The following is a 71,558-nucleotide window of genomic DNA, read 5'->3' on the forward strand; positions in this document are numbered from 1 at the left end:
TTATCATTAGTGGATAAATTGTCTACATGCTAAATTAACATCTCTAAGGAAAGTGAGGGTGGAGCTGAAAGGTGGGCTAGGGGGTCCCTGTTAATCTTACTCTCTGTACAATTAATGATAGCCGTGAAGACACTGCTATAACTTGACCCTTTTTGAAATTAGTGTTTCAGCTGAATTGTCTATTCATCTTCAAGCCATCATGATCTCTGAGAAGCCCAAGTCACAGAAGGACTCAGATAAAAAGAGTAAAACAAATACTGAGCACTGCTTTTATAAGGTATGTTTGTAAATACTATTTATGGAATATACCAGTATTAGACTTAGCCATTCTTGATACAGGGCTTCAAAGTTTTTCCTGCCAAGAAATGACCTCATTGTTTGTAGGGAATAGCAAAAAAGTTAAAAATCTGTCTCATCTATTTTATTCTTCTTATTTTAGTAGGATGGTGGTAGGGGGGTGTTTTAATAAGAATCTTAAGCAGGTGAGCACGGGGGAGCCAGGTGCGCGCCAGCCCCCAGGGCTGGGAGGGGAGCTTATCAAAGCAGCCGTTAATAAAAATCTATTGTAACACTTCCTGAACAACAACCAAGAAATCAAATGTAACATGTTACAGTAAACTATGGAATGAAAACAAAGTGAATGCTATTTCATAGCATGAAAATATACACCATCCCAAACATGGCTGATCTATTCAATAACAATAGTAACGTACATTTGTATAATGCTTTACAGTTTATAAAACAGTTTTTTTTAATGTTTGTTCTTACCATAACCTTGTTAGGCAAGTAGGGAGGATTTTATTATCCTCAATTTGTTGACGAGGAAAGAGGAGAGTGAGTTGTTGCTTAAGGCAGAAGTGGAATGAAGACTTGCACTTAAGTTTACTGACATTAATTCAGGTCTATTTCTACTAACTGGGCTCTGTTATATCAAACCATCATCTCCTTTCCTGAGCCTAAAACACTCCTTGAATTTTTCAGCAAGAAGTCTCTTAAATGGTAAACATTTGAGACCACAAGTTAAAAACCTTTAACTTTTCTTTTATCCGGCTCTAACTAGAACATCCCCGTATCTAGAAAAGCCAAGACCAACATAGTTGTGTTTTTCTCTGTCCTACTCCATGATCCAGTGAGCTGATAACCATGTACTACCCCAGTCCCCTTTTGAAAGTGTCTATATCTGCCCAAGAATCTTTTAACTAGTCAGAAATCCATTACAGTGTTCCATTGGGGTGTATGACATTTCTGAAAGCATTAGGCCGAAGGGATACTTTTTGAGAGTCTGTATGTATACCCAGAGTACCTTTATATTATCTTTTGTTCCTTTTTTGGGGTTTTTTTTGGATCCAAAATATTAGTACCATTACCAAGAAGGAAAAGAAAAGTTAACATATTAATGTGTCAGTCATTGTGCTAGTCAAGCACCCAAGTCACTTTCTTGCCCTGGTAGAGGAAAAGATTCTGGGCACAGGAGCAAGCCCTGAGGGATGGAGCTGAGGCAGTGTGTGTGGAGGGAGAAAGAAGTCCCTGAACTTGGTTCTCACCAGACACTGAGAGGTACATGGGAAAGGAAGTAGCACTGGCACTTGGGCAATGACCCTGGAGCAAGGGGCCAAAGGAGGAAAGGAGACTGACAATCAAGTTTTCTCTCTCCTACCTCCACTAGCATACCTTTTCAACCCTAGCTGGCCTTTCTCCACCACCCTGGACTTCCCTGGGCCCCCTAGATGGCAGCTTTTGTTGTAACCCCCGATTTACATTGTGTTTCTATAGGAGGAAAGGTACCTAATTCAGTCGACGGGGTTTAAGCAAGATTTGAGGTGAGGAAAGAAATGACGTGAACTTGTGGATGAGACCCTTTGGATGGACTCAATGTACGGCTATTGTGGAATTGATGCCATATATGCCCCCACTCCCATCTCACAAGTACCAGAGGGGATTCTCCTGTTTAGGAACTGCTTCATGTGGGATGTGTAGATGGTCCCCAAACTATTTCCCTGTCCCGTCTGGATATTCCAGCAAAAAAAAAATACAGAATCCCAAAGAAGAAAGAGAATTCGGGGCTTTGCTTGAAGACCGAAAGGGGGTCTGAACTCTCAGAGAGGCCGTTTCCTGGTACCACATCGCCACCTGCCGGATGGAGCCACAAAATGCACACTTTCTAAACAAAAGCAGCCCTTCAACGGTAGTTAAACTGATGTTGAAACTGACCAGGGGAATTTCCATCTGGCGTCCCATTTTGGGGGGGTTTTCAACTCCGACTCACCGACTCACAAAGGAAGGATTGAAAGGCATTGGCAGTCAAATGCAAATGGTATATTCAGGAGCTCAGTCAGCCCCCAGCCTAGGCATCCTGTTGGATTTTACGTGAAAAAGTGGCAGCTGCCTTTCTGGGAGAAATCTTAACCCCTACTTCATCCCCGCCCCGCACCGCCCCAGGACTTTTTTCTCCCTCCAAGGAGGAGTCACCTTGCCTTCTGATAGAAATCAGATCATCTTAATCCAGTCAGAGATGAAACTACCTTGAAACGGAGTTACAAAATGTTGAGGCTCTCTGTCTACCTCTGGTCTGCTCTGCCCTCCAGGGGTCCCAGCTGAGAGCTTGGGATATTTACTAATACCCCTTCCCTTATCAAATTCTGAACTCCAATTTTTATCTCATCAGCACTAATAAGCCTTTAGGCAATTCTGCACCGCTTTTCATTGACTTACCTACCCTCGCTGGGGTGGGGGAAGCCTGAAAATTAGTGCGAGCCTTAAGGATCTGAAGAACACAGAACTAACCATCTCTGTCATATATGCATTTGCTTTAACAGTCTGGCCCCTGCAGAAATCTAGTAAGTCCTGGAGAATGACAGTTGACTTCCACAAAGTCAGCCAAGTGGTAGGTCCAGTTGTAGCCACTGTGCCAGACATGGTATCTTTGCTAAAGCAAAGAAACACGGTCTCGGGTATATGGTATGTGGTCATTGATTGGATGAATGTGATTTTGTTTTCTTTCACTATTAGAAAAGGGGATCATAAGTAGCTGAACTCACACAGAAGAGACAATAGTATATATTGTTTAGTTTTGCCCCAAGACTGTATTAACACACTCTCCTTTTGTTACAATAGAGAGAGAAAAATCTGGGTGGTGTGTACTTCCAGCAGACTATCCCATTAGTCCACTGTATCAATGATATCATGCTAATCAAGCCAGATGACCAAGAAGTAGTCAACATCTTAGAGGCCCTGGGACTCACGCATTTCAGATATTGGGAGATAATTCCTATGGAGAACCCACTAAGTCAGGGGCGTGCCAGGACATCTCATCTAAAGAAAATGATATTTCCCACTATGAAGAAGGAGGTAACATTGCCTCTGGTTTCTGACAGTAGCATATTTCACACCTGGGTATACTGCTTCGGCCCAGTTACAGGCTGCCAGCTTTGACTGGGACTTAGATTAGGAAAGGGTTCTGCCGAAAATCCAGTCCGTGGTGAAAAGAGTGCTGCTGCTTGGATGATTCAGCCTAGCTGACCCTATGGTATTAGAAGTATCAGATTGGAAAAAAGATACCATGTAGAGTTTACGGCACATGTGGGAGAATCACAATGCAGACTCCCGTGGTTCTGCAGCAAGGCCATGCCATTTGCAGTGGAGAATTATATGTCTTTGGAATAACAACTTTTGGTATGCTAGTGAACCCAGGTAAAGATGGAGCACCTGACCGTGAGACGTCATGTGACAATTCATCCAGAACTGCCCATTGTGTGGTGAGTTCTATCAGATTTGCCAAGTCATAATTCAGGTGTGACCAAAAATATCCTCTTGTAATTTGGAAGTGGTACACCCAGAACTGAGCATGAGTGAGAAAAAAATCACAAGGGAGTTGCATGGGCAATGTGGGGAGCATTCCTGCAAAGACATCCATGTCCTTATTCTTGGAACCTATGAATATGTTAAGTTATTTGATAAAGGGCAAATGTGAGGCATCTCTGATTGATCATTTTTAGCTCCTGAGCTTCCTGTTGGGCAAGAGTCTTATAGGGTACAAGTTCCAAAGTTCCCAAAGACCAACTTCAGGTTCAATAATTTGCTAAAAGATTAGTAGAGCTCAGAAAACCATTATACTCATGGTATGGTTTATTACAATGAAAGGACACAGATAAAACTCAGCAAAGGAGTAAGATCTATTCTAGGCATACAAGGCTGATTCAACATGCAAAAACTTATTGATGTGATTCATCACATGAACTGGCTAAAGAAGAAAAGCCATATGATCATATCAGCAGATACATTAAAACATTCAAAAAGACATGACACTATACACAGAAAATCCTAAAGATGTCACCAAAAAACTACTAGAACCAATCAATGAATTTGGTAAGTTTGCAGGATACAAAATTAGTGCACAGAAATCTCTGGCATTCCTATATACTAACAACAAAATATCAGAAAGAGAAATTAAGGAAACAATTCCATTTACCATTGGAAGAAAAAGAATAAAATACCTAGGAATAAACCTACCTAAGGAGGCAAAAGACTAGTACTCGGAAAACTATAAAACACTGATGAAAGAAATCAAAGATGACATAAACAACAACAACAAAAAAACAAAACAAAAACAAAGATGACATAAACAGATGGAGAAATATACCATGTTCTTGGATTGGAGGAATCAATATTGTGAAAATGACTATGCTACCCAAAGCAATCTACAGATTCAATGCAATCCCTATCAAACTAGCTATGGCATTCTTCACAGAAATAGAACAAAATATTTCACAGTTTGTATGGAAACACAAAAGACCCTGAATAGCCAAAGCAATCTTGAGAAAGAAAAACGGAGCTGGAGGAATCAGGCTCCCTGACTTCAGACTATACTACAAAGCTACAGTAATCAGGACAGTATGGTACAGGCACAAAAACAGACATATAGATCAATGGAACAGGATAGAAAGCCCAGAGATAAACCCACGCACATATGGTCACTTAATTTATGACAAAGGAGGCAAGAACATACAATGGAGAAAAGACAGCCTCTTCACTAAGTGGTGCTGAGAAAACTGGACAGCTACATGTAAAAGAATGAAATTAGAACAGTCCTTAACACCATACACAAAAATAAACTCAAAATGGATTAAAGACCTGGACACTATAAAACTCTTAGAGCAAAACATAGGAAAAACACTCTTTGACATAAACCAAAGCAAGATCTTTTTTGACCCACCACCTAGAATAATGAAAATAAAAACAAAAATAAACAAATGGGACCTAATGAAACTTCAAAGCTTTTGCACAGCAAAGGAAACCATAAACAAGACCAAAAGACAACCCTCAGAATGGGAGAAAATATTTGCAAATGAAGCAACTGACAAAGGATTAATCTCCAAAATATACAAGAAGCTCATGCAGCTCAATATCAAAAAAACAAACAACCCAATCCAAACATGGGCAGAAGACCTAAATAGACATTTCTCCAAAGAAGACATACAGATTGTCAACAAACACATGAAAGGATGCTCAACATCACTAACCATTAGAGAAATGCAAATCAAAACTACAATGAGGTATCACCTCTCACAAGTCAAAATGGCCATCATCAAAAAATCTACAAACAATAAATGCTAGAGAGGGTGTGGAGAAAAGGGAACCCATTTGCACTGTTGGTGGGAATGTAAATTGATACTGCCATGATGGAGAACAGCATGGAGGTTCCTTAAAAAACTAAAAATAGAACTACCATATGACCCCCAAATCCCACTACTGGGCATACACCCTGAGAAAACCATAATTCAAAAGGACACATGTACCCAATGTTCATTGCAGCACTATTTACAATAGCCAGGACATGGAACAACCAACAACAGATGAATAGATAAAGAAGATGTGGTATATATATATATATATATATATATATATATATATATACAATGGAGTATTACTCAGCCATAAAAATGAATGAAATTGGGTCACTTGTAGAGACATAGTTGGACCTAGAGACTGTCATAAGAGTGCAGTAAGTCAGAAAGAGAAAAACAAATATCGTATATTAACGCATATATGTGGAATCTAAAAAAATGGTACAGGTGAACCTATTTACAGGGCAGGAATAGAGACGTAGAGGTAGAGAATGGACATGTGGACATGGTGGGGGAAGGGAAGGGTGGGATGAAATGAGAGATTAGGTTTGACATAAATACACTGCATGTGTAAAATAGATGGCTAGTGGGAACCTGCTGTATAGCACAGGGAGCTCAGCTCAGTGCCCTGTGACTACCTAGATGGGTGGGATGTGGGGGGGGGCGAGGTCCAAGAGGGAGGGGATAAGTATACATATAGCTGATTCACTTCATTGTATAGGAGAAACTAACACAGCATTGTAAAGCAGTTATACTCCAATAAAAAAATTTTTGACCAAATCTAATACCCATTTATAAAAACTATCAACAAACTAGAAATAGAGGGAAACTTTCTCAAGTTGATAAAGAACACCTACAAAAATCTTACAGCCAATGTCATACTTCATGATGAGAAACTAGATGCTTTCTTGCTAAGATCAAAAACAAGGCAAGGTTGTTGGCTTTCACCACACCTATTCAATATCATACTGAAAGTCCTAGCTAATGCAATAACACAAGAAAAGGAAGTAAAAGTTACACTATTTGGGAAGGAAAAAATAAAACTAATCTTTGATCACAGATGATATAGTTGTCTAAGTACTTTGCAGAAAATCCTAAAGAATCGACAAAAAACTCCTGGAACTAATAAGCAATTACAGCAAGGTTGCATGATACATGATTAATATACAAAAATCAATTGCTTCTGTATGAACCAGCAATGAGGAACTGGAATTCGGAGTTTAAAACATAATACCATTTACTTTACCATTCCCCGCAAAGAGAAATATTCAGGCATAAATCTAACAAAATATGTACAAGATCTATACGATGAAAACTACAAAACTCCAAAGAAAATCTAAATAACTGGAGGTGTATTCCATGTACATGTATAAGACGACTCAGTGTTGTCACATTGTCAGTTCTTCCCCACTTGATCTGTCATCAGTGTAATCCCAATCACCATCCCAGCAAGTTATCTTGTGAATATCGACAACCTGATACTAAAGTTTATAAGGAGAGGCAAAAGACCCAGAATAGCCAACACAATATTAAAGGAGAAGAACAAAGTTGGAAGACTATGACTACTTGACTTTACTACTTATTATTATAAAGCTGCACTAATCAAGATAGGGTTGTGTTGGTCAATGAATAAAGAAGAAAATCAGGGCTTCCCTGGTGGCGCAGTGGTTGAGAGTCCGCCTGCCGATGCAGGGGACACGGGTTCGTGCCCTGGTCCGGGAAGATCCCACATGCCGTGGAGCGGCTGGGCCCGTGAGCCATGGCCACTGAGCCGTCGCGTCCAGAGCCTGTGGTCCGCAACGGGAGAGGCCACAACAGTGAGAGGCCCGCGTACCACCACCAAAAAAAAAAAAAAAAAAAAAAAGAAGAAGAAAATCAGTGGAACATAGCCCAGAAATAGACACACCAAAATATAGTCAACTGATCTTTCATGAAGGAACAAAAGGAATACAATGGAGCAAAATGGTTTGTTCCACGAAAGGTGCTAGAACAACTAGACATCTCCATGCCAAAAAACCAAACAAAAAAAAAAGAATCTAGATATATACTATACACCTTTCACAAAAGTAGACTCAAAATGAATCATAGACCTAAATGTAAAATGCGTAACTATAACAGTCCTAGAAGATAACAAAGGAAAATCTAGGTGAACTTTGTTTTGGCACGAAAGCATAACCAAGGAAAGAAAAAAATGTTATGCTGGACTTGGTTAAAATTGAAAAGTTCTGCTCTGTGAAAGACACCTCATCCCCACCACCATGCAGTGCTAAGGTAAGTGCTGGCAAGGTTGGAGAAAGTCCATGTAAGCCTGAGCACTGGGACACGAGGTACTTCCTGTCACTCTTGGGCCCTGTGGCACCTGCAGCAGGCTAGCTGGGGCAAACTCCTGTTACTTTAAAGAGAGAAAGAGAGACAGAGAGAAAGAGAATGAATAGACAAGCCACAGATTAAGATAAAATATTTGTGAAAGACACGTCTGAGAAAAGACTGTTATCTAAAATACACAAACACTTTTAAAACTCAACAACGAGAAAGCAGATAACCCTATTAAAAAGATGGGCAAAAATCTTAACAGACATCTCACCAAAGATAGATGGCAAACAAGCAGGTGAAAAGATGCTCAATGTCACATGTCATTAGAAAACTGCAACTTAAAACAGTGATGAGCTACAACTACCTATGTTCTATGGGTTCTATATAAAAACTCAGAATTTACAACACCAAGAGTGAACCCTAATGGAAAATGTGGCCTTTAATTAATAATAATGTATCAATGTTTGCTCTGCAATTATAGCAAATGTACCACACTAACCCAAGATGTTAATATTAGGGGAAACTGAAGGGGTAGGGCACTGATGGGATACATGGGAACTCTATGTATTTTCCACTAAGCATTTTTATAAACCTAAAACTGCCCCCAAAATAAAGTGTATTAATTTTAAAAAATCATCAAAGGGACAGACGATAGGGAGAGAACAGGTGTGGAGCTGTCCATTGTCTGTCCCTTCCCAGAGGATTTGTGTGGCTTGTGTTTACTTCTCCAGCAATGGCTTGTGACAATATGCATGAGTAGTGCTAACCAGGGAAGTTCCCCAAACTTTTGAGTCCAGAGTTTTTATTAGGGGCTTGTCATGTAGACGTGGTTGACCACCCATGAGGCTGACCTTAGTCGCCAGCCCCTCCAAATGTCAAGTTGATATTGTGTGCCCTAAGTCCTCTACCATATATCATGTGTGTTAGTATAAACTCTCTGTCATGGCCCAAGCCTGCCAGGTAAACAAAGACACTCTTATCAATCAGGACATTCCAAAGGCTTAGAGGTTACCTCCCAGGAGCCAAGGGCAAAGGGCCAAATCTTTCTTTGGGTACAATTAATGCTTTATTGCCCACAGAACCTGCATTCCAGCACAGCTCCCTTTGCCCAATCCTTGCCCCCTTTTCCCTTCCTTCCTTCCTTCCTTCCTAGGTGTTAAGCCAAAGGATGCTCCTTTATAAACATTCTGCTCACTAAGCTCTGTCTCAGAGTTGGCTTTCTAGAGAACCCTACCTGCAACAGAGGTTGTGATGGGATACTTAGTCTGTAGTTTAGGTCCCACGTCCAACTCTGATCAGATTTTATTCACCAGGTTTTGAGATTTATTCTGAACCTTCCACAGAAAAAACTGTATATCATGTACCAAAATAGAAGCAAAAGTTTCCGTTGCTTTAGGAATTTAGATCCGTGAAGTATTTACTTTCAGGACTCCGAAGACAATTAAGGTAAGTCAGGTACTCTCAAAGAAATCTTTCTGTTTCTGGTCAGAGAGGCTTCAGGAAAAGTTCAAGAAAGATGACTGGCATTCACATTCAAGGATTATATTCATCTGAGGAAAATCCCAAAGGGCAGACAACTCCTTAAAAGGAGAAAATAACCACTGCTTTGGATACAAACTACATGAAACGCAGAAAAAGTAAAGGCAAGCTTAAAAGTGATGAAAGTGAAAACATGTATGTGTCACTCAGCTGTCAAAACAGAAGGAGAAAATCAGCAAGGAGCTGGTGGCGTTGGGGTGTCTCATGACAGCTTGGCAAGGACATAGGTTCCCCACTCAGCCTTTGTGGTCACTGGTGGGGATGGGACCACAGTTTTTCTGTGCTGTTTGGCTAGAGTAGAGTGGTTACTATTTAAAAGTTTTCAGCTTTGCTATGCTGCCCCTTTCTTTGTTTTTTTGATTAGAGAGAGTAGGCTTTCCGTGTTGTGTTTGTTCATTTTGCTTTGTTTTGGGTCCATGCCCATGGCATTTCCAAGTTGCTGGCTTCTTCCAATCCAAGTCTTGGGTATATGAGGCAAAAGGAAAACTAGGGAAACACCACCATTTTTTTCCTTGGGTCCCAAGGTCCCTAAATGATCTGTCTTTCCTCCAACTTTCAGAGTCTTCACATGGTTTGCCAGGATTTTTAGTTGTACTTAGCTAGAGGCATAGGGAAAAGTATGTCTACTTCTTCTTCCCAGAGGTTGAAATCCCATATTGGCTTTTACACTTTATTGTCTTTTATAACCTACCCATGAATGTCAGATAATATCATTTCTATTGTGGTGCCCTATTAGACAACGCAGCTAAGGATCCCACAGATGGAACCTCTTCATAAAGGAGTGACAATGTTCTGGAAGAGCATATGGGACCAGAAATATTGTTGAGGGCATTTCTGGAAAATATATTCTTCCACGCTCTTTGCCTTGGGAAACTGATAAGCACTACAGTTAAAGTAACCCAAATTTGTTTCTCATCTCAGTGACTCAGTTGAATACATACCTGGAAACAGCAGTCAAATCAGGACTCTCCCACCTGATTTGCCTTAACTTCAGAGGACTATTCACGTCACGGTGAGGAGGCACTATATAACACTGCAGGAAAAAGAAGAGAGCCAACTAACTGGGAAAAAATAATCAGCCGACACAACGTAACACTGATGTGGTCCTAAATGTACATAGAGCAATTATAATTGGGGGAGGGTAAAAAGAGTTAAAGGGAAGTAAGATTTCTGTACTTCACTTGAACTGCCAAAATGACTACATTAGTAGATTGTGATGTTGTAAATATATAGTGTAATGCCTAGAGCAACATCTAAACAAGCTATTCAAAAAGAAACATTGAAAAACACTATACATAAGTCAAAACAGAATCTTCAAAACGTGCAAGTAACCTGCAGGAGAAAGAAAACAGACAGAGCAAGCAGAAGACAAAAAATAAACGGGCAGACTTAAGCCCTAACGTATCAATAGTTACATTAATTGCAAATGGTTTAAGTACACCAAGTAAAGGGCAGAGACTGACAGAGTAGATTAAAACATGACCCAGCTATAAACTGTCTACAAAAAAACTCAGTTCAAATTGAACATCATAGGCAGATTGAAGGTGAAGGATGGAAAAAATATACATCACAAAGACATGGATAAAAGAAAAACATGTGTCTATCTTAATACTAGGTAAAGTTGGCTTCAGATCAAAGAAAATTACCACAGAGAAGGATACTATATAATGATAAAAGGATCAATCTACCAAGACAATGTAGCAATCTAAAATGTGCAAAGCACAAACAACAAAGTGGCAAAAAAAGGTGAAGCACACCCTGATAGAACTAAAAGAAGTAGACAAATCCACAGTTGTAGTTAGAGACTCCAATACACCTCTTTCAAAAATTTATAGAGGGCTTCCCTGGTGGCACAGTGGTTGAGAGTCCGCCTGCCAATGCAGGGGACGCGGGTTCGTGCCCCGGTCCGGGAGGATCCCACATGCCGCAAAGCGGCTGGGCCCGTGAGCCGTGGCCGCTGAGCCTGCGCATCCGGAGCCTGTGCTCCGCAACGGGAGAGGCCACAATAGTGAGAGGCCCGCGTACCGCAAAAAATAATAATAGTAATAATTTATAGGACAACTATACAAACAGCTTGGCTAAAGAAGAACGAAACAAAGTCATCAACCAATAGCATTTCATGAAAATTTATAGAACACTTCACTCAACAATAGAATATACATTACTTTTGAGCACCCATAGAACATACCCCTTTTAGCAGGTTTAGGCTTTTTCTACTTGAGAATTTCTGGTTTAGCTGGTTAGATGCTGTTTTCTGCCTGGTACTTCCAGCCTCCCCTTCAGTCGTTACTGATAGTTTATAGTTTCTGGATCTGTACCTCCCAGACCACAAGAGACTTTCCACGGTCTTCATACACTTGGTCTCATGATTGGAAGTAAAAATAGCTCAATACAAATTTACAAGACTTTTTTTTTTTTTTTTTTTTTTTTGCGGTACATGGGCCTCTCAGTGTTGGGGCCTCTCCCGTTGAGAAACACAGGCTCCGGACACGCAGGTTCAGCAGCCATGGCTCACGGGCCTAGCCGTTCTGCGGCATGTGGGATCTTCCCGGACCGAGGCACGAACCCGTGTCCCCTGCATCGGCAGGCGGACTCTCAACCACTGCGCCACCAGGGGAGCCCTACATGACCTTTTCTTCAATTCTACTTGTGTCCTCTCAGAACACTCTATCCTCGTTTTCTCCCTTCCTTTCTTTCACACTGAGGCACTTTTACATTGCCATATATCTTGCCTCTTATCACACCATCTCCTCATCATATAACTTGCGTTATGGAACAAGGTGTAACTTGCGTTATGGAACAAGGTGAGTTTTTTGTTTGCTTGTTTGTTTGGTTTGGTTTGGTTTTTTTTGCCCAACTAATTTTTGGATACCAGTTTCCCCTCTGCTAAACATGTAACTGGGGCAAACTGCTCAAATTCCCTAAGCCTTGTCATTTATAACATGGGAATAATAGTGACTCTTGTTAGGATTAACTGAGGTAGCCTTAACTCCTTTTCCTTTTGTCCTTCAAACCCTAAAATTCCATGTTTTAATGAATGGTGTTGATTGAGTTGGATTGGGAGACTGGCCTTAGGGAAGAGGTTTACTGGAGATTCTGGAGGTCACCCTGGGGAGATTTCTGGGAAAGGGGACCAGCAAGAACAGAGCTCAGAGGTAGCCTCAAGCCTGGTGCTTTTGGAGGCCCGAAGACGAGCATGTTTGATATTTTTCCTTTTATTTTGTACTTAGAACTCAGTGAGGAGGGAGGTAAATAAAGGTAGGGGGTGAAAAAGATTTGGAAAGAACTAGTGATGGGAGAAAGGACAGGTATAATTCAAGAGAGAACAAGAAACAGGGAGGGAAAGCAAATCTTCCAAAGCAAAAGAGATCATATATTATGAAAGAAAACGATTATTTCAGAAAGTTTCATAATCCCGGTTCCTAACACATAGTCTACTTTTATTTTTCTATATCCTATCCTGGCTCTTGAGCGTATGAATTCATTGTCTTACGTAGCTGCAACTTTAGCAAAACAAAGTTTGTGTTTTCTGGCAAGATTAATATGTAAGCCCGATGTCAATCTACCTTTTTAGTCAGAACGCACCCATTTTAGATTATTTTCCACGTTGACTATTGATGACCAAAACAACCAAGTCTAGCTTGTGTCTGTCTTAGTGTCTCATTATTTCGGTCATAGAAATCCTGAAAAATAAATCAATTTAGCATGTGTCTTCTTGATTCTGGTAGCGTCTAAGCAGGCCAGAAAAACCACATTTGCTCCCTACCATAGACAGTGTTAATCCATCACCTCTCAAATTGCTGCATCCCTTTGGACTGGGTCTCGTAAGCAGAGAGGCCCAGTTAGTTGAGCTAACTGGTGTGTGGCCAGTGGCCGGCACGCGTCTCTTTAGGCCAGCAGGGAGCGCGTGAGCTCCAGGGCACCTGCTCTAGTCGTCAGGGGGCGTGGCTCTGCATCCTTGACGGACAGCTGAGGATGCGGACGAAGATGAGGTAATACAACCACACCAAGGAGAGCGTGCGGCTGTGGGCGCGTGTGCGTGCGAGCGTGAGTGTGCAAGACACTAAGTGTCTCGGAGCTCGCTGTCCGGACACCGATCACACTGCATTAAAGAGAAAGAAAGACAAGAAAAAAGAAAATTCCATTTCTGGGAGGGAGACTGCAAAGTTACGGCCGGCGACAGCTGCAGTCTCAGGGCTTTGTCCTGGGGGGGTCGCTTTTCCGCGTCTAGGGACCGGAGAAACCCTCCGCAGGCGCGGGTTTGCCCGAGCGCCGGGCTTGGGAGGGGCGACTCATTCTAGAAGCAGCTGAGCGGAGCCACAGGGAGGGGGAGCTCTGTCCCAGGCGGCGACAACTGAACGTGCGGTGAAAGGGTGGGGAGGGAGGGGAGGGAACTCGGCGTGCCAGTCCGAGCGCGATCGCGCGGCGAGATCCCACCCCGGCGTCTGCAGAGCCCGAGGCGCAACTGGTGCGAGGGCTTGATGCTCGCCTCGCCGTCGGCCCCAGCTCGCGGCCGCCGGGGCTCCGGCCGCGCGCCCGCCGGGTGGCTTTGCTAGGCGGGGGCCAGTTTGCAGAGAGCCGGACATTTGCATGAAGCGACTCGACCCCACGGAGCAGCGGCAGCAGCGGCGGACCCGGGCGGCGGCGGCGGCGCGCGGTCAGAGCCCGGCGGCCCTGGTCTCCGGGCCCCGGTGGATGCGCGGCTGGGGGGCGGCCCATGGGCCGGAGCTGAGGCTGCCCGGGGTGTCGGGGCGCGGGGCGGGGGGCGCGGTCGAGGCCCGGAGGCGGCGGCGCAGGAGGAAGCGGAGGAGGGCGGGCGCGCCGGGCCCGGGAGGCAGGCATCGCAGCGCTGCCGCCGCCGCAGCCCCGGGCTCGCCATGCTCCTGGCCTCGGCCGTGGTGGTCTGGGAATGGCTGAACGAACACGGCCGCTGGCGTCCCTACAGCCCGGCCGTGAGCCACCACATCGAGGCGGTGGTTCGCGCCGGCCCCCGCGCCGGGGGCAGCGTGGTGCTGGGCCAGGTGGACAGCCGTCTCGCGCCCTACATCATCGACCTGCAGTCTATGAACCAGTTTCGCCAGGACACCGGTGAGCCGGCCGCCCCTGCCCCGCCCGCGCCTCCTCCCCTGCCTGCCCTGAGGTCTCCCACGTCGCGAGCCCACCGGGGCCCACCTTTGTCCGCATCTCCATACACTGGTGTCACCGAGAGGGGGTCGTGGAGGGGGCGCTTGACGTCCCACGATGCTCTTAAGATACCCCGTGCAATAAACGTCCATGCAAATAGTATCCGTGGTTTGGTTATGCAAACCGAGCTTCAACCTAGCTCCTGAAAAACCCCCTTTCACGCCCCCCTTTGAAACGCTTGGTGGCTCTTGTAGAAATTCCGGGGCTCACCAGCCCACAAGCAATCCCAGCTGATAGGAAAGGCTTGCTGCTCTCATTCCTCACACATCACCTTGGCTGACTGACCCTACTGTACCTCAGGCGCCCTTGGGCCTGCCGCACGTTCCCCTGGTCAACCACCTTGCTGCCTCTACCCCTCCGCGGTGGGATGGCTTCCCACAGCTGCATCCTGGGGGGGAGGAAGAAGGGATTCCCGGGAGGCTTTCACTGTGGTCTCGTACGGGCAGGGAGGGGCCTTTCTGGGAACAGAGATGGACTTGGGGGATTCCAGGGCAGGAAACGCCTGGGTTGCTGTGGCATTGGTGAGTGCCTCTGCTTGGGCCCTCCAAGCGTTGAAGCAACAGGCCAGAGCAGATGGAGGGAACGGGGGGAGGGACACAGCTCCGGAATGCCTGGCTGGGAAGCTGATCGCTTTGTCCTTGGAGGAGAAGGATTCCTAAAAAGAAACTGTCCCCAAGATTCACCCCGTAAAGGTCCCCTATGGGGGACACTGAACTCCTATCTTTCTGTGAGAATCAAGTTGCCACTGTGGCCACCGCAAATCCCGCATCCCAGCTGGCCAGCCTTTCCAGGTCAGAGCCAAGAAGAGAGCCTGCAGGCTGGAGGTCAGGGTGGCGGGTCCTTGACGTGAGGAGCAGAGGGGGGGCTGCATCTCTTCGCGTGGCCCACGCATGGTGCCCAGGCTTAATTTACCTGGGACAGGTCTGTCTCTCCAGTAGCCTCTTCACAGAGGTGGGCAGTTGTTTTGGGGATTCTGGCTCGGCTTTCCCGAGAGTGTGACCCAGGAGCCTGGAGAGACAGGTGTGGAAGGGAGGGACCGGAGGGGAGGACCGGGTGAGTCCCAGAGGGTCAGAGAACAGCTGTGTGAGCAAAGGCATCTCCGCCTCCTTGGAAAGCCCCCGCATCCTGTGCGCTAATTAGGATCGTCATGGGAAAGGGGTATCTTTCCACCCTCGTGTCCTCATCTTTAGTCATAACTCCTAACAACCTCTTTGCCAAGGACTTTGTAGACACCGACCGACTGAGTGAAGCTTTCTGGGGAAAGGATTCCAGAAGCGTTAGCATCTGGAGGGGCTTAAACCTTGGTGGGAAAGGGAGGGGGTTGGAGCTGAGAGGGACCGGGAGGAAGAGGGAATAAGGAGGAATGTGGGGAGGTCGAGAGAGAGGATTAAGTGTGGCCAAGGGGGAAGGGGGAGAAGGTAACTGTGTACTTTGGACAGAAGTCCGAGAGGTGAGGGTGGAGGCATCAGACTGGGGAGGGGGAAGCCAGCCCTGTAGGTGGGGTCAGAGAGTCTGACAGTCAAGACACCTACCTGACAGGGGACTCCAATCCCGCTCGGAATAAACGGGCAGGTGTTAGCTTTTCTATTTCAGACTGAATCCCAGCAGCAGATGGAGAGACACCTTGGTGACATAAAGGTCCCAGGCCTTGTCCCACATTTGAGAAGGGGGCAAGTTTAATCAGTGTTTAGGGATGTCTGAGATGGGCGTGGTTCCTAGGAAGGGTCATGGCCTGAAGGGCTCTTACTGCAGAAATGAAGTTCTGGAGAAAACTGGGTTGAAGGACAGTTGCTACTTCTCCCAGGTCTGACCACCCTTCCCTGAGGACAGGCTGCCCACTGCCTGGTGGTTCACAGTTAAGTCGGAGGCTGGAGCTCCTCAGATTTTAGACCCGACCTGGCCCTGGATCATTTTTCAAACTGCCTCAGGGTGTGTTTTACATTTTTTTTGTCTGTCTTTGAGGGATTCAGACTGCTTTGGTGTCATCCACTCATTCTAATGGTTGATCGGCCAACGTGGGCTGAGAGCCTCCATCCTCAGCGCCAGGCCCCGCGCTGGGTGCGCTGGGTGAGAAGGCACTGGGCTGAATTCCCAGGACTGCTGGGTCTGTCGGGGAGCTTGTCAAAGCAGAATAGAATCTCTGGGTTTCTGGGCTCACAGCCCCCTCCTCTGTCTTCTCCATCAACAGACACACAGTTCCTCTCAATATAGCTCATTGATGAAGCCGTGACAGGGTAGGAACTGTAAACCACCGGCTCCCAGGCAACCTCCGCCAAGCCCTGGCAACGTTTAATTAAATTACCCACCATCCCCAAGCCACAGTTTGAAGCTGGGAACCAGAAACATCCCCATAAACAAAGGAGAGCTGGAAGTCCCCTGCCCAGAGGCGATTCCTCTCTTTTTTTGTTGTTGCCTCCTCTGTGTGGGGACATTTCCTGACATGGGAGCTGTGTTTTTTCAGAAGTTGCCTGCCCTGCTGCCAAGGAAGTCCTCAGACTCTCCACTCCCCTGGGTTCCGACCTCATCCAGTCTGTCTCCAGGGAGATGGCTGGGAGGTTGCGGATACCCTCTGCCCACCTCTGTTTGTCCTGGGCCCTTCTCCTTCCCCAGACCGTCTCTGAGTCTGCGCTTATTTGCATTCTATGCTGGTCTCCTCTAGGCATTTTGGGCTAGAGAATGGGGAAGAAGGGAAGAGACAGGGCTAGATAGAGGTGAAGGAGTCTTGGCTGCTTCGAAAAGCCTCTGTTGGGTCCTCTCCACCCACGATCATTCGCCTTGACTGGGCTGACCTTTTTCTGTTGTAGGGCAGTGGCTGGAGCTCTGTCCCCTGTAACTTCCAACATCCCTGTGCTCTGTATCTTCCAACATACCTGATCATTGCCATTTTCAGGGCCTGGCGACAGGATGGGGGAGGACCCGGGCTGGCAGTGGGAGACGTGACTCAGGGTCTCATTCCAGACCCACTGGCTTACTCTGTGGCCTTCAGCAAGTGCCTCGTCTGCTCAGGCCTCATTCTCCCTCGTAGAATGAAGAGCAGCCTTAAGGTTCCTTCTGGCTCCTTTCCTCCCAGCATGCAGATCGGCAGGTGAACTCTGAACTCTGAACTCTTGGACTCTGTGCCAGTGATGACGCTAATTAGAAGTAACATGGTATGAGGGAGGGTTCTTTCCAGCTCAGTTTTCTGTGCCTATTTTGCCTCTTTTATGTCTTTAACGCAGTGACAAGAGTCAGATGGAGAGTGATTCAAAGGTTTGATAGAAGCTGATTTTTAGTCCCCCCCCCCAACTATACTCCCCACCCTGAGCGAGCACAAGAGTGGTGGGAGCAAATGTCACGACCACGTGATAGCTCCAGTATGAGGGAGGCACCGAGCACATTGCACACATCATCTGGTTTCATCCTCGGCCATCTTATGAAGGACCCATTGTTCTCATTTCATAGGAAAGGAAACAAGTTGAAAAAGATGAAGTTGCTCAAAGTTTTACAGCTAGTCCACGGCAGAGCTGAGATTCTGAACCAAGTGCCCATGTCCTCCTTCGTTTGGTGAACACTTATGGACCACCTACTTCTTGCAGGCACTGTTCCAGGCTTGTGGGATATAGCGATAGCAAACCATCCAAGTCTTTGCCCTCATGGAACATTCTCATGAGGGTGAGGGGTGCTGGTAAGAGAGGCCTGGGATTTCCTGGGTACAGGAGCACAGTGTTGTATGGATGTGGGTGAAATGCCCTGGAGCCCTAGGGTCATGCCTGAAAGGTGTTGTCTCTCATTTCCCAGGAGCCAGAACAACTCGGGTGCTTTGGGATGTACGTGTCTGAGTTGCTGGAAGAAGCTTTTTTCCTCTTTCTTCCTCCTCAGTCTGTGAAATCCTTTATCCCTGTGGCATTAGAAGCCTTGTCCTTGGGTCACACTGCATCTTAGGACCCAGTGGATTTCCTCAGATCATCTAATTCAGGGTCCTGACTGTAGAAAGGTCCAGGACTCGCCCATGTCAGATGGAGTGATCTCAGAATAATCAGAGAATGTAATCCCACCATCTCTCTTGTCCCACGACTTTCGTGCTGAGGTCTGCCTTCTGTTTTTAACTAACCCTCTAGGGCTGCACCGAACGCAGCATCCTTCCTTCCAAAAATCAGCTCTTCCTTGTGACACCCCTCTTCTTGTTAAATGACGTCACTGCCTTACTGCTTGCTCGTGGTCCAAGCCTCAGGGGTCTTTGACTCGTCTCGTCATTCTTTTTGGATGCCCCACATATACAGGCATGTGGAAGCTGAAACTTGAGCATACGCGGTGCACATTCTGCAGTTGTTCACATGTAGATTCCCGGGCCCAGCTCCCAGGGATGCCGGCCCTCAGGTCTGGAGGGTGTTGCCAATCTGTTCCCCAGGAGATTCGAAAGCACGTGATCCTGGATCACTTGGAATGCGTTCAGCTACTTGTGGTCAGGTCCTGCCCATTACGTAGGGTCCCTCTGGTCTACCACCTGCTTTTCATTTTTGCTGCCAGCACCCTCCCCCTTCCCCCCCCCCATTACTTCTCATTTGGAACTAATAAACGGAACAGCTCTGGTGTCATCACTTCTCTGTGTCACAAACCTCACTGGTTCCTCGTGGCCTGTATATAAAAGCCCTCATAGCCTGGCAGTCCAGACCATCTATGCCCTGGCTCTCACGCACCTTTCCAAGTTTATCTTCCTGTATGCCCATATTTTCCTCTACTCCCGCCAAACAGATGCGCCTTTTATTCTCAGGCATTCCCTTAGACACCCTCCCGCCAACTATTCACAAGGTCCCTTCTCCTGAGATGCCCTGCTTCATCATTTTCACCTGTTGAGGTTCTCCTCATTCAGGCCCTATGGTCTCTGTTATACTCTCCATTTCTTGAAATGTTCTCCAAATTATGATTACTTCCTTTCTTCAGTGGATATTTATTGAGCCCTCAGGACATGCTAGGCATGGGGGCTACAGCCACAAGCAAACTCCTGGATGCTCACCCTCATGAGATTGGGAGTCCCATGAGGTAGGTGGACATTCATCAAATGAATCACACAAATGAATGTGTAACTGCGCCTCAAGACAGTGCACAATATAGGAGCAGGAGTTTTACCTGGTCGGACAACCCAGAGAGCTTTCCTCGAGGAAGTGAGCTGAAATCTGAAGGATGGGTAGCCAGGAGGATGCCAGAGTGTGTGAGGGGAGGGACCGAGATTGTGAAACAGCCCAGAGAGGAGAAGAGGCAGTGACGAGAGTCTGCAGGAGGCCAGTGGGGCAGAAATGTGGGCAGAGTGTATTAGGATTCGAGGAGACCACAGAGGTTGTGGGTGGAGAGCATCTTGGTCTTGACCTACAAGGAAGTCATGGAAGGGATCGAAGCACCGTGGGGTTGTGGTTACATTTTCTGCTAACATTGCATTTGTTGACACCCTTTGTGGTGGCATATTCTGCCTCATAACTAGGCACTTGTCTTGTTTTAGACTGGGAGGTGCTTCAGGAGCGCCTGAATCTGCATTCCCCACAGCAGCTAATGCATAATGTGGGATAAATGATCAAATGCCAACGTAGCCAGAAGTCCTCACCCCATCACAGCACGTCTGTGGAGCCCTCGTTACTGCCGACTCTGGGTTAGACACTGATATGAAAAGTGCCAAGATGCTTGTATCCATCAGACATAAGCAGCTGTGCACCCCAGACTCCTTGAAGATGGAGCCCAGACTAGGAGAGCATTTCAAGAAATGGATGGCAAATGGCATAGGACCTGAAGGATAAGGAAAGTTTCAGTAGATCAAAACAGCAAAGGAGGGCATTTTGATAGACGGGACCTGGTGAATAGTAGGGGCAGCGGACAGTCAGGGAACACTGAGGGAATGCAGGAGGAAAAGGGGGCATCTGTCCAGGGCAGAGAGGAGGACACACCTGGAAAGAGGCAGGGCAGAGTTTCCAGAAATTCTGGGGCAACTCCCAGGCATAGCTGGGACTGACACCACCATTGTGAAAAATGCATTTTAAGCACATTTATGAGAATTGGTCAAGTGCATTGTTTGTCCCTGCTACCCTGGAGAGAGAATAAAATAGTGTCATTTAAGCTCTCTAAACTTAATGTCCTCATCTTTAAACATTGTTTCACAGGATTGCCAGGGAGGTCAAATGAGATAGGATAGCTGAAGTTGTTTTCTAAGTAACAAAGATTGTGCAAAGAGGGAGTTTAAACTCTCTCTCTGGTCCTCCTCTTCTCTCTCTCTGTCTCTGTCTCTCTCTGTCTCTGTCTCTCTCACACACACGCACATACACACACACGTCACATCCCCTGGACTAAACTTTCCCCGTGACTTCTCCATCCTGCTAAGACGTACAATAGAAGATAAATTACGATAATAATCACCAACTTTTATTGAGCACTTGCCAAGCAACAGGTATTATCTTAGCATTTATATTCATTCCTGCATTTAATCCTCAAATCCACCCTTTGAAGAAGCTACCCAGGACCCAAACAGATGAGGAAACTAAGGCTTAATCACGCAGCTGGAAGGGACGGAAACTCTGCTGTTGGATCCAAAGGCTGCGCTGTTTGTCCCCCAGCAAGCTGGCGCCTTAGGAAGGAAATGGCGGCAAACCAGGGGCCTACTGGCCACCCCGTTCCTCCTGCTCTCCCACTCCCCCCACATCCAGCAGACCTCCTGGCGCTGAATAGGGAGGGGATTGTTCTGCTTCTCCCTCCTGCTTCTGACTGTTGATGTTTGGGGTCATTAAGGGGCTTGGAGATGGGGGCGGGGGGGTTATGACCTGGCAAAGGCCTGAATAGTCATTGTTCCTTTTCTTCCCCCCTTGAATGAGATTCTGTCCCCAGTCTTGGTGTCTCCCTCTGGGTTGGAGGAGGAGGTGGGTCAGAGGCCAGGAAAGGGGAGCCTTTTCCCACCACTTTGATGGATAGAGCTTAAGCTGACGGATTCCAGCATCCTTGGAGCTCTCCCCAGTCTCCCTACCTGGCCTTGAACCAGGCATCTTCAGTCTTGATGTTAATATCCACGAAATGAGCCCTGGTTGGGCATGGATCTGAATTCAAGGTTCTGGTAGATAGAGGAGAAAGAGGCAACAGTTACAGGTTTAGTTTTCCCTGACAGTCCTGCAGGTTCATTTCTGCTGTCCTATTCCCCTGCAACAAACCCTAATCTCCTCCCTGCTCTCACCACCTCCCATCCCACCCACTGTGAGACTGTCGAAATTGAGACTCTCCTATCTTTAGGACGGTTGAGCTTCTGGCGGGGGGGCGGGGGGAAGACGTTAGATAAATAGAAAGTTATTCTTACGATCACTCTTGCAGTTGTTGATATAAGACTTAATGCTGGGAAGTATGAGAGAGTTCTTCCAACCTGACCTTTTATTTTTTTTTACCACACCCAAAGAAGTCCAGAGAGCCAGCCATCGCCCCCAGCCCTGGGCAGCCTTCCTGGGTTGGGGGCAGAGTCTTCCTCTATCCTCTAGGGTCCCATGACCCTGTGTTCATTTCCTCTGTAGCCTTTGGCGCTGAGGCATGTGGAGAATCAAGGAAGAAGGGAAATGATATTTCTGCGCACCTAGCACGTGTCAAGGGCTTCATATACCTTATTGCAGAGTACAGGGCGCATGAGAATTCCAGGTCCTGCCACAGACAAATGCATATTCGTTGATTGAGTGAGCCACATTTAATTTTACAAAAACTCGGCAAAGGAGTTATCATCTTGTTTTTTGGGGGAGAAAAGAAGGTTGTGGGGTGTTATATTAAGTGATCAAATTTGCCTGCAAACTAAGGTCTCCCGACTCCAAACCAGGAAGTGCTCTTTCTGGTACCCTGTGCTATCTCCAACATCCTTCCCCGTGTAACTCATCCGCTTCCACCCCCCTGTGACTGCTGGACTTCAAAAGGGCAGGAATGAGCCTCATTCCAAGCTGATATCTCAACAGGCAGCCCAGTGCCGGCACACTGTAGGACTCGTTTAATGTCTGCCTTTTAACGTAACACGATTCAGTTTCATCCCTTGGTGACCCTGATCCTCTCCTCTGTCCCACTCTGGCAGGGACCCTCCGTCCGGTTCGCCGCAACTACTACGACCCGACCTCGGCCCCTGGGAAGGGCGTGGTGTGGGAGTGGGAGAACGACAATGGTTCTTGGACGCCCTACGACATGGAAGTGGGCATCACCATCCAGCACGCCTACGAGAAGCAGCACCCCTGGATCGACCTCACTTCCATCGGCTTCAGCTACGTCATTGATTTCAGCACCATGGGCCAGATCAACCGGCAGACCCAGCGCCAGCGCCGCGTCCGCCGGCGGCTAGATCTTATCTACCCCATGGTCACTGGCACCTTGCCCAAGCCCCAGTCCTGGCCGGCCAGCCCCGGGCCTGCCGCCGCGCCCCCCGCCGCGCCCTGCTCCTGCCCGCAGTGCGTCCTGGTGATGAGCGTCAAGGCCGCGGTGGCCAATGGGAACGCCGGACCCCTGCAGCCCCCGGCTGCCCGCAAGCACATGCCCGAGTCTGGAGTGGTCAAGGTGCCTCCCCCACCAGGCCCCGGGGCCAAGCCACTGGACAGCACGGGCACCATTCGAGGCCCGGTGAAGATGGTCCCATCGCAGGCGATCCGGCGACAAGCCTCCAGCACGCCGGCAGGGGCGAATGCGGTCTCCCCTGCTAGCCCCCCGGGAGCCAATGGCAAGACCGGAAGGGTGGCCCTGGCGACCTTGAATCGGACCAACCTGCAGCGACTGGCCATCGCCCAGTCCCGGGTGCTGATCGCCTCCGGGTAGGTGCTTCCATGGCTGCCTCTGAGCGTCAGCTGATCAGGGGCATCAGACGTCACCGATCATCCGGGTCAGAGATGAAGGAAGGGCTGCCAAGGCTTAAGGTCCTCCTCGTCTTCACCTGACCCCCTGGCTGCAGGTGGAAGGTAGCACGGTGTGGTGGGTAAGCAAGGATGTGGCCTTTGGGATCCAGCAGATCTGGATTCTAATGGAGACCTTGCCTCTTCCTAGCCCTGTGATAGGGGCGGATCCCTAACCTCACAGAGCCCCAACTTCCTCATCTGTAAATGCTGGCCGCAGTGAGCATTAAAGGAGGTGATGCCTACCGAGAGACAGCAGGCAACATTCAGGGGCTCCCACCATGTTCTAGTCTGGGGGCTTTATCACTTTACTTAATCCTTACAACAAGTCTATGGAGTAGGCTTTTTTTTTTTTTTTTTTTTTGCTGTACCTGAGCCTCTCATTGCTGTGGCCTCTCCCGCTGCGGAGCACAGGCTCCGGACGCGCAGGCTCAGCGGCCATGGCTCACGGGCCCAGCCGCTCCGCGGCATGTGGGATCTACCCGGACCCGGGTATGAACCAGTGTCCCCTGCTTCGGCAGGCGGACTCTCAACCACGGCGCCACCAGGGAAGCCCCTGGAGTAAGCATTTTTGATCCCATTTTACCCTTGAAGACATGAGAGTTTCACTCGTTCCAGGGCACGTACCTAATCATCAGTAGAGAACGGGATTCAGACTTCAGGAGGTCTGAGCCCAGACCTTCCCCACTCAGCCATGCTGCTTCCCTGTCAATCACATACCACGGTGTCCAGCACACAGCAGGTGCCAAGTGAGGGTTAGTCCCTTTCCTCTGGTGCCTCCAGATTGGAATAACAGCCCGTGTTTAATGAGTACTTACTACCTCCCAGGCAGTTCCCATGCACCGTCTCAGTCATTCCTGTGACAACTTGGGGATGTTGTAGATTCTGTCATGACTCCTTTTTATCATCCTCTTGGCCTTCCTGATCATAAAATGGGAGAGACGCAGGTTCACGTGGTACCCGTAGCCTTTGCCTGCCAGTCCCTGACTTCTTGTGAGATTGGCCTCTTATATGTGTCCAATCTTCCCTTTCTCTGGAGGAGCCTGGCCCTGCCTGCCGCCCAAGCCCCAGACATTCGGGATGGTTCAGAGGTAGGTTGGACCCAAGAGTGTGAAGGTCAGGCTGCCCAGAGGAAGATCTCTGCACATAGAGGCTCAGCGCCGGGAGGAGACAGGAAGGAGGGTAGCTTGCAGACCATGAGGCCGGGCCTTTAATCCTGCCTCTGCCACTGGGTGAGGCACGGATTCTTTGCAAGGTCCATGTTCCCCCTGTGTGGAATGGGGATCATCTTGCTTGCCTTGCCTACCCCATGGAGTCAGTGTCAAAACCTCAGCTAAGAGCAGTCACCCCTTAACAGCTGACCCGATGCGCTCGCCAGCATTAACTCATGACCTTACACCGTGATGCAAGTGTCAGGCATGGGCACTCAGCTGGGAGTTAACTCCCCAAGGAGAGAGGCACAGCCCACGTGTTACAGAGTGGGAGCTGGAACCTAGATTTCCGTCTCCTAGTCTGCCGCTCTTTGGGCCAAAGCCCAGCTCCTTGTTGTACTTGAAGGCAATTTATAAATGGTCAGATGCTAGTCAGATGCCTGGGGTTTTCATGACTTCCTCTGAGCCTGCAGAAGTATTTGGCAGAGGGGAAGGGGTACCCGCACAATGCCGCCGCACGGTTTCTCCACACTGGCGTACAGCAGCATCCCAGGACCTCTAACGGAGTTCCAGGGCGACTGCTGGCATGGCAGAGGGAGGCTCCTATAGTGGGTAAGAACACAGTCTTTAGAATCTGACTGGCTGGGCTGGAACCCAAGTTTCTGGCTGTGTAACTTGGGGCAAGTTTTGCATCCTCTATCTTCAGTTTACTCATCTGTAAAATGGGGAGAGGAATGGTACCTTGCTTATAGGGTTTGTCATGAGGACTTAAATGAAATATTCAGTGTGGATTCACTACAGTGCTTGGCACATAATAAGAGTCTTTTCAGTATTAGCTGCCGTTACTATTACGAACAGTATCTATGCGCTCTGTAGTTACTGAGTCGAATCTGCCACCCTACTTCATTTCTGGCGCCCTACACAAAAGCCAAGTGACCCCATGCCATACTTGAGGGAAGGGAACCCCAGATCGCTTTAAATGTCGATGAAGGAGTCGGCAGCTCTTTATCTCTCTGCTTGAGGATCTACCTGCCAATAGAATCCGAGCAGCAGAACTGGGGCGGAGGTCTGGGCAGTGCAATTTCAAAAGGGCTATAGAAACAAGTTGTTTTTTTCTCTGCTCTGTTTTCCTGACAAGGGAGGCCCCTCCCTACCCTCTCTGTCTTCCAGCCCTCTCCTTTTCACCTCTTACCACCTCCCTCACCCCCACTACCATCTTCTCCTCCAGTCTTTCTTGGCCATTTAATTAGCGTGTTTATTCCCTTTGTCTGCCGTTGCCATCGACCTTCTGTCGTCCAACGGCCCCTTCCCCCTCCCCTCTCTGCCCATGACCTCTTCCAGTAACTTTCCCACGGAAAAAAGGAAGACCAGGGAGGGCGGGAGAGGTGGGATGGAGAGAAGGGTTTTGGGGGGAACAAAAGATCCTGTGAATTATTCAGAGACACAAGCAGGAGGTTTCTAAAGAGGAGAGAGGAGGGCTGTGCTGAGGGGGGCGGGAGTCGCCCCTCTGGCCGTCTTTTCCAGAATGGAGGCTTCTCTATCTCCAGCGAGACCTCAGTTGCTGGAGAGACAAGACCATTGTTCCGCCGAGGATTCCTGGGTTGGCTCGTAACTCCCAGAAAAACACTTCTCACCATGGTATCTGCAGAGCTATTCTCCCCTCATCAACCCCCCCCTTCCCCTGCCACCTTGCCAGCTCTTCTCTTTTCTTAGTTTTGTATGTTAGAGACAGAAATTAAAACGTGCACCCTCCATAACTGGGAACTTCCCCACGGCACGGGGGCAGGGGGTGTCTGCTGATTGATTGGCCCGCGAGTACTTGGGTCAGGCAGCTTTTGCTGAGCTGAGTTGCCTGGAGGACGTGAATGCTCACCTGCCTTTGGGTTACTGATCTCTAGGAAAAGGACTCGGGCACCTATAACCCTGGGGGCCCCGACAGGGTGTGCCCGGTGTGGACCATACAGGCCGTTCTCCTTGGTTTTCTTTTTAACCAAGAACGGTGGGGGAAGGGTGGTCAAGTGTTGCCTGCTCAACGATCTGCCCAGCACTCAACTTTGTATTAACACTTTACACCTGACATCCTCAAGAATCTGAGAAAATTGGAATATTAACCAGGAGAAGGCTTTATATCAAGCCCAACTTCCTCTTACCTTTGGGAGCCAAAAGATGTAAACAATCGCCCAGATTTGCATAGGGCTCGGCTATTTACAAAGTATTCGACCTGGATCCTAAATCCTCCCTCCCTGGGAACCCAGGGACAGGGATTTAGGGCGCCCTGTTTACTGCGTGGTAACTCAGATGCGGTCCTGAATGGCAAAGAGGCTGCACGGTTCTCCCAAAGGCACAAAGTCGGTGCAGAGCTGGGCTAGAAGCAGATATCCTGACCCCCTTGCAGGGCCCCTTCCGCTGGACACTTCTGTATTTCATAAGCAAATATCCCCTCTTCCCCAAGCCCTGCTGCCACCATCCAGAGCCTCCTGACAAGCCCTTCCGCCATGTTGTCCCTTTCCTGGCGTGGCAGGGACACCCACCTTTTCCGCAGTATTCACCAGCACACCCTCCCTCTCCCCAGACCTTGCCCCCAACTCGGAGTTCTCGGGCTGCCCGGGATGTACGCTCTGGGGATTGGACTATTTCCTGGTTAACCAGGTTGGGTGTGGAAACCTGCCAGTCCAGTTTGTGGGAACAAAGGTGGCTTTTGTCACCCAGATCACAGCTACTTATCAGCTGAAGTGGGGGCCTTGGAGATGGTGAGGGGGGAGGGCAGGTGCTGGGCTGGGTGGCGCCCACTGCCCCCTGGTGTGGATCCAGAGAGCAGGCGCAGAGGAGGGACCCTGCCCACCCCACCTCCCCAGAGAGAGGCGGGAGGAGAATCGGCCCCAGGTGGGAGACCCAGGGCAGAGACTACACCTTGGGTCCCCAGGTACTGGGGTGGGAAATCATCAGGAAGTCTCCTCGGCAGCTTCTAACCCAAGACTTTCACAGTTTTACAGATAGGGAAATTGAGGCTCAGAAAAGTTGCTGGACATTGTTACTGGCAGGACTGGGTCTTTAAGCTGATTCCTCTGACCCCCCATCCGCTATACCATGCCTGGCCCTGTGGGGCAGATTACAGAGTCCGGAATCAAGTCTGTGCCTCTTTTTCTTGGTGTCTTTCTTTTGTGTTGAATTCAGCTTTCACCTCGTCCCATCGGGATTTGACTTATCCTGGGGACAGTTTCTGAGGACAAGTAGCCTTTGGTGGCCTGTTGAGACACAAACACACCCACATTTGTTACTTCCACATCCTTCTCACAACCCTGGTGCACACGTCATCATCCCTGGGAAGGGACAGAGACCCCAGAAGACTCAGCGTGGCCAGGCAAGCACCCGTCCTTCTGGGCACGTGGGGGACAGACAGACCCAGTGCTCAGCCTTGAGGTGACATTCCAACCTCCCCTCTGAGTTGTGGGTTCATTCCTTAAACCTGAAACTTCGTGTTTTCTGTCTGCAGCGGGGGGTGTGATGAGGATTACACAGACACAAGAGCACAGCCTAGTGAGTGGCTAAAACAATGGGCTCTGGAGACAGATTTCCCGGGTTCAAATCCTTCGCCGTGTGACCTTCGTCAAGTTTGCTTAACCTCTCTGTGTCTCACCTTCCCTGCCTATTAAAACGGAGTTAATAATAATAACACCTCTTGCATAGGTTGTTGGAAGGGTCAGATGGATGTATATACTGTGAGCAGGTAGAACGGTGCCTGGGATTAAGTGCCTGACTCCTCTTGTTAGCGATTTTGACACAGGGATGAAGGGCTGTGGGCTGTCTTGTTCACTGCTGTGTCCCTGGCATACAGCAGAGTATCCGACACAAAGTGGGCTCAGTATGAATGGACAAATAAATTAATAACAAATAAACAAGTGCTTTTTCCCCTCCCCCTACTTTCCCAGCACCACCCTACCCCCATAGCAGAAACTCTGGTTCCTGGAGTCGTCGGTGACCCCGTCCATCTCCAAGCCCACATCCCCTTCCAAGCCCAGCTGTGGAGGCCTGGGTGGCAAGGGGGATGGTGCAAGACCTAGCCCCGTGCGTCTCATATTTTTCCATTCAGCACCGTGGGAGGCCTCGACTTTCCCAGGCAGCTGTGCTGTCTTCTCTCCATCCTGGCTCAAGTTGCTGGGGAGAAGGACAGAAAAGGGAGGAGGCCTTGCCTGATTTATGCTTCTCAGGGAAAAGGAGAAGTGACAGCTGTTAGAGCAATGGTTTCCAAATGTTAGACTAGGGATCGGCTGCCTCTGCCTCCTCTCAGCAGAAGCTTGTCAAAATGCAGATTCTCCTGGCCCACAGGTAGAGCTTCTGATGCAGGCAGGGGGCTTTGCCTTTTCAGAAGCTTCTGAGGTGACTGTACACCCACGTTTGAACTTGCTTCTTTATGTTTTTTTCATTTCTTCAACCAATATTTGTTGAATGCCTACTAGTGTCAGGCTCTGAATGAAACAGACGAAGATATTTGCCCTGGTAGAGCTTAGATTTTAGGAGGGAAGATAAGAAGCAACAACTTATTTTCAAAGATCATACGTGGGAATTCCCTGGCAGTCCACTGGTGAGGACTCAGCACTTTCACTGCCCTGGGCCCAGGTTCAATCCCCGGTTGGGGAACTAATATCCCACAAACCATGGGACGTGGCCAAAAAAAAAAAAAAAAGACCAGGGTAAGAGGGCTTGTGGGGGGGTGGGTCTCAGGGTGGGATGGAGGGGTGGGTAGCAGTATTAAATAAGATGGCCTCAGGAACATCACTGAGAAGGGAACATTTGAGCCAAGGCTGAAGAAGTTGTAGGAGGGAACCAAGTAGGTGTCGGGTGGAACAGCATTTCAGGCAGAGGGAACAGGCTATGCAAAGGCTCTGAGGCAGGAGTGTTCTTGGCCAGTAGGAGGAAGAGCTAGAGTGCAGTAAAGAGGCGAGTGACTTGAGGAGAGGCCAGAGAGCTGGGGGGATTGGGGTGGGGGATTTTGGCAGCTCAGGCAGGGCTGTGTGGGCCTTCCTGGGACTCTGAGGGAACCGCGGAGCCATTCTGAGTTTTGAGGTTCTGTGGAGTGGACTGACAAGGTTTGAAGGTATCAGCTCTGGCTGAGGGGCTAAGAACTTACTGCATCTTTAGTAGGAATAAGTAGTTCCTGTAAGAAAGGGGAACCCCTCAGTGGGTGAAGTTTTGGGGTCCCCACCACTGGCCCATTTTGTCCCACTTGTCAAAAGCATGATGTGTCTGTTCTCTCCTTTTTCAGGGTCCCCACTGTCCCAGTGAAGAACCTAAGTGGGTCCAGTCCTGTCAACCCTGCCTTGGCAGGTAAGAGAAACCCCCGGCTGAAGGTAGAAAAACAAAAGCAATGAAATAGGTATGGTGAGCATTTGTAAAAAGAGAGAGAATTCGGATGTTGATTAAGACAAACGAGGATGTGAGGAGTTGGGTTGGAAGGGCAGGAAGAGTTTGGGAAGAATTGATCGTGAAAAGCACAGCTTGCTGTTGAAAATGAGGGAATGGATATGTTTCCGAGAAAAGTGGAGGCTACGTAGAGAATCCATGAGTTATGATAATGCTGGTGGAAAGGAGGCGAGGAGGTTACTGGGGGGGGGGGCGGGTTGGGGGGCTGACTCTCCAGTCCTTCTTCTCTCATGCTCTTGCCCTTCCAGGAATCACTGGGATCCTCATGAGTGCGGCAGGGCTGCCTGTGTGTCTTACCAGGCCACCAAAGCTGGCCCTCCACCCACCCCCCGTCAGCAAGAGCGAAATAAAGTCCATCCCAGGGGTTTCCAACACAAGCCGCAAGACCACCAAGAAACAAGCCAAGAAAGGTATCGGCCTCTTTATCGAAAGCGGTCCTGGCGGGGAGGTCACAGACTTGGCTCCCAGCCCTGGCTCTGCCTCCACCACTGAGGGTCATACCCGTGCCTTCCCCCGCTGTGCCTTAATTTCTGCATCTGCTAAATGGGCCTACCTAGTACCTGTTCTGAGGATTACAGCAAAGTGGATGAGGTATGGATCAGATGGAGACACCTTGAGAAATATAAAAATGCAGCACAAAAATATAGGCACATAAAAATAGGGTGCAGACACAGATAAAATATCAATACATTAGAGAGAAAGATCGCTTTGACATTGGAACCCAAACAGACTTGACTCATATCCCAACTTTGTCCCTTGCAGTCTTGTGACCCCAGTCTCTTATTTTCTCACCTTTACAATGGGCACAACTGGTACCCGGCAGGTATGTCCTGTAATGCATCCATGTCACTGGGGAAGTAACCACTGTCTTGTGTCCCTCTCTAGACTCCAGATGCTCTGGCCCCTCACACCCCCCTTTAGGAGCTCCATTCTCTCTTTTCACATCCTACAACTAGGAGGTCAAATGCCTGTGCTTATCAGGGCACCAAGGGCACTTCAGCTCTGTGGCTGGTCTCTCTAGTCTCTGGTATTGGTTGTTAAGTGATTTCACCGTCACTCCTAAGTCCCCACCTTGCAAACTTGTTATGCAGTTTCAGTGGGATCATATGTATATCGTGACTTAGCCCAGCAAGCAATAGGCTTTCAGTTAACAGAAGCTCGATTCTTCTAAGAGAAGCAGGGCAGTGGAAAGGAAGGGCCCGCATCCCTGCTTCTGAATGTTGCAGGATCCACTTCCTCAAGCCCTTGTCCTACTTTTCCAGTCTATCAAAAGCTCTCTGCTTAAATAAACTTGATTGCCTTGCTGGTAGTCTCATAGGAAACGGCAGGATTTTGCACTTTCCCACTCTTCCTGTTATTAATAGCATATATCAGACTCTTAGCAGGTAAAGTGCCAGAGAACTGTACACCCGTTAGCTCATGTAATTGTCAAAGCATCGCTCTCAGTAGGACTGGCTGCTCCTGCCCATTTCCTAGGTGAGAAAACAGAATCTTAGAGACGTTAAGAAGGTCACCCAGGGGAGGCACTGACCCTTTTTTCAAATTTCTATGCCTCTTTGTGAGTCCGTATCGTCCCATCCCCTGCCTTTAGGCTAGGCTGCCTAGCCTTAGGGGTCCAGTTCCTCCCCTCCCCAAATTCCAGAATCAATGCAACTGTCAGGTAATTGCTTCCCAGAGCATCACCCTTTCCCTACTGCTGGGCTACCTCTGCTGGCAGCGATCATGCCATCAACGGCAAGAAGACCGTCTGAAGCCGTGGTCATAAATTTCTGGTTTCCCATAAAAATAATAGCACTTTGACTCCACATTACCGATTGAGACAGTACTTAGCGCATTGTAAAAGGAATGCCATAAGCCTACCTAATGCTTTTAAACGTGTAACAGTTTACAGAGTGCTTTCCTTTTTTTTTTTTTACATCTTTATTGGAGTATAATTAATTTACAATGGTGTGTTAGTTTCTGCTTTATAACGAAGTAAATCAGTTATACATATACATATGTTCCCATATCTCTTCCCTCTTGCATCTCCCTCCCTCCCACCCTCCCTATCCCACCCCTCCAGGCAGTCACAAAGCACCGAGCAGATCTCCCTGTGCTATGCGGCTGCTCCCCACTAGCTATCTACCTTACGTTTGGTAGTGTATATATGTGCATGTCTCTCTCTCGCTTTGTCACAGCTCACCCTTCCCCCTCCCCATATCCTCAAGTCCATTCTCTAGTAGGTCTGTGTCTTTATTCCTGTCTTATCCCTAGGTTCTTCATGACATTTTTTTTTCTTAGATTCCATATATATGTGTTAGCATACGGTATTTGTCTTTCTCTTTCTGACTTACTTCACTCTGTATGACAGACTCTAGGTCTATCCACCTCATTACAAATAGCTCAATTTCATTTCTTTTTATGGCTGAGTAATATTCCAGCGTATATATGTGCCACATCTTCTTTATCCATTCATCCGACGATGGACACTTAGGTTGCTTCCACCTCTGGGCTGTTGTACATAGAGCTGCAACGCAGAGTGCTTTCATTTGTCATCTCATTGCATCGTTTGGGCGGGTCCAGGCTCTTCAATGATGTGGAAGAGAAACCCACTCAACCTCTGTCAGTTAAAAAGTGGGTTTGTTGAAATTAGGCAGGGGGCTGTCAGGGAAGTGACCTAAGGAGATAAAAGCGGATGTGGACACCTCCCACCTCCTCAGACCACCTCCCTCCATCTTCTACCACTCTGTTCCCTTTCAGTTCTTAAATCCAATTGTGCAATGAATTGCTTGCCTTTTCTGCTTTGAGCCTGGCTAACAACTCCCCTCTCTCTGGCACATCCAGCTTGTCTTGGTGGCCCACTGAATATCTTGTCCCCACAGGTAAAACCCCAGAAGAGGTGCTAAAGAAGTATCTGCAGAAAGTCCGGCATCCACCCGACGAGGTGACCGCAGGGGAGCCAGGGCGGGGCTCACCTTCTCCATCACCCACAAGCATCTCCTCTGCCAGAGTTTTCCACAGGATGCGGCAGGAGCTGCTTTTAAGTCCTGACTGGTGCAGAGCTGGTCAGAGCGGACGCCCAGGCTCCGGGTTCATGGTCCTGAGCGACAGCTGCAGCTTAACGTCGCCCACCTCCCCATTCAGCAAACTGCTGACCGATTCTAAACTGCCTTAACGTGAGAGTCTGAATTTAAGAAAGGCAGTATGATAAGCTATGGGTACTGACTTTAAAAGGGGCTTGATGTCCCAGCAGTTCTCAACCAGAGGTGCTTTTACATGACTGGAGGGGAGAGGGGATGCTGATAGTATGTAGTAGACAAAGGCCAAGGATGCCGCTAAACACCCTACAATGCCCAGGAAGGCCCAGGACAGCACCCACAGCAAAGAATTATCTGGCCCCAAATGTCAATGGTGCCAAGGTTGAGAAATCCTGATGTAGACTTATTTAAACAGCAGCCTCTCCAGGACGCTTCAAATACAATTCCTTTACAGATGTTCCATTTAAATAAAGCTTGTCGGTGAGTCTCTCAGCAAGCATTGGTTTCCTCCACAAGCCACTGAAGGATACCAAGGAAGGACAGTCGGTCACAGCCCCCAAGGAGGTTATCATTCTGTTGGCCAGCCCAAATGAACATGTACCACCACCAGGAATTGTTTCAGGAATTTCTCTGTTGTGCAGAGCAGGGCAGAATTCTATTTAGATTCCCAAAGGCATGTTTACCCTGGTCTGTGGGCTTTCTAGAAGAGGAGAAGAAATAGCTCACCTGACCTCTGAGATCACGCGGGAACCACCTTGGAGACGCTTTGGCCTCCTAGGCTGATTGAGAGCTGATGTCCTCTTTCCTCTGTCCCCTCCCACCCCCAGGACTGCACCATCTGTATGGAGCGCCTCACGGCCCCCTCAGGCTACAAGGGTCCACAGCCGACGGTCAAGCCTGACCTAGTGGGTAAGCTGTCCAGATGCGGCCACATCTACCACATCTACTGCCTGGTCGCCATGTACAACAATGGCAACAAGGTTAGTGCCAGCCCGTGGGGCTGCTGCCACCTCCCACGTGGGCCCTGGGGTGTGAGAGCATGGAGGCCTTATTGGAGTGGCACGCAGGTGGTTTGGGGAGTCTCAAAGGCATCCCAGGGCAGCAGGGGTGATGAACTTGGTTGTTCTCAGCAGGATCAATTTCCCACGAAATTATGATGTTGGTAAACTCTGTCTTTACCTTCCTTTTGGTCTATGCTACCCGACTCTCCCCCTGTATCCACACTGAGTGGTGGTCTGAAAGGTGTAGACTTCTGTCCCTGAGAGTCCCAGGGGGGAGTGGTCCATGATGATGGGCCAGGGGTTAGTATCCAGTCATACTGGCATGGATGGATTTCCCATCACCCTTCTTTCTCCCAGGGCTACTGATTTTCAGTTACGATTCATTTTCGGTGGACAATTTCAAAACACCTTCCACCACCCCTTCAAAAGCACTAAAGATTTTACCAAGGTATAACTGGAAGTCCCTTAGGGTCCTAGTTCGAGGAGGGGAAGGCTGTCTGTGATGCTTGTCTTGTCCAAGAGAGCTGGTTTCCAGGAATCTGGGAGTGTCCTCAGATGGTAACTCTCTGCTTACAATGCCTAAGCCATTGAGTTTTCTCATGTTCTCTCCAATGCCTGGAATAACCTTCATTCCCCATCTGCATGAATTTGAATTCTACTCATTTCTCCAGGCCCATCTTGGATTGCCTCAGAGTCTGAGATTTTTGTGATATCCAACTGCTTATTCATCCAAAAAAATGTTTGGCTTTCAGAGGCTGCTCTGTACGTCTCTTGCTGTGGGAAAAGAGTAAAGGCAGCAGACCTAAGCTCAAACCCTGGCTTAGTGGCCAAATGGCCTTGGGCAAGCAAGATTTTCAACCTCCTGGACATTTCATTTTCCATCTGGAAAATGGAGATAAAACAATCCCTACTTTATAGAGTGCTGTTAGCATTGTTATTCAAATTGGTATCTCCTTTGTATTATGGCTGTATGTTTTTTCCCTTCATCCTAATATAGCCCTGTGGTTGAGACTCCCGAAGTGCCAATCTTGGGATCTTTCTCTGTCTCAGAGAGCTCAATTATTCGTGAACGATGTGTGTCTGTATCCCTTGCCCAATTTCCTGACCCTAAGAAAAAAGGTTTCATCGGGATTTGGCATTTGAAGAGGTTATTTTGGGTTTAAAGAGGTTTCTTAGGACATGTATTCCCTTTTTTGATAACTGTATTCAGGAATAATCTAGGACTCTTGCGTTTATTTCCTTGGTGCTTCAAAAATGTTGAAGACACTATCCTTTATTCTCTTTTGCACTAATACTTTGAAGCACGCAGTTTTTATCTTCTTTACAGAGAAGCGGGGTGAAAAGGCCCAGAGAGAATTTATTGGATGGAGTGATTCATCCAAGGTCACGAAGCAAGTTAAGGCCAGAACAGAGAGTGGGACCCTGGCCTTGGATTCCTATCCTTTGATCACACGGAGTAACTTCCATTGCCCTGAATACAAGCTGTTCCTTTAAATGAGTAGAGTTTGAATGGAAACGTCCTTAAATAGCCCCGCAGAGGATCCCAGTCTTCCCCGAGGAGATCTGGATGTCCTGGAGAGCTCTGGTCCCCGCTGTGTGACAGCACTTTGTACACACGTTGTTCCCTGCCCACGCTTTCCTTCTCCTCACTCCCTTTCTTTCTGCAAGCTGGGAACAGGATTTACTGTCCAGGCTCTCTCCCAAGCTCTCCTCCTATCCTTCCAGAAGACACGTCACCAGGTCCCGCTGTGAAACCACGACCCCTCACGTCACTGTACCCAGAGTCCCCCACCATCCCCCCATCAGAGTCCTGAGATGCAGGGCAAAGCCCGGTCTCCTTATGAAGGATGGGGTCTCTCTTACATGTCCCTTAGTGTGGAGCACGGGGTTGGTGTGGAAGTTTCCTCCTCTTATTTTGGAGAAAGCTTCAGCTTTCAATGGCCTCAGTGGCCAAGCAGGGGGGCAACTCAGGTCTGTTACTCGTTTGGGTGCATTTTGCCCCCGACCCCAGCCCTTTATCTCTGGTACCTTTTGGGGTTGGGTGGGAAGGTCATTACTAAAACCGTTTCCTATTCTGACCTTGTCTCTTCAGGATGGGAGTTTGCAGTGTCCAACCTGTAAGACCATTTATGGGGTGAAGACAGGTACCCAGCCTCCAGGGAAGATGGAGTACCACCTCATTCCCCACTCTCTGCCTGGCCACCCAGACTGCAAAACCATCCGGATCATCTACAGCATCCCCCCTGGCATTCAGGTGAGCCCACCCTTAGCCACTGGCTTTTATCATTTAAAGTTCAACTGTTTGCAGGTAAATGTTTGTCTTCAGTCCATTCAAGCTACTGTAACAAACAAACAAAAAAACCCACAGACTGGATGACTTTTAAACAACAGAACTTTATTTCTCACTGTTCTGGAGGCTGAGAAGTTCAAGATTGAGATGCCAGCAGATTCAGTGTCTGGTGGCAGCCCGCCTCCTGGTTTGTACACCGTCTTCTTACCGTGTCCTCACATGGCAGAAGGGATGGGCAGCCTCCCTGGCGTCTCTTTTATAAGGATACTGATCCCATTCGTGATGCCTTCACCTTCATAACCTAATCACCCACCAAGGGACCCCCCACATCTCCTAATACCATCACACTGGGGATTAGGTTTCAACATAATAATTTATGGGGGGGGACCCAGACTTTCAGTCTACAGCTCTCCACCCGTGGCCTCCCCAAATTCATGTCCTTCCTGCACACAAAATACATTCACTCCATCCCAATAGCCCCCAAGTCTTAACACATTCCCGCACCCACTTCAAAGTTTCAGTCCGAAGTCTTATCTAGATATCATCTACATTAGATAGGGTGAGACTCAAGGTAGAATTCATTCTGAGGTCAATTCCTCTCCAGCTGTGAACCTGCGAAACAAAACAATTTATGTGGTGGTGTCTCACCAGCCACTGAATCGGCCGACACCTTGATCTGGAACTTCCCAGACTCTAGAACTGTGGAAAATGAATTTCTGTTGTTTACAAGCCACCCAGTTTATGTTATTTTCTTATAGCAGCCAGAGCTGCTAAGACAATGTTATGCTATGAAAAGTCTCCTTCCCACTCCGGTCCCCCATCTACCCAGTCTCACCCTCCCCGACTCTCCGCCACTGTTCTCACTTTCTTATGTATCCTTTCAGGGTTCTTTGTGCATTTGCAACAAAGACTTCATCCGCTCCTCCCATCTTCACACAAAGGTGACATATCAGACATATTGTTCTGCATGCTGCACTTGCTTTCTTTTTTTTTAGATCTTTATTGGAGTATAACTGCTTCACAGTGCTGTGTTAGTTTCTGTCGTACAACAAAGTGAATCAGCCATATGCGTACACATGTCCCTATATCCCCTCCCTCTTGAGCCTCCCTCCCATCCTCCCCAGCCCACCCCTGTAGGTCGTGGAAGCACCGAGCTGATCTCCCTGTGCTATGTTGCTGCTTCCCACATGTACCACAATGTTCATTGCAGCACTATTTACAATAGCCAGGACGTGGACGCACCCTGCATTTTCAATGAACAATATAGTCTGTAGATCTTTCCATGTCAGTATAGAGAGAACTTCCACATTCTTTCTTAGCTTTGCATAATCATCCCTTGTATGAATGTACCATAATTTATATTCAGCCATCTCCATATGATGGGCATATGGATTGTTTCCAATCTTTTGCTACAACAAAATGTCATGAATAACCTTGCACGCATGTGAGTATATCTGTAGAATAATTTTCTAGAAGTGGATTTTTTTTTTTTTTTTTGTCAAATGGTATTTGCATTTGTAATTTGATAGATAGTCCTTGACTTTTGTGGACATTTCTTTTGATTCTTCAAAAGACAGCCCTAACGGACAAATTGAACAATTTTCCTGGCAGTAAACACAAACGTGTCCCTTCCTTCACACATTGAAGCTTTTTCTAAATGTTTAGGGTGTTCACTGGATTCATTTATTTAACAGATATTTATTAGTTTACCTTCCTTTCCTCCTTCCTCCTTGCCTTCCTCCATTTTGTCTTTTGTTTAACAAACATTTGAGTGTGGACAGGGGACCAGACATGTTCTAGATGCTAGAGAAAGAATGGTGAGCTAAACAGACACAGCCCTTGCTTCCCTGAAGTCCCCCTTTTAGTGAGATAAGGAAGAAATAAAACAGGGAGATGTAATAGTCTGTAAAAAATTGAATTTAAAAACATGGCTCTTCTTTGAAGGACGTATCAACCAGTCAGGCAGAAATAAATACACATCACTAAACTATAGAGTAAAAACTGATGTGCACCACTGATACAAGCTGTGGGAAGCAGGGCGGACAGACAGCACACAGGAGGAGGGAGTAAGGAGGATGTGAGAGAGCGGGCAGAGAAGGGGGACTGTGGCCAGGTCGGGAGGCCTTCGACACCAGGGTGAAGGCTGTAGGTTCTCCTTGACAGGCTGGTGGCGGGGCGTCCCTCGAGGTGGTCGGGCGTTGGTTAGGGTTATGGAAGGTCGTGTGATTGGGGAGCTGCTTTAGGAGGGCCAGTCTGGCAAAAGAGTGGGGGGTGACCTGACAGACCAGTTGGGAGACCACTGCGATAATTTAGCTTCCAGTCATGAAAAAGGGAGGGCCCGGGACCAGGGAGATATGGTTGGATGTGAGGGCAAGTGAGACGTCTGGGTTGATTCTAGGGCTGCCAGGGAGGGTATAATAGGGCCAAGGATGAGAGTACGGGAGTCCCGAGAAACAGCCAGTGGCCTTTGGGGGAAGTAGGGCAGACTGACGTGGGCAAAGTCGGGGTGGGGCAACCACTTTAGAGGATGTTCTTTGTTCCTGGACCCCAGGACCAAAGAACGGGGAGCCTGCACTAGGGTATAGAGGTGCCCACCTGCTGCCTCTGGAGGTGCCATGGCTCCCCTAGGAAAACCTTGTGTCAAAGGAAATGCATCCGTGCACTGTCCTTACAGCCGTTCCGTAGACCACCCGTGAGAGTCGGTAGCAGAACCCTCAGGGCAAAGTCCATTCCTGGAGACCCCAGGGACCACACAGCTTGGGCTTTCATGAGGAGTGAGGCCCTGTAAGCTCTGCCTTCACTGCAGACGATGATTCTCTGGGGGAGAAACTCTGAGCGGGGCCAAGGCAGAGTCGTGACTGCTGAGCTTGTCACCGTGCAGGGAGCACACAGCCTTGGTGGGCTGGTGCCAAGCAGGTGTCTGTGTTGGCCGCATAACAGGCAAGTCCCGGGCAGGAGAGGAGCGGGCAGAACCGTGGTGAGAATCGGCCATCAGTTTGTCCAGCCTGGCTTAGAAACAGCCGTGGCCGTGGGAATGTTGTAAATGTGATTTCGTAAGAATGTGAAATTCAGAACCTTCAAGTCCCGCATCTCCCAGAAGACACTGTTGCCTCTTTCCGTTCCCTGTGATCTTTCCTTTCTCTGAGACTCCACTCTACCCATCGTGCTGTTCAGTTTGCAAAATCATACATGATCCTGAGCCGCGCCATTAAACAAGATTGTTTTAATCACAAAATTTTAAAACCATTTTGGAACTGTCGTCCCTAGTAAGAGAAAATGGAAAATCTGTGTTTTCTTGAAGTTTTGTCACTCATTCATTCATTCCTGCATTCACTCGCTCATTCGTTTGTTCAGCCAGGATACGGTTACTGATCTACGGTGTGAGAGCTTGTACCAGGAGCTGTGTGGAATTATCAATATTATATTGGCTTCATCTAGAAGGGATTTTAAAAAAGGGTTTCACAGACTCTGAGGGGGGCCAGGGGCGCTCAGAAATTATAGACAAACATTGTGTGTAGGGGGAAAATATGTGCATTGTTACTGGGAGAGAATCCCTCATTTTTCATGAGCTTCTCGAAGGGACCTGTAGACCAATCTGAACCCTGATTAGGAAGCCTCGTTTTTGGCTAAATTCTGCTTCAGTTTCTTTCCCACCTGGTGGCTTGAGACCGCTTGCGTAATAGGGGTATTGGATGATGACAGTTGAAATGTCAGAAGATTTTTACTCGTGAATATGCCAATGTATATTGTTAAATAAGACAACAAACCAAAACCCATGAGGACAAAGGAGAAAATCCCCAAGAATCATTCAGATAATTCTGATCGCATGGCTCTTGGCTCAAAGCTCACAGGCACTTATGTTATTCTGAGTAGTTTAGAGGTCAAAAAAGTCCAGAGTATGCTTCAGGAAACCTGGGCTTAAGTTTTGGCAAAGCCATTAACATAACGGAAGTCATTTAACCTCTGGGGCTGCAGTTTTCCTCTCTTGTAAAACAAAAGAGCCAGAATAGATGATGATGAAGGTGATAAACAGCTGCTCGGCTCTGAACGTGCGCCTTAACATTCAAAACGGTCCCACATCTTCCTTATTTAAGGGGTAGGGAATTAACACCCCAAGGGAGAGCAGCTCCAGCTAACACAGCTGGGAGGCAGCAGCGCTGGGTCCAGAGCCAGGTCCAAGGACTCGAGTATGTGTTAAACCACTACTCCCACCGCTCTTTGGGTCTGTTCTCTGTCTAGACTCTGTGGCCATTGGTATTCATCATTATTTGAATCGATCACAGCCTGCACCCCCTGCATCCAAAAGATTTTGAAAAATGCTCTTTGCTCTCTTTTTTTTTCTGCTTTCAGGGGCCAGAACACCCAAATCCTGGGAAAAGTTTCAGCGCCCGTGGCTTCCCACGACACTGTTACCTTCCAGACAGCGAGAAAGGGAGAAAGGTGAGAGCAGGTTTCAGCGAAGGGCTGGGGAATTTACTTGTCTCTTAGGGCCTCAAGTTTGCTCCCTACGATGCTAAACAGAACTGGGTCTCCTGTAACTCTAGGTGCCCATGTAGCAAAGTCATAGTCAAGTCAACTAGAAGTAGGATGGATATGTTTAGAATTTTATTTTTGCAGGGTGGTGGGGCCTGGGCTTTTGGCTTTTTCCTCTCCTGGATTTTACTGGCAATAATTCATCTATTTTAGGATCCTTCCTCTGGAGCTTTGCTGCCTAATGGCAGGTCCTGGGACCAGCACCAGTGACAAGACCTAAGAGTCTGATATAAATGCAGAACCTTAGGACCTACGTCATTTTAACAAGATTCCAAGCGATCTGACAGCATATTAAAGCTTGAGAAGCACTGCTCTGGGGCAGGGATCTTAATTTGTGGAATTTTATTTGCTTATTTATTTTTAATGAATACTTTTATTTTCCCCAAAAGAGTAGAGGGAAAAATCACTGGGTTTCTGGATTCTTAGTGATTCCCGGTGAGGCTTCGGTGGTTCCATGAGCTCTAAAATTAGAATTAAAATTTCATGTTCATTTTCCTGTGGATAAGGCCAGAAAATCATTGTATTTTCAAAACAGTCCCTGATCTCAAAAGTGAAAAGAACCGTTGATTTATTGAACGGGAGGTGTGCCTTTTTTAGCTTTCTTTAGGTCACGCTGTGTAACAAACAACCTCTAAATCTCAGTGGCTTCCTTCAACCACTGTTTATTTCTCATGTACTTTGCATGTTAGTGGCTGTGTCTCAGTTGCTGCTGTGGGTCAGCTTTCATCTGCTCCATGTGGTTTCCTGTTCTGGAATCCAGGTCAAAGGAGCAGCCCTTCCGTGGTCCATCCCCTTCCCGTGGAATGAGGCAGAAGACCAAGAGAGAATCCAAGCAGTAGTGTACAATCCCATTAAAGCTGCTCCCGGAAGCTTGTTACTTCCACTCACCTTTCATAGGCCCCAGCAAGTCACGGACAAGCCAGACAAGGAGCTGGTGCCCTGCCTACAGGGAGGCCCCTTGGCAAAGAGTGTGGCTCATGGCAAAGAGCGTGGCTATAGTCTCTCAGAGGGGAAGAATCAGATAGTTCGGGACAATAAGAGAATCAACCATATCATCCTGAAGAGGTGCCCAGTTCAGTGTCCCCAGATTAGGAGGCAGGGCCAGTCCTGATACCTGTTCGCCCTGAACAGCCACGTCTCTACGCTCGAGATCTACAGCTCCAACTGCTGGCTAAACATCTCCACCATCAAGTCCTGCAGTTAAAGTTAGGATCCTCTTGCCGAGAGCTGCTCCTCCACCAGGCCTCCCTCTTCACGTTAATGACATACTCTGCATCCCTGGGACCAAAGTGGACACATGAACATCTCGGACTCTGGCTCTGAACCACACATTTCTCCCTGCACTGCCCTCCAAACCGCTTGAATCCTTTTCTAATCCTGCCACTGCCAACCTAGTTATCTGTCACCAGAATAGTAATCCTGAAACACAGTTTCTGGCATCACTCCCCTTGCTTAACAGAAATAAAGTGAGAGAAAACAATACAAAATTGTTAGGATGGCTTTCCCTTCCTTCTTCACAAGGACAATCTGCTTGATATACAAGACCTACTACAGTGTGGGTCCCCTCTCACCAATTCCTCACCCTCATCCCTCCTGTCTGCTGTTCCCCGATGCTAACCTTGGGCTCCTCTGCAGAGCAAAGTAATAAGAGCATGGGCTTTGGAGCCAGACGAGCCTGGGTTCAAATCCTAGTTCTGCCATTTACCAGCTGTGGGAACTGACGTAAAGTTGACTTAATCTGTAAAAGAATGGTGATCACTTCTAGCTGTATGGACAGGATGTTGTAAGAATTAAATGAAGGTCGCGTTTGTAACGTGCCCAGCGTGGTGGCAGCGATCTTAATTATCCATGCCTTGGATGATATGTATTTCCAGTGTCTATACGTCCTGCTCTATTAATATACCTCATATCCTCCCCTCTCTCTGAGATCAGCTCAGAAGCAGCCTCTCCATGGAATCTATACTGAGCCCCACCTGAGAGTCAACAGAGACATGACTGAGAGCAGGGATGGGAAAGTCAAGCAGTCCTGAAGCCAAGGCCCCCTCTGGTACTTTCTAGCTGTGACCAAGGCAAATCTTTTGTCTTCTGAGCCTGTTTCCTCTTCTGCGGAGAAGGGATAATGAGTATCGTGTCTTGGCCAATTATTATAACCATTACATGACCCAGTGCCTGGCATTAGTAAGTAAACACTCAGGAAATGGTAACTCTTAGTTTCAAAGCCTGCTACTCTTATTACTATTAAGATTCCCCACCTCCAGCTCGCACCATGGTTATAGTCATTCGGTTTTGAACCCAGTGCATTTTAATCGGGTGCCGCCTTCATGCTGGTCAGGGTGTCAGGCATTCATCTTAACAAAGATTTTTCTAATGCAGCTGAATTAGAACATTCCGCAAGCCCTAACGCCTCTCTGAGCCTCACCTACAAAACAGAGATAATATTAGTGCCTGCCAGACCTGCCTCAAAGGGTGGCTGTGAGGATCAGATGAGAAAATAAATATGAAATAGCCTGGAAGAGGTAAAAACGCTTCCACCATGTCCCTGGAGAGATATTCCACAACTTTAGCTGTGGATCGATTAATACCACATTCAGGTGTTGGTGATGGCAGGGGGGAGGGCATAGCTCAGAAGATCTCAGATCATAAGTGCCTTGGATGCCTAGATCCCAGCTTTTAATATGCAGCTACGATGCTTGCACCTAGCATTTGTTGAGTAGGTGTGCCAAGCGCTACTGTGAAAGTGCTTTTCACATAGTACTCCCTAAGTTGCGCTCAACCTTCAGGGGTAAAGCGTACCATTGCCATTCTATAAGTAAGGAAATGAAAGCTCAGAGAGGTGGTGTAACTTGTCCACGGCCACACAGTTAGTCAACGACAGAGTCAAGACTTAACCTGCAGGTCCCTGACTCCATTTGCAAATCCCTTTCTATTCACTGTACTGCTTAGGGCATCACGATGCAGGAGGGGCTCGGACCCTTGGGAGGACTCTCCACTTCCCAAGGGATAGTCTTGGACCACCACCGGGTGCCTGATTCTGACCTCCTGCCTTTTCTCTTAGGTCCTGAAGCTGCTACTTGTGGCCTGGGATCGCCGTCTCATCTTTGCCATCGGTACGTCCAGCACCACAGGCGAGTCAGATACCGTCATCTGGAATGAGGTCCATCACAAGACAGAGTTTGGCTCTAATCTCACTGGCCACGGCTACCCAGATGCCAATTACCTGGATAACGTGCTGGCTGAGCTGGCTGCCCAGGGCATTTCTGAGGGCAGTACTGCCCAGGAGGCGGACTGAACCGGAGGGGCTTTGGGGTGGGAGAGGCCATGGGACCCCAGGTCAGGAAGTGGGGAGAGTCAACGTGGAAGTTGGCGCCATGCCCTCCCAACTCCCTCTCTCCCCTAATGTCCTGTCTCCACCCCCCAACCCTCCCAGCCCCAGGCTGGGGGGAGCAGTCAGAATGAATAAGGTGGTGTCATCCACAAACCTCATCCAACGCAAAGGGGACGTGGGATGAGGGCCATCCTCAGTCTGTTCCCATGGAGTTTTCGGTGCTGGGTAGGCAGGGACCCCACTCACCCCCCTGAGCAGGGGGCACGGGCAGCACGCTTAGGGTATGGGCACTCCTTATCCTGGCCTTGTGAAGCCGGAGGTTCATGCCTCAGCCGGTTTCTTGCTGCTTCCACTCTGCTTCGAGAGCGGAGTTTCTGCTTTTCTCTCCTCCGCTGGAGGTGAGGGGCTCTCACTGTGCAAGACTGGGGGGCAAAGTGGTGAACCGCGAAACTGCTGTGACGTCAGAAATCCGTGCCTCGGTGTACAGCAAGGAAGCACGTCTTGCCAAGAGGGTCAGGGTGGCACAGGCTCCCAGGAGCGGGCTCAGCTCTCATCAGCGCCCTGGCTTCTCTGGGCCCTCCCTCCTCCTCCCACATTTGACCTGTCCAAAGAGGCATACAGATGGATAGGCTCTGGGGTTCCTCTCTGGGGCCGCATCCCACGATGTCTCCGGCCCCTCTCTGATCAGATCCGAGCCTGCATCCAACTTAGCATCTGAACAGTCCTCAGGGAGAGGAGCCCATAGCCTTCTTCCCAACTCATCCCAGACCAGCTCAAAGATTCCATGAGTTTCATCCAGTCACTGTGAGTGGAGCCCAGGCTGGGCTCTGTGCCATCTGTGTGCGTGCATATATGTGTATGTGCATGTGCGTGTGTGCGCGTGTGTGCACTGCTGGGCCAGGTTGGTGGAGGGTCCCATCGTCTTCTCACACTCTGTCTTGTAAGATGTCAAACCCCCATTCTGATGGGGATGAAACAGCCAGGCTGTGGGCCCTTGACTTGCCTCACCCTTTGCCAGCCCATCCCATAGTAAACTTGGACCCAGAAGAAGATAGAACTATGCTTGGGAAGATGTGTAAGGTGAGGGCTGGACTGACCCCTTTGTATATCTCTTTCAAGATGAGATCTGAGCCAGACTACGAGGGCTTCAATCTGTCTCCGTGCACATTTGCTAATCAGAGCCCGGAGGTGGTGCTGGGCCCCTCACCTCCCTCGTCGATTACAGGATGACCCAGAGCGTGAGGGAGACTCCAGCCCATTCCCAGCAGGATTGGGGCCACATTAGGGTCCAGTCCAACCTGCGTCTGGGTTGTGTCCCAAGACCCTGTCTATCCCCTCCCTGACATTCCCTTCAGCTCCTGTTAAGGAAGGGATTGTGTGTCAGGGAGGAGAGAAGGGGGACCAAGAAGGGAAACCCAATCCTCCCTTTGAAAGTGGGTTCTTTGAACTACGTGTTTGGGGGAAGTTCCTCTGGATTCTAATTCGAATTTATATACCTCACGTTTGGGGGTTTAACGTATATATATATGTGCATATATATTTCATAGTATTTGGAAGGTTTTCGATGCTAGAAAGGTGGAAATGGAAGAACCTTCAAAAATGGTATTTAAGTTAGAAACAGAAGCCAAGCTTTTCTGAGAGCGGGTTCCGAGCTGCTTGCTCCAAACGCCTGCAGACGTTTTGACTGTCGGGTGGCCAGTGGGCTCACCTGGGTGTCACCCAGCTTCTGGGTCACGCTCCCCTCCTTTTCCAAATGGCTATGGGGTGTTAATTGGCTCCAGCAGAGGGAGCTCTGACAGGAGGAATTGCTCCTGCTGGCTGAGTTCCAGTCTCACTCATCAGTCATTTATCTCACCAGCAGACCAGGGCCTGAGTTCACGGCACCATGGGGCAGTTTCCTGCCACAGTGGGGAAGGAAACATCTGAACTCAATGGAAGAGACGTCCCTGCAGCTTTTGATGTCACGTCCATGCCCTTTGCCAGGCTAAGGCTACGCCGTGCCAGAGATGAGCCACATTATAAGCCTCGTACCATCCCTACCTCCATTCAGCACCCTTGTCAAGTATCCCCTGGGTTCCTCACCCACAGGGGATGAGGAAACAGACTGAGCGTCAGCGGGTAGATAGAGCTGTGCAGTAGGAGATGGGAAAGAAAGAAGAATGCTTTGAAAACCGGCAGAGGGCCGTGGGGAGAGATTGATTTCCCTGGATCAGGCAGAAGAAGGTGTGGGTGGAGAAGGGGACGGCCAGGAGCAGAAAGAAGAGGATGCAGGGAACATGTAAGGCAGACAGTGTGCCAGGGGCAATACCCCTTTGGGAGTTCATCTTCGTACCTTCAAGCCTTCCCCCCCTAGGGCGCTGATAGTATCGGCGCCCCGTGTCTCTTGCTCTCTAAGGATGCTCAGTAGGGACTACCTCATCCTCATGCTGCTCTATTTGTGGGACCTTCTCAGAAGAAGGAATCTTAAACTTCCTTTCTAACACTGTGTCAGGCAAGGCGGGAGGCATTCCTTTGCCCTCTCTCTTGTGCCAACCTGGAAAGGTACAGTCTCTGGTTCGGTGAGAACCCCCTCCAGCAGAGGCCCTGTGCATCCATCACTTTGACACAGGAAGTTCTCCCACCGGAAGCCCTGCTGTGTTCCCTGCCCCGTGCAGGGAATTTCATGCCTTTCCTTTCATCATCTTAGCACCAGCAGCCTAGTTTCTCCCTTCCGGAGTCTCCAGGGATGACACATGGGATTGGAGACAAACCTTGTTATATGCTCATCCCTTAAAAGATGAATTGTGTATGTGTGGTTGTGTGTGCCTTTGTGTTTTCGTCCCCCGTTTGTAAAGCTTGGACTTCTCTGTGGTTTTATACTTGGTCAAAAGTGCTCGTCCTGGTATTGCACTGTTGTGGGCATGAGAGGATTGGAGGAAGGTCCCGTGTGGTACAAGAAAGGACCCTGTCCTCTTTCCTTGTTTGTGGCCACTGACATTGGTGGGGAGTGGGGAGGAGGTGGGTCTGGGAGAGGGCAGGTGAATGTCCTGTCGCAAATCATTGTTTGAAACCAGCGTCTTTTGACGTCCTTGGTGTTGCTCTGTGAGAGGACATCGCCACCTGGTGCTCATGAGGTGTATGCGCAGAACAATAAATGGTAAATGAGCAACCACAAAATTGCCGTCAACCTGCTTTCTGTAGACCAGTACTCCGACCTGTGAGGCACTGCGGTTACCTCCCTAAGTCCGTAAGCAACCACAAGCCCTTCCACTGAACGGGAGAGTCCATTTTTCTAATTCTTTCACATCTTTGCTACCCACACGTTTGACCAAGTTACCTAGCTCGATTTCTTCTTCCTCTAAAGGAACAGACCATGTGGCAGGAGAAGTAAGTAAGTGAAACTGTGGGGGAAAGACCGTCTTAAAAGCCATGAACGTTTGCTTCTTAAAGTTCCCTTCACCTGACTACAATATCGTGTATGTTTCAATAGTTTACAGGCTGTTGTTTTTCAAATACGTGTCTAGTATTGATCATCTCGATACTAATGAGATCACAAAAATAAAATGCAATTGCAAAGCCGCCTTTGTCACCCAAATGTGTCTCTATTTCTGATAGTCTGTGGAGTGTGGTTAGTCTTTCCACAGATGCCAGCCTGAGCTAGCCGGTCAGGAAAGCGGGATTCTGAAAGCGGAGCCTGTGAACCCCTCATGGAGGTTCTGATTCTGTAAAGTGAATTGATGAATGTAAGCCACAGACTCCCTCATTCTGATTTCCTGTGGATGAACAGTCGAACAGAGTATTCCTTAAGTATACACTTGGATGCGTATTTATGTGCAACGTTGTTAGAAGTATAAGTTGGTGAAGTTGAGAATCTGCCTGCTAATGCAGGGGACATGGGTTCGAGCCCTGGTCTGGGAAGATCCCACATGCCGCGGAGCAACTAGGCCCGTGAGCCACAACTACTGAGCCTGCGCGTCTGGAGCCTGTGCTCCGCAACAAGAGAGGCCGCGATAGTGAGAGGCCCGCGCACCGCGATGAAGAGTGGCCCCCGCTTGCCACAACTAGAGAAAGCCCTCGCACGGAAACGAAGACCCAACACAGCAAAAATAAATAAATTAATTAATAAACTCCTACCCCCAACATCTTCTTTAAAAAAAAAAAGTCTGGGAGGCTTTAGCTATACTTGGTCTCTCTGACTCAGTAATCTTCAAAGAATTCACGGGGAAGTCAGTATTGGCAGGAAAGTGGTTAGCTTGGCTGAAACATACCCACAAAACACCCAGAGCTTAAGGAGAACATTTTAATGCTTAAGAAACAGGGGTTTGGTAGAGAGGTTGTAGAAATCGATGTCTCTGGCTGAGAGCACGACTCAAATTCTGTGAATCACTTCCCTGTATCACAGTGAGAGGTGAATGTGTGACGCCCCCTCCCATCTCCCCACAGTCTGGGATGCTTCAAGGTACTCAGAAGAAGGATCTAATATAAGCCTAAACTGTGAATGTTAATGAGGACAAATTATCCTTCAAAAAGATAACTCACCAATGACATTTGATTTGGTGAAGAAATATGTAACTCTAAAAAATGTTGCGGAAGAATATTAACAGAGTCACCCTAATAATTACAATTAGGTGACACTGTTTTTAAAATTGGGCAAAGCCCCAACTGCCAAGTAACAATCATGTATCATGCTACATGACCCAGGGAAGTCAGCCTGGAACTGAAATAAATGTGTCACAAATGACGTTGGATGGCTTTTTCGTTTCATTTAAAAGAATTGATTTGATCATGTCAACACCCTTTCTGCTGGAAAAGACAAATAAGGGTAGGGTACCTAACTGGTAAGTTTTTACTCTGTTTAGGTTTTAGGGATGAAGTGCTACTTAGGTGTGGGCTTACTTTGACTTATTGTGTTTTTCTTGTCTCCCACCCCCAGAAAAATGCAGACTTCTTGTTGGAATGTGGTGTGTCTGTGTTTGAGGGTGTGTGTGCATGTGGTGGGGATGACCTGAAGGGGGGATGGCCATCCATGGAAGAGAAAGGGATTGTACCTTGGTAACAGAAAATGAGATGGTAATGCTTGATCTATCCAAACCTGCAGCTCCTTTCTTTGCCCATTTATGATGAGCTAAGAGGACAAAACCAAGTAGTTGGCTGTGGGTAAGAATTTCAATTTCCCATGAGCACCAGAATCTTTTCTAGTTTTTACCCTTTCTTCACTCACTCCTGGTCTCCAAACCATCCCTTCTCCCTTGACCTCTTAATAGAAGTTTATATGTTAAAATGTTTTCTGAGGACTTTATGACCCTAGTCTGAAGTCCAAGAGCGGCCTGGTCTCAGTAAGTCTTAACTGTGGTGAAGTTGGAGAAAGTGGGCCTAGTATAGGCACCATCTCTCGGTTCAGATGATGTTGAGAGGACCCAGAGGAGATGACACAGTTCATCAATTCAGAGCCCTCAAAGCCGAAAAGCAATTGTCAAGCAGGACCTCCTGTTTCTTCTGGGGGCTCCGTCCGCCTCCAGGAGTATGAAATCCAGACAGCTTTTTAAAAACACAAAATAGTGGGAAGGTAACACGTAAAGGCATAAATTCTTAGAGCTCATGAATTGGAAACCATGGCTGACCTCAGATTAAATGCGTCTTCAAATTCAAATATCAACATTCTCCCTCCTCTCTTTTTACACATGGGCATTCAGGTGAAGATACTTACTGACGCAGGCAGAGAAGAGACACCTCCCTAGTGTTTTAGGCTCCAGGAGGACTTTTGCTTAAAAAGTCACAACTGTTCTCCAACTTCTCCCACAACTTTGTCCACGTAGCTCTATTCATTTTCTGGCCCAAAGACCTAAGAAAGTCCCAAAGTTATACCTGCCTTTCGTTGCATTTACCACATCAATACTTAGGAAAGCAGAAGTGGAAAGAGAAAATGAAAGACGTGTTTGAAGCTCTGGCCGGAGACAAGAGAAATAGTTTCCTGGGAGAGCCTAGGCTGGACTCTGCGCCTGTTCTTGGTCGAGGGCGTCTCCATTCACAGCCGTGCCTGTAACCAAACTCTGCCTCTCGTCTTGGACCGCCTGGTATCCCCTCTTGTTGTACTTCCGGGTGCCGTAGATGGCCAGGGCAATGACAGCTGCTAGGATGGTGGTGACCCCCAGTGTGACCCCGGCTGCTGCCCCTCCAGAGAGACCACTACCGTCCCCATGGATGACCTTCATGGCCCGGCGAAGCTCGAGAGGCTCTCCGAGCCTCCACCGGTGGGTCTGGGAATCTTTAATCCAGGAGCTTGCAGTCTCAAGATTAGTCACTAGGACAGTGTTGGTGGCAGCCTGACTCATGAGGGGTGGTTGGGTGTAAGGTGGGAGCCTGACGGGAGGCAGAGACCCTCCTGTAAAAAGCCCGGCTTTGACGCAGTAAGACACTTGGCACCCATCACTGATGAGGGCTAGGTGTTGGCTGAAACCCCCTGGACACTTTTTTAGAGAAGGTGCCCCTAAATCTTTGTACATGGCAGCATCCACCAAGGGGTTCCCGGCTGCACAGCTAAAGAACCCGCCAAATGGGACGGAAAACCTATATCCCAACTCATAGTCCTGAGAGGCACATACCTTGAGGTTTTCAAAAAGTCTCAGTGGAAAGTAGCCAGCTGGGCATGACTGTGCATTTGTCGAAGGGTTGATGCTCTTATCGCTGAAGAGGCCACCAAAAAGTAGTCCTGAGTTTTCAGGTACTTGGCCACTAGCCACGCACCAAAAAGCCCTAAATTCTGCCTTGGCCACCCGGAAGACATCTTCACACACCGTCTTGCAGAAGATAAGGAGGGTACACTTCCGTGAACACTCCAGGTGGTTGTAACCCTCCTCGTGGGTCTGGGAGAGCAGCTGGACTGGGGTGTAGCCCGAGGGGCAGGAGACATTCCCAGTGAGTGGATTCTTCTGCTCCAAGTTTCGGCAGAGCTGGACAACCTCATTCCCTGAGGACTGGGTGCATTCCTGGTAAACCCCGCCAAAGGAGAAATTGGTCATCTTCCCCTCGCAAGAGCCATCATCAATGTTGGCCTGGAAATTGAAGTTGGGCGAGTTGATATCTGTGCAGCCGGGGTAGGTGTTGAACGTGTAATAGCATCTCACAGCAGTTTCCACTGTCTTAGACAGCTTTTTCACCAAGGGTCCTGGCAAGTCAGGCAGCCTGTCAGGGTTGATGAAGAAATACAGAGGCAGGCCAGCTCGGTCCATGGCCACCAGGTGGTTGGTGATGCCCTGCTGCCAGGTCTGGAGGGTGATGCCTGGGTAAAAAGGAAGCCCTCCAATGCTCTGCACCCTGGAGTTGGTTCGGTTGGAGAGGTAGCTCTTGGTGAAGGCGTTCTGTGAGGTGTGGTTCTCCTCAAATTTGAAGTTCACGATGTTTAGGAAGGTGATTCCAGCGGACGCTGTCACTGCACTGCGGCTGCTCTGGCTGTCCTGGAGCAAGGAAGATCTGATGTGGTCCTCCTGAATGAGAGCAGCCCCTGCATCCACACTGGTGATGACATGGGTACCATAGTTGAGGACCAGCAGTTCCGCCAAGTAGGTGGCCATCCGCGTCTGGTTTTTCTCCAGACGCTCAGAGATGTCCAAGAGCTCCTTCTTAAACCCCCAGCTTAGCTCTGCATCTGGGTTGATTTTGACTGTGTAGACCAGGTTTCTTACCTGAACCTGGGTAGTTACAGCTTGGTCCTTCACCTGAAGGGTCTTCATCCTCTGGAACTCAGGAGAGAACTTGCCGTTGACTTTGGAAAAAAGGGAGAGCTCCATGTTGATGGAGTAGGAGGTGCTACTCTGGTAATTCTCCCAGGACTCCAGGATTTTTGAGTTCATCTCCAGGTTGCTCTCTTTCTGGGGAATGGTAAAGACCTCATCAGGGACGATGTACTGTCCATCCTCTGTGGTCCTGCAGTAGGTGTAAGTCAAGTTCATCACCCGTCCCATGTCCACATTCCTCAGATTATCCCAGCCGCCTCCAGGTAAGACTGCCAGAACAGGTAGTTTTAAGGCATTCTTGCATTTTTGAAATCCATCCTCATCTGTGTCTCCCAGAGGTTTGTTCATTTTAGCCCATGCTGCCACTGCCCAGATAAGGATGGCACCCCTGAAGCTGTTCATGGCTCAGATAGCCCCAGCCTGACACACTAGCACTAAGTGGCAGCCAGCAAGCTTGGGGCAGACTGAACTGATGGGAAAGAAAGCCGTTGCTGAAACGAAAAGTTCAGCAGTTCTCCTAAAGCCACTAGTTCCTCTTTAGGCTAATCGAATCGCAAAATGGGGAAATGAGAGTCGGTTGGGATATTAAGGTCAATCGGGACTTTGAAAAAGTTGTGTGGTACTAGATATACAAACTTAGCCCAATACCCTTACCAGTTAACTACCCTAACTGCCCCCCACCTCCCCCAGGGCTGGTTACCCTGCAGCAGCAGTGGGCACTCAGAAAAAGTGCAACAACACACTTTGCTGTTACCCCCAGGAGAGTTTTCCAGCTTTGAAAGAAAGCTTTGGTTTTGTTCCCTCTCTTGATGTTTCAGTTTTTCCCTGACTACTCTCTTCTGGGACTTCAATACCAGTTTCCTTTTCCTGTGTGTACAGTTGGCAATAAGTTGGTACCTACTACTATAACTTTCATTTTTTCATTCCATTGTTAAGTGCATGTAACCAGGATAGGTGCGTAAAAATGAATGGGGCTCTTCATTGCTCCATTTTTTAAAGCAACAATTCATTTATTATATTATTAGGAGAAGATAATTTCCTGAATTTGTTTCTGTATGCCAATGCTAAGTCTATTAAATCCCATAGTTCAGAGCAGTGTTTCCAGGCCCATTGATCTAGAACCAGGTTTAATTGAAGCCCAGCTCTGTCAATCCTTTGGGACAACTAGTACACTTAGTGGGAACCAGGGAATCCAGAGGAGTTAATGGAAACTCCCAATTTCACCCTTATGGCTCCCTAAACCATACCATGAAACGGATGCAGTGCTGAGACTGAAAAAGTCATGTTTCCATTTACAGGTCACCTGTATGCATTCTGGAAAGAAGGGTTCAAGCACCTGAATTACCACACATTGTCACCGATGCAGCTGACAAGTGTTTTCAGAAATAATGAGGCCAGTTGCCTAGCTTCACAGTCTGAGCACCACTAGTTATTAAAACCTTGATGTAGAGCTGCCATATTACCCAGCAATCCCACTCCTGGGCGTATATCTGGAGAAAACTCTAATTCCAAAAGATACATGTACCCCAATGTTCATTGCAGCACTATTTACAATAGCCAGGACATGGAAACAGACTAAATGTCCATTGACAGATGAATGGGTAAAGAAGATGTGGTACATACACACAATGGAATACTACTCAGCCATAAAAAGAATGAAACAATGCCATTCGCAGCAACGTGGATGGACCTAGAGGTTATCATACTAAGTGAGGTAAGTCAGACAGAGAAAGACAAATACCATATGATATCACTTATATGTGGAATCTAATATACGACACAAATGAACTTATCTATGAAACAGACACAGACTCACAGACAGAGAGAACAGACTTGTGGTTCCCAAGGGGGAGGGGGAGTGGGGGAAGGATGGATTGGGAGTTTGGGATTAGCAGATGCAAACTGTTATATATAGGATGGATAAACAACAAGGTCCCACTGTACAGCACAGGGAACTATATTCAGTATCCTGTGATAAACCATAATGGAAAAGAATATGAAAAAGAATATATATATATATATATATATATATATATGAATCACTTTGCTGTATAGTAGAAATTAACACAAAATTGTAAGTCAACTATACTTGAATAAAATAAATTTAAAAAAAAACCTTGATAGTATTCTGTGAACCCAGAAATACCACATTCTGGGTCTATTCATGCCTCCGTTACCATGCTCTGGGGGATTCACTTACATTCAAGAGGGATTAATTTATGAACCAGTGTCCATTTGCTACTTGGCTAGAGAAGCAAGCCTCTGGTTAATTTATAAATCAGTTAGTTATAAGTTTATAGCCCAGTAGAGTGATCCTAGAATTAGAAAAATTAGAGTTGAAAGCCCTTGAGTACTTCCAGTATGTCTGTTGAAATATCCAAATACCTCTCTTCGAACTGTTTCAGGGCTAGTTCATCAGAATTAGAAAACTCACTTACGTTGTTATGAAGACATGCTGACAATTTCTTACTTTTTTTTTTTTTGGTTTTAATAGATCCTGATCAGACTTCACTCTTCTTCAGTGAAAATACAAGCAAGGTGAATATAGATAATTCAATATTCAGGCGTTCCTATATCTCTAAACACTTAGTCATTGTCATTTACTTTTGAACAGCCTTCCTCTTCACTTTTATCATAGCAAAAAAAGATTGAAAATGACTAAAAGAGCCAAAAAAGAGTGAAGTTATATTACATCCATATGACAAAACATTTTACAGCCATCATAATTATATTTTCAAACAATTTTAATAACGTGAGAAATTCTTATGCCATAATGTTATGTGAAAAAGGCATGACATACATTCAATATGACCTCAACCATGTACAAATATAACTAGAGGAATATACACCAACTGACCCATTGACAGTAATTATATCTAGTAGGTAGGTTTTATGAATTATTTAAATTTTTTCCACTCTTCTCTACATTTTGAGTTTTCAACAATAAGCATGTTTTTACTCATTTAACAAATTTTTATTGAGAATCTACCAAGTACCAAACACAGGGATGGGTAGCCATCACTTTTGCACTCAGAAAAGTAAGCAGCAAATATACATTTAAAAAACAAAAGAAACCAAATATTTCTGGAATTTCCATATTCCATATACCGTATATCATTTGGAGATGGTCCAAAGCCTATGACTGTGTTTGCTGTGCTCAAGGAAGTTCTCTTTGCAATTCATGGGGGAAAAATGAAAGAAGAAGTGCAAATGGGAATTTCGGCTCAACTTAAATTTGCATGCCACCAGCAGCGGTTGGTGCTCGTAATGGTCACATAGGAGGAATCGACCTCCAAGAGTTGGACCAGAGCATTTCACCCATTCTTGTCTTGCTTTACTCTGCTCGCCAGCAACTTCTTCCACTTTTTCTTGTCCTGAAAGGCACAGGCAACCGCATTAACTCTCCAAATGGCCACTCTCAAGGGCTTGTGTCTAAAAACTAAACTTTGGTCTCTAAAAAGGCAACTTTTCTACAAAAGTTATGCATCTGAGGGAAGAGATATGGGAACATATGTATATGTATAACTGATTCACTTTGTTATAAAGCAGAAACTAACACACCATTGTAATGCAATTGTACCCCAATAAAAAGAAAGTTATGCATCTGCGTTGCAAAAAGAGTGATTTCACTTCCTCCAAAAAGAGGCAAGAGGGAAGTCCCACATGTGCTTTCTTTCTCAGTTTGAGCACGTGTTTTCTGACACCAGCTCATGCAGAGCCAAACCATGATTCATGTCTGAGGTTCAGTTCTGTGTGGGCTTGGAGCTGGTCCAGGTGTTCCCTACTTCTGCATTTCACCTGTGGTCTGAAATAGGGAGGAACGTTTGGCTGTGTTTGCAGGGACCATCCCCTTGCTTATTTTTAGCAGGAATCTAGGAAACTGGATTTAGCAAGAGTCTGAAATCTCAAATAGTCCCTAAATGGCTCAAAGAACTATGACTCTCAAAGACTCTGGAATAAACTTGGTCCTGGCAAATCCAGGAGGAATCAGTAACAACGGGACGATATTTTCTTTTCTGAACAGTTGATTGCTAACCTAATGCTCTGAGAATTGCTTTGCCAGCTCCTTCTCCTCAGAGACTATTCTTAGCAGGACTGTTTATGTCCTGACCACACAAATCAGAACACAGTGGTTTCTTGATTCCTTTTCATCTTGTAAGGAAAAAAAAAACCAGAAAGTCCATGTGAAATTCTACACATTCCCAATAAATATGCCAGAATTTGGCCACCTCGACCATTTTATTTCTTTTCTCTATTAACATTTGTCCCTTGTGTTGTTTCTAATTCTTTTCCTCCTCAACAACTTTTCCCCTTCTGCTCTTTTTTTTCTTTTTGCCATTTCCATATTTAGGTTTGGAGGACACAAGTCCGTGATTTAAGCTGATACTTCCACTGCACTAAAGAAGGAAATCTTAATGTGGCAGAGACTTCCTCTTTAAGCTACCACTTCCCTATTGCACGTCATGGCAGACATCACTGATCAATCTCACCATTAATTCCACTGAGCTCTGAGGCTGCCTCATTATCATTCTTAGCCCAGTTCCACAGAACATTCTAAAGGAAGCCTATTTCACCCACGCCTTAAATAAATACTCATTGAGCACCTATTACTCAGGCACCCATTGTAGGTACTGTCTATTCTCCAAGCTAAGCTCCACTGGACTGAGCAGTTAGGACCAACGCGTTCCCCCTCCCCTTCAGCTTTCAGGTTTCTTAATGACACCAGTCTAATATGAAGTGTGCCTTTTTTTTTTTTTTTTTTTTTTGCGGTACGCAGGCCTCTCACCGTTGTGGCCTCTCCCGTTGCGGAGCACAGGCTCCGGACACGCAGGCTCAGCGGCCATGGCTCACGGGCCCAGCCGCTCCGCGGCATGTGGGATCTTCCCGGACTGGGGCACGAATCCGTGTCCCCTGCATCGGCAGGCGGACTCTCAACCACTGCGCCACCAGGGAAGCCCATGTCACACAGTTTTGAGGGCATTAGTCTGCTGTGTCCCCCTTTGCTTGACAAAACAATAAAGCTCTTCTTTTCTGCTTCACCCAAAACTCTTTGAGATGCAATTCGGCACTGGTGCACAGAGGCCGAGTTTCGGCATCAGTACCTAGAAGCAGTGAATTCATAAAGACAGAAAGTAGAAAGGGGTTGGGGCAGAGAAGAATGAGGGGTGTGAAAATGCAAGAAAATTTTGACAATGTGTATTTATTTGGGGTGTTGCAGAGGCAAACTCGAACTGAAGAGCTGCCTTTTGAGATGCAGGCAAAAACACAGCTAAAGGCAGTTACACAAGCTTGAAGTCCTCTGTCTGGGTGCTGAGCAGAGAATGCTGTTTATTCAGATTGAACTACTCCCCAGATTCTCCAGGCTCAATCTTTCTTCAGCTGCAGTAGCCTCCCAAACCCTCAGATACTTCCCCTGCGAAGAGTTCTGGCTGGTCCTCCAACCCTTCACCTCCAAAGACCACTTGACCTCGCCCAGGAGGAGGTCTGGACTCTGGCAGAGTCTCCACCTGACCCACAGTAAGGGGAAGCTTGCTTGATTTAGCAGATACGAATGTGGGATGCCCAATTCCATTTAAATTCCAGTTAAACAACAAATAATTTTTCAGTCAAAGTATGTCCCATGCAACACTGGGGGCATACCTACACTCAGAAAAATATTCATTGTTTATCTAAAATTCAAATTTGGGAATTCCTTAGTGGTCCAGTGGTTAAGACTTGCGCTTTCACTGACACGGACTGGGGTTCGATCCCTGGTTGGAGAACTAAGATCCCACAAGCTGTGCGGCCAAAAAAAAAAATTAAAAATAAATAAAATTACTAAAAAAAAAACCCAATAAATAAAATGCAAATGTAAGTGAGCATCCTATATTGTATCTGGAGACCCTAAACACTACTGGACCGAAAGAGGCCTGGCTTCTTCTCACTTCTGAGCTCACATGAAGCACTGGGCCACCAGAAGTGGGATGTGGCTTCTCCAGTAGTTGGTAAGAGAATACTGGATAACGCAGCCCAGAAATACAGAGGACTTAATTCCTTGTGCTAGTGACACTGAGAGATAGGAGGAATCTGGCACGTAATTTGCTCTTCGTTTCTCCCTCCAGTGGACTATATTGAGGACTGGTGGTTTTGTGTGCTCTCTCTGAAGACATTTGCGTGACTAAACAATTGTCTGCGTCTTTCCTTAAACTGTGATCAGCTCAGTAATACACCCTCTTAGGCTTCCTTTGTCTCCTTTGTTGCCTTACCTCCCTTTTCCTTTTACATTTGCTGCCCTGGGATTGTACCTCCCAATGAAACATTAATCAATGTAGAGTATTAATTAATATTATAATGTTCCTCTATGTGCTCCATAGCATCCCTTACATTTATCACTATTTTAAAGGACTTCTTGTCTGACTCTCTCCCCTAGTAAACTGTAAGCTCCTAATGGGAAGAGATCATGTTTTTTTTCGGTTCATCATTGTATCACCCGAGGCTGGTGCTATATCTGGTACATAGCAGATACCAATCAATATATGTTACTATTGAATGAATAAACAAGTGAATAAAGCCAACACAGCTGATAATATTTCTAGAACATGTCCTCAGTAAATCAGGTCTTGAGTGGTTGGGAATGAATACTTGAGCTGAAGCAAAATTATTATAGGATTTTTGTTTCAACTTACATTAGTATCTCTGAGCCTAGCTTGTGTGACTTGTATTTCTTATTACAAAATTTAATTTGGTTTTCTGGTCTGTCATTGTGTCTTGGTGAATTTGGGAGGACGTAAGCTTAGTGTCTCACATAATACATGAATCATAAGAGCCCAGACGGAATGTTCCTGTGTGCCAACTCCTTCTGCCTTATTTACATCTGATCCGGTATTGAAAGCTCTGATCCTGCAGGACTGAGCCCACACCTGCTTGCATACCCACCTTGGTTCCCATCCCTGCCAAGTACCTTCATCTAGTGAAGCTGGCCTTGGGGTACTTGGTCCTCACCCCATTCCTTTTCCCTTTCCGTCTCCCTAATCTTCCTACGCAGTGTGCAAGCAGGGCTTGCCTGGAGGGTAGAACAGAGGTTAAGAACGAAGGAGCAACGATCACAGAACTGACTTGCCCAGTTCTGATAACATTTCCATTCTGCTGGCAGTCAAGAGAAGGACTAAGGGAAATAGGGGAAGAATAGGAAAGAAAAACAGGTCAGTATGATGCAAAATGGTGATAGGAGGGGTTTATTAAAAAATTCTAGAGGACCTCCCTTGTGGTCCAGTAGTTAGGACTCCATGCTTCCAATGCAGGGGGTGAGGGTTCGATCCTTGGTCGGGGAACAAAGATCCCACATGTCGTGCAGCATGGCCAAAAAAAAAATCTAGTTATTCAAACACCAAACCTGAGCTTTGCTAATAAGAGTCAGAGCCCTGATTTGGCGGTTTCCTGGGTCTTGAGTAGGCTTTTCTGCCCCCCTTTCCTCCTGGTCTTCTCTTGAAGGTAGGTTTTTAATTTCTATCTTGGGAAATTAGGGCATCGTGGGGCAGTAAAAGTAGCACAGGGTTAGAAATATGGAGACTCGGATTCTATTCATCATTCTATACTAACCTGCTGGTGACCTTAGGCAAGTCATTTCCTCTCTCTGTTTCCCAATATGTAAAATAAGAGGGTGTGTTGAGGTCCTTTCCAGCATCTTCATGATGCACGAGTCTGCATTCCAGTTACAACCTGCCTCAATTTGAAAGCTATGGCTGCGATCTTTTATTTTAAAAGTTTTAGAAGATTTTGTTTCGTACAAGTCATGGCGTGTATGTTCTCCCATGTTGTTCCTGCTGAAACTTCCTCTTGGTGACTTACTTCCCTGTGTGGTTTGACATATGTGACTCAAGCCCCTTTTCCACTGAGGTTTGCTGTGCAAGGCTGGTTTGCACCGGTTTGTTGCTCCAAGGTGGTTTTCATTTTGTCTCTGCTGAGGCCTTATAATCATACTGGACCAGAGTTTGTGTTAATTTCTTGGTTTGGAGTCGATGTGAACTAAGACCTTCCATCTGTGTCAACACATGCCTGGGGTTCTCTGATCTCTGTTAAGATGGCAGGAATCCTAGCCATTTTCCACGGGCGCGTGGGTGGAGTTTTCCTCATCTGCAGGTAGTGGCAGAGGCAGTGCTTCTTGACTCCCAGGATGGTTCCAGCCTCCCTTGAACATTGTACGCAGGACCAGTGGCCTGGGTGATCTCCCACAGCCCTTAAAGCCCCAGTACCCTGCTCTGAGGTCGGCATCTGTCTCCGAATGTCCCTCAGCCACAGGCTTAAGTACCCACTCGCTGCTCTGATTGTAAGCGCTCTCTTTCTAGCACCCACAGATTTCCCTTTCTTGGTTTTGAGCTTGAATCTTTGTGTTTGCGGAAATGGGTCTGTGCCTGCGTGTCTAAGGTGTGGGAGTCTCCCCTGCGTCAGCTCAACCAGCCAAATCCTCTCTTGTTATGATTATTTTGTGCAGTTAACTTTTTCATAGGTATAATGGGGGTGCGGGCACATACATTGCGGCCCAAGGGCTTTGGAGAACAAACTTTCCTGCTGTCACGTCCCTTCCTCCCAGTAAAAGAACACCTTCACTGAAGTCTGAGACCCTGTCTCCAGAGGGGACAGCTCTCCTTCTGCAGAGAGAGGCGGGCTTCTAATGTGCTCTGCTCTCCCTCTCCCTGCGTCCCCTGGAGAAAGATGGAGAACATCGTGAACAGCTTCCACAGGAAGTGACGAGAACAGAATGTTTCATGAGGCACGGGGCACGGAGAGCAGCTGCTTACCGCGTGAGATGGAGGGAGGGAAGGATGGAGAAAGCCGAGGTCCTTTGGTGGAGAAAGATCTCAGACCAATTCTACAGACAGTAGGATGTCAACGAGAACCATTTCCTTCCCTCCTTCCCCTTCATTTCCACACTTATGTGTGTGTGTACTGTGTGAGTGTGTGTATGTGTGAGTGTATGTTTATGAGTGTGTATGTGTGTGTATGTGAGTGTGTGTATGTATGTGTGTGAGTGTGTGTGAACATGTGTCTGTGTGTATATATGTGTGTAGTGTGCGTATGTGTGTATGTAGTGTGTGTATGTGTGTGTAGTGTGTGTGTGTGTGTATAGGTATGTGTGTGTATGTGTGTGTGTATGTGTCTACGTATGTGTATATGTCTGTGTGTGTGTGTGTGTGTGTGTGTGTGTGTGTAGAGAAAAATGCGTGGTCAAGACAGGGAGGCGGGAGAACTCAGTTTGAATCCCAGCCTCGTTGTTCTCTTGCAAATTGCTTCTCTCCTCTGGGCTTTTATTTCCTAATTCTAGTTCCCCAAATTAGAGGATTGTATTAAATTTGTAGATTATAAACATGATTTTAGCTGTGGAACCCTTATTTTCAAATGCAGTCTTTCAGGGAAACTTTCATGGGAAAGAAGAGCTGCCTCGGATGAACAAGGGCCAGAGCCGCAAAGCCCGATGGCTTCGTTTCCTTCTCACCACTTGGAGGAGGCAGGTCACCAGGGTCCCTGGAATACAGTTTGAAAACTGCCAGTCTGTGTACAGTTTCTTCCAAGTGGGGCATTATAGTTATGATGAGAAGGAGAAAACTTTCTCTAGCCATAAAATTCATGACACAGAGCTGAAGTGGCAAGATTTCCCTGAAAACAGGAAGTCAAAGCTGCCAAACTGTGAAGCAATATGGTTTTTAGACCATATTGCATTCTTTCTTATAGGACCTTTCACCGCAGTTTGGGTAGGATTTTGATGGTAACGGCCAGCTGTTGTGTAGACACGGGAAGATTGCTGGGCCGGAGGGACGTGCTTTCAGTAGCCAGCTGTGAGTCATTTGCAAATTATTTCACCACCCAGAGGCTCAGTTCTTTATTTGTGAAAGAGGGGAGTGGAATAGACTAGTCACTAGGAGGTCACTGACGACTAAAAATGTTCTGAGATAGAGCAAATTATTAATGTACTCACAGAAACTCATTGTGCAAAGACTACATGCCAGGTACCACTTGCTCTGCATGGAGATTATAGTCTAATGGGAAGGTAGACACTGAACAATGATGCTTTATGTGGAAAAGGAAGTACAGGGTTATAAATGACCAGAGAGGAAGGTCTCAACCTGGACCAGCGGGTCAGGGTGGTCCTCCAAGACAGACAGAGGTAGAGACAGACAGAGACACAGAGAGACACAGAGGTAGAGGGAGATAGACACAGAGAGACAGAGACAGACGAAAGAAGCAGAGAGAAAGAAACAGAAAGAGACAGAGAATGGGGAGAGTGATGGAAAAGGCGTCTTGGATGACTACAGATGAGGGAGATAAGTTTGATTTCAGCTAAGGTTAGAGATATAGGTGACCCAAAGAACCAAAATGGATTCACTTTCTAATGCACCGACCTGGTGGGTAAAGCAAACTCTTTGGTTATCTTTATATTCTACTTGGTTCCAAAATGTTTGAGCAAGCAGCTTGCAAAGTTATATAAAATGTACAAAATAACAGATTAAAAGAGTGGTGAAAGAAAAAAGTAGAGCTGCAGAGTAGAGCCAGGAGTGAGAATAAAAGTGCTCATCAGAGTTACCTGAATTCTTGCTACAGATGAGTCACAAATTTTACTCAAAACTTCTCAGCAATCAATGTAGAAAGAGCTTGTGTTTCCATATTCAATGATGCAATTCACAGTGTTAATGGGACAAATATGGAAAAATTGTTGATAGGAAAGCAGGTAGAGAGTAAAATTCTTCTGGGGTCCTCCACTGTAAACAATTCACTATGGATGCCGATACAATGTTGTCTGCTAAATTCTTTTTTATCTGGCTTAATCCAGAGGGAAACTTCAAGGCGTCAACCTGCCCTGCCTCTTATTATCCCCCTAACCCTGATATCTTGATACATTGCCTCTCAAGACTTTTCCTTCACCAGAGCCTACAGCACAACTGGTCATTTCTTTATCTGAATATAGAAACAGATGCTATAAGTTGGGTTGGAGCTTCATTACTATTGTTACCTTTGAAGAACATTATTCATTCATTACTAATTCAATTTTGGTTTTGTTTTAACATTTTGGTTTCTCCTTGTTTCATAGTTATTTGGGAATAAAACCATTCAGAGGGAAGAGATATGGGAACATATGTATATGTATAACTGATTCACTTTGTTGTAAAGCAGAAACTAACACACCATTGTAAAGCAATTATACTCCAATAAAGATGTAAAAAATATTTGTTCCATTAACAAATCTATTTTTGAATAATGCTTTTTAAATTATTGTTTTAAATAAAGCTCCTGGTATAGAACTTAAGTGGTGATCTTATTGAAACTAATCCTAACTATTTAACAGAAGTCAGTCAGTCCTCCTTTCTCTTTATGTACTGAAATCAGGCCTGACTTGAGAAATTAGTCGTTTTTTGTTTTTCTGTTTTTTTTTTTTTTTTTTTTTTTACAGAATTTGCTTTAATATTTCCTTCTTCATCTCTGGATGATGCCAAGCATATATGTAAGAATATGTATTTTCAATGAATGGCTTTGGTGTCATGTAGACATGCACTTAGGATCTCCTTAGCTTGTTAGTGTGTGCCTTTGTGTATGTTATGTAACCTCCTTCCCGAGTCTTACATATCTCATCTCTTAGATAAAGATGATTAGCACCCCTATCTCATAGTGTGGTTGTGAAAACTAAAGAAAAAAAAATGATGTATATTAGAGACTTTCTGTAGTAAGTAAATGAGGACAATAAACGATCCTACCTAATAGGATCATTTCAAGGATTAAAAGAATACATTTAAAGAGGCATCAGGGAGGAAAAATAAATCAGTTTGATAGTATCATCCTTCACCAAGGGTATGAAGAGATAGCTGCCCTATTACATTGCTGACAGGAGGGTCCATTGGTAGCCGCTCTAGAGAGAACTTGACAGTGTCTATTAAAATTTTTAAAAATACATGTCCTATAAGCAGCAATTCAACTTCTCAGTTTCTACCATAAAAGTGCATATTAGCAGGAAGTGTATGTACAAACATGCATGTTGCAACACTGTTTGTAATAAACTAGCAAAAACTGGACACTACCTAAATGTCCATGAGGGAGGAATAGGTACATACATTTTGACACATCAATTCTACGAAACAATGAAAAAGACTAAGGTAGATTTATGTGTATGATATGGAAAAAGGTCCAGGAAATAATGATTGAATTTTTAAAAATCAAGGTATAGAATGGTCATTCAATATGATTTCATTTATGTGAATACATAGAGAGCTACATAAAGCAGTACGATATATTTTTGATTGGTACATATGTGAAAGTTAGTAAGCAGAAAAAGTATAAATTTACATGTCTGCCAACATAAACCGTAGCTACCTCTTGGGGAGACCAGGAAGGGATTAAAATTGAGGGTTCTGGTTTAAACATTCCTTTACCTATGGTGTTTTAATTTTGTTTTAACAGGGAATTTGTATGTTATAGAGTTGAAATGAAGTTTTTAAAAGCTTCTGAGAACAATGTCTGGCATATAATAAGCTTCTGATAAGTGTTAATTCCTTCCTTTGGCCTAAGATGAATCTCTAAATCATCTACCAAGTGAATTTGGATTTGTTTATCCATTTATTTAACAAATATTTATTAACACAGAGTTTGTCCCAGTCATAGCTTATGCTTCAGGGAAACAGTAGAGCGTAGTTTACAACTTGAGTAGAAGGAAGAAAAATAAACAAGAAAAAAATAGTAGTGTTGTAGGAGCTGATGGATGAAATAGACGATGCTATGGGAATACACTGCAGTAACTCCTTACTATGTCTGGAGGAGTCAAGGACCAAGGAAGGCTTTACAGACAAACTTCAAAGTCATACCCCTCCTATACATAAACTCCCAGTAATCCAAGTGGTCAGAGGAGAATGGATCAAATACCAGCAAGAACTGAAAGAAGGACTGAAGCAGAAGAGTTACAGCCAAAGTTGATGCAGCTTAGGGAAGGCTGTCACGATTCACCATGATTTACATACACAACCACTAAAGAAGCAAGACTTCATAAATGTTTGTCCTTTGCTCAAGAACCATCTTGTAGAATAGGATCAAAGGCGAATTAAAATCCACATTCAATTCTGCTGCAAACTCACTGACTTGGTTGTCCTATCTCAAATCATGTCATAGAGATCTGGGATAGGACATAGAAGGGACCCCTTCTGAGATAATGCATGAAAATGAAAGCAGGGGTGCCAGAATCACGGAACAGGCTGCATTCAAATTCCGGAGCAACAGTAGAAAAGATACAAACTCTAGTATATGGAGTGAAAGTCAATTGGGGATGAGGTGAGAACAGAGAGTAAGTCAAATATGCACAGAGCAAGAGTGGAAGCTGGTCTAGGGAACAGATATGGAATCAGAGCTGCCAGAGGAAGACTCTTCTCTGACTCTGTTCCTTAAATCTGGTCCCACCCAGTCACTAGGCAGTTTCAGCCAAGAAAACTAACGGTATGGCACTCTGCTCTCCTTTAGGGATCCTCCTTTACCCTTATCTCTGCTCTTTGCTCACTGTGATTTCACATCTTTGGATCTGCTGGTTTAGGTCCCTGTTTCTGACCCCAGGGGACACCATGACCCCACAGATGTGACCCTGGTCTCTTTTCACACACAGTTTACAGATACCCTATTGCTTTGCTGACTCCGAGTAACCACTGCTGAACCCAATTCAACGAGGGCTCTCAGGTCAGAGAGTCAGCCTTCCTGGTCAGTATCAACCTTTGGATAGGTAAGTATCCAAGGCAAAGGGAACAAAAAATTTGTCCCAAATAGTGAATGGACTGGTATGAGTGGTGTTTTGTAAACAGGTCTCTAATCAATGCTCATGGTCCTAGGCCATGCCCCAGCTGGCTCTAAGGCATCCTGGACACAGCACCTGAGGCCATAAAGCTAAGGAATATCATAGCAAAGCATATTTATTTTCTATTGCAAGTGATCAAAATTGAAACCCTAACAGTCTACGACAAGAAGAGTAAAAGGAAGGAACAAACCTTTGTAGAGCCTAATTACACAGTAGGTATGTAGGTTGGGGATCTTATTTGAAAGAGTTTCTTTAAATTATTATTCAGATTCCTATTATTACTAATAATAAGTGGGCCACTTATTATTATGATTACATATAGCAAAACTTAAGGGATTTTTGTTTGTTTTTTCTTTTAAACTCAAGGAACTATAAGACACAGAGAGGACATCTACTTCTTTCTCTCCTTGAGCTTTTTCAATGTATCTTTGATCTCCTTGATGGGGAGATGGGGCTCATCATGGGAATCACAGCTCCATAGAGCATGGACACCACCTTATCTTGGTCTAATGAGTAGCCAGCACTAGAATGGAGGTATGAGAAGAGACCAGAGCCATAGAAGAGAATCACTGTGGTCAGATGAAAGGAACAGGTGTTGAAAGCTTTTGTTGGCCCTTGGGTTGAATGGATCTTCATGACAGCAGCAATGATGTAGCAGTAGGAAACCAGGACCACAAGAGCTGAAGTCCCACCAACTGTACACACAACAAGAAAGTTCATTACCTGGCTGAGGAAGGTACTAGAACAAGGCAAGACCAGCAGCGGTGGCAGGTCACAGAAAAAGTGGTTAATGATTCGTGGCCCACAGAAATGGAGCCAGAATATAGAGCTGGTTTGGACCAATCCGGTGAGGAATCCTCCGGCGTGCACCGTAATGGCCATCCCCATTAGATGGTGGGTGTCATGAAGGCTGTGTAGAGCAGAGGGTTGGAGATGGCAGCGTACCAGTCATATGCCATGGCTTCCAGGAGACAGCCCTCTGTGCTTACCATGCCAATGAAGAAGAAAAATTGAGTATCACAGCAGATGGTCTTCTGCTCCTTGAAGAAGTCACAGAGCATCTTAAGGGCTATAGAGGAGGTGTATGAAATATCGGTGAAGGACAGTTACAAAGGAAGAAATACATGGAGGGGTGGAGGTGTGACTCCATGGCAATCAAGACAATAAGGCCCAGGTTCCAAGCCAGAGTCATGAAGTAGATCCCCAGAAACAGTACAAAGAGGGTTACCTGCCGCTCTGGATGCTCTGAAAATCCCCAAAGGATGAAACTGGTCATCATGCTGATATTCCTTCCCAGGGCCATCTCTCTTCTCTCCGCTGCCTTCAAAGCCCCAAAATGAGATTCCTGGGGCAAAGAAAATCCAGGTGAAGAAACCATTTTGTTCTGTCATGGAAACATAGACGCCCCAGAGCCAGAAGAGACAGTGGAAGGCAAATGTCCTACCTCCGTCCAATGCAGAAATCCCCTCTACAGCATTTATTGGGTCTTTCAAAGAGATTGTTGTCACCCTGATCTGATTCATTTGTTTATGCAGAAGTGACAGGTCCCAGAAGAGACTGGCATTTTTGCATTATCTGGATCATCACCTTCACTGTCAATGTCATGACTTTATCAAAGGAGGTTGTTAATAGCACTTGGACTAAGTACCCCCACTTTTTTTTTTCCAGTTGATCCAAGCATTGTGATTGGATTAATGAGCCACTCAGATTTATACTAGATTTTTTTCTTTTTTGAGAAGAAATGCCTAGAGAGGTAATTTTGTGTTTCTTATCATCATAGTCTGTTCTGACCAGGTTTTATGGGGTCAAGGTGTTCTTTTTCCTTAAAGCAGAGGAATGAAACACTTAGAGATCTGAAAAACTGGCATCCCCTTTAGAGATTAAAGAAAGGGATAAGGAAATAGAAGTTCAACACTGTGAAAAGCTTATGCTCATTTTGCACAAATATTATCAACTCACCTTGCCCCATGTGTTTGATAGAGAAATGCGGGTGATGTACGAAATAATAAAACATTCCTATTAAGTTGAAAATATTCAGCATACTGTACAGGATAGTCAGGAAACAGACAAATCACAGCACAGCATGACAGTGCTCTAAGAGTAGTATTTGCACGGTGCCCTGGGTCCTGGACATAGCTTCTGAGAGGAGATGTGTTTGAGGAAGAGTCCAGCAATGAGGAAGCGGTCACCAGAATGAAAATTGTGTGTGTGAGCGGGACAGGTGGTTGGCTCAAGAGCTTTATATTAAAAATGGGGAAAGTATTTGTAAAAGCACAGGAGACCATAGTGTTTGAGGCACCTTAAAAACATTAGCACGGCAGGAGCACAGGCTAAATAGAATTAAGAGAAGATAGGGGCTTCCCTGGTGGGGCAGTGGTTGAGAGTCCGCCTGCCGATGCAGGGCACACGGGTTTGTGCCCCGGTCCGGGAAGATCCCACATGCCACGGAACGGCTGGGCCCGTGAGCCATGGCCGCTGAGCCTGCGCGTCCGGAGCCTGTGCTCCGCAACGGGAGAGGCCACAACAGTGAGAGGCCCGCGTACCGCAAAAAAAAAAAAAAAAAAAAAAAGAGAAGATAATATAAGGCTACTTTTGAGAGACAGCAGGGGCTGAACAAATTGTGAAAGATCTTCAAAAGCAAAGATGGTGAGGACATTTGTTGAAATGTTTCATATACGTAATTGCATTTACTCCGTATATAATTGCACATACTATATTATATATAATTGCATGTATGTGTTTACATATTCATGTTTAATTTCAACCTTCTCTCCGCTTCTGGGCTTCTGTCCCCTTGGCCCCGCCCTCTTCTTTTGATAGGACTTATCACCTCTTACTATTGCACATAGTTCATTGGTTTGCTGATTATTGTCTCCCACCCTCATCAGGAATGTAAGCTCAATGAAGACCAAGATTTTTAGGCATTTTTGTCTCTTTCGTTCACTGAAGTATCACAAGCACCTAGACCAGTGCTTAGCACAGAGTAGATGCTCAATACCTATTTGTTGAATAAATAACACGCTAAGGAGTTTGACCTTTCCCCTATGGCCAAAGGGAAAACATGGACATTTTATTTTTGTTTGTTTTTTAAATTTTACTTTTTTTTGTAAGCAGGGAACTAGCTGTCAAGTACGTGGTTTTTGGGTCTCTCACTGTTGTGGCCTCTCCCGTTGTGGAGCACAGGCTCCGGACGCGCAGGCTCAGTGGCCATGGCTCACGGGCCCAGCCGCTCCGCGGCATGTGGGATCTTCCCGGACCGGGGCACGAACCCCTGTCCCCTGCATCGGCAGGCGGACTCTCAACCACTGCGCCACCAGGGAAGCCCTCAAGTACGTGTTTAACAATATAACTGAGGGCAGTGCAGAAGCAGTGTAAAAGATGGATCAGAGTGAAAGAAGGCTGAGAAGGAAGATTGGAAATTTGCAAGAATAGAAAGTTGCTTCAAAGGCCGGGAAGAAAGCTGATGATGATTTGAATTAAAATAGGTAGATTTAGAAACGAATTCTTCCCTGAGATGGCCAGACAACTCGTCCCTCCCCCTTCATTTTTCACATTTACAGTTGTTTTCAAAGGTATATTTTAGTAAGATTCATCATGATTCTTGCTACTTCAGCCTCAAGGTTCTATGATACCTAGTCTATTACATTTTTAGAGTGTGATAAAAGCTAATTGCCAATTCTTTTATATGATTACTACATCGATAACCTGGTCATTTTGACCTGAATTATCTGAGTATGAGACATACATTAAATTTCCTTATGATAATAACTATATATAAATTCGTTTGCATGGTCTGAGAACCACCATCACTTATTTTTAGCGTTTTTAACTTTCTACAAAATTTTCACATCGGTCATGGTATTGGTGGTCCTCCAAAGCATGGCCTTGACGTCAGACGTAGCTAGTCTCCAATCCTTGCGTCACTACTCACTAGCTATGTGGCCTTGCTCACACTGACACAGGATTCTCAAATCTCTTTTGAGTTCCCTCTACTGTAAAGGGGAGGCAATACTAGGACTACCTCCTAGGTTGTGAATAGTAAATGAAATAAATCACATCATGTTTTGGAGGGAAAAATAAATATTTTTGTTATTTAACAAAGGATCCACACTATCGGGGTTTGAACCCAGATGTACTTCATCCCTAATCCAGGGTCTGCTCTCCACTGCACCGGCTGACTAACCCCAGGTGCATGTACTTCTACATAATAATTGCTACATCAACCATATGCCCTTTACGATGTAGGAAGTTATGGCCAATATTTATAGCAACGTGTTGGCTTATTTGATAACACTTAGCACACTCTGTATTTACTCTTTGCTTGCTGACTTGTTCTGTCTGTATCCTTAACTGTGAAGTCTGGGAGGGCATTATAACCTTAATTCCTTGCACTGTGCCTGGAACATAGTGGACGTTAAATAGCATTTGCTGAATGAGTTCAATTTACAATTCCAAAAGACATGTATTACAGACAAGAATCTCATTGAAGCTATGGCAGCTCAAGGAGATATTAAATGACTAAACCAAGATTTAAACCCCTGATTCTTTGACTCTAGAGACTGTTTCTCCTGAGTGCTTTGAAAGAATCTGGCCATGGGTCTGGGCAATCCATAGGACCATAGTATAGATGGAACAGCAATAGATATTATACTTACCCCATCCCAACTGACTGGACAAGACTGGTCATGTGGAACTTGAATTCTGAAAATCATTGTAAAGAGTTTTCTTCTCCTCAACCTGAGCAAGTCCATTCATACTTTAACAAAATTAAGCCACTACCAAAATAGAGAGCAATGAGGTTCTAATGTGGTAATTCCCAAATAAATGATATAATTGAGGTATAGAGCCTATTTGCACTTCAGATGACTTTGTAGGGTATGATGAAGAAAACTTACAGAGAATAACATGCAGGAAAAGAAATGTGTTTTCTGCTTTCATCAATTCTTGCTCCTTATCTGTTACAGTACATAGCAGATTATAGGTGTCCAATGAATATATGTCATCTGGCTGAATAAAGGGCTATAAGATAGTTACTATATAGACATTATAAACTTTCCCTAATTCCAAGACTATTGGATCTGCCCTATTTTAAATACTCCCTGAATGTCCAGAAAATTCTGGTGATATGCCTAAAATAATAAAATATCAGAGATAGAAACCAGTTAGCCCAGCCTTTGTCCATTATAAAAAAATAAAAGTGAAGCCAAAGAGAGAGAGTTATTGTCTGTACCGCTGGTTGGTACCAGAAGTGAAATTAGGACCTAAATCTCATTCTCCAAGGTTAGCTCTTTCTGCTTTACCTTATTCTAAAACCTGGAGTTTCAACGGTCGCTAGAGAGAATCCAAGGAAATTATATGATTTTTCTTTTAATTGCAGACACACACATGAACATATTCATGAGTCTAGAATAGCGTAAAAAGCCCTGGACTGAAACCTTAAAAAAAAAAGAAAAAGAAAAAGAAAAGTGCTTCAAGTCCTGTTTCTCCTACCTTTCTGCTGTGTTACCTTGGGAAAAAATATTTGCCTTTCTGAATTTTAATCTTCTTATCTCCTGTCTATACTAGAAAAAAATCAGCTTAGATCATTGTTTTCTAGTCCACTTCCCTTCCTTCCTTCTTTCTTTCCTTCCTTTTTTCCATTTGTAAATAGCAGAAACTTTTTAAAAATGAGAGCTTCTGCAGAATTCCAGAATATAAAATAGGTCAAGTCCAGATCCTCTGGTCAAAGTCAGAGCAGTAGGGAAGAGGACTCCAGCATATTGCCTGCTCCACCTTCCTCATTTTCAAGGGTCTTTCTAACT

The 71,558-nt window shown here is 46.5% G+C and overlaps 2 protein-coding genes and 1 pseudogene across 2 annotated transcripts; 1 reads left to right on the plus strand and 2 right to left on the minus strand.

The window, feature by feature from the left end:
- Positions 1–14,353: 14,353 nt before the first annotated feature.
- On the plus strand, positions 14,354–44,214 carry DTX4 (deltex E3 ubiquitin ligase 4). The gene is made up of 9 exons (XM_065882653.1): positions 14,354–14,564; positions 22,711–23,434; positions 29,927–29,988; positions 30,333–30,494; positions 32,946–33,007; positions 33,929–34,081; positions 36,195–36,356; positions 40,743–40,832; positions 43,981–44,214. The coding sequence occupies exons 1-9, from the start codon at positions 14,354–14,356 to the stop codon at positions 44,212–44,214; spliced, it is 1,860 nt and encodes a 619-aa protein (XP_065738725.1).
- A 5,958-nt stretch (positions 44,215–50,172) lies between these two features.
- On the minus strand, positions 50,173–52,452 carry MPEG1 (macrophage expressed 1). The gene has a single exon (XM_065882692.1). The coding sequence runs from the start codon at positions 52,362–52,364 to the stop codon at positions 50,211–50,213; it is 2,154 nt and encodes a 717-aa protein (XP_065738764.1). The 5' UTR covers positions 52,365–52,452; the 3' UTR covers positions 50,173–50,210.
- Positions 52,453–66,148: 13,696 nt separating this feature from the next.
- LOC136127455 (olfactory receptor 5A1-like) lies at positions 66,149–67,060 on the minus strand (annotated as a pseudogene).
- Between the last annotated feature and the right edge of the window lie 4,498 nt (positions 67,061–71,558).

The sequence above is a fragment of the Phocoena phocoena genome, chromosome 8, assembly GCF_963924675.1.
Source record: "Phocoena phocoena chromosome 8, mPhoPho1.1, whole genome shotgun sequence".
NCBI lineage: Eukaryota > Metazoa > Chordata > Mammalia > Artiodactyla > Phocoenidae > Phocoena > Phocoena phocoena.

Coding starts and splice junctions, on each gene's coding strand:
- DTX4 (XM_065882653.1), top strand. CDS start 14,354: ATGCTCCTGGCCTCGGCCGTGGTGGTCTGGGAATGGCTGAACGAACAC. Junction 23,435..29,926: donor CGGGTGCTGATCGCCTCCGG/GTAGGTGCTTCC, acceptor CTCCTTTTTCAG/GGTCCCCACTGTCCCAGTGA. Junction 30,495..32,945: donor CAAGAAACAAGCCAAGAAAG/GTATCGGCCTCT, acceptor TTGTCCCCACAG/GTAAAACCCCAGAAGAGGTG.
- MPEG1 (XM_065882692.1), bottom strand. CDS start 52,364: ATGAACAGCTTCAGGGGTGCCATCCTTATCTGGGCAGTGGCAGCATGG.